Genomic DNA, 72,089 nt, shown 5'->3' with positions numbered 1-72,089 from the left:
TACGAACATAACACTCTAATATAACACTCTAATAACGTAATATTTGAATGTAATACATAAAAAAAAAAACTTATTAATATACTTTTCTCAAATGTAACAACGTAACGTTCTAAAAAAACTTTTTAGTATACTTTTTTCAAACGTAAACTCTAATGTAACACACTCCAATGTAATACATAAAAAAAATTTCTTAGTGTAATTTTTCCAAACGTAACATTCCAATCATTGTAATCCTAAACGTAACATTATGTGGCTTGACTTTTTCCCACCTCCCTTTCAGAAGTTGAAATAAGCCCTACAGTTCTGACTCCCGCGGTTCTGAATCTAATCCCACAAGTGCAATATGAAATTGATAAACACCAAAGAGTCTAAATCCAGTAATCTTTTGAAAAATCGATTTTGAATCAAATTGCCAAAAATTGACTGTTTTGCCAGATACAGAATCGCCACCTAAATACTTTTGAGAAATTTAAGAAACTCATGACTCGTGCCAAAGGCCACGTGTCCGTCATCACCAAGATTGTCTCAACTCAGGAACTTGGGTACGAGAGGGAAAGGTCATGAATTGAGCACCCCCGCTCGCCCGATCAAAGATCGGCCTTTTCTAATCATGATATGAATCTTATGTACATTATATGCTCTTGTTCCATTTTATTAGGCTAGCATTACTATGTGATGCACACACACACACGTATAAACTAACTTTGCAAGAATTGGAACGTTTGATTCATGTTCGTTTTGCAAAATTGTTTCGAATATGTACCACTTGAAAAAGTGATCACATATGAACATTACTCAAATTATTCCAATTCAAACAACAAGCCTTCATCCATAAGCATTCAAGCAGTTTATAGCACTTATGCATTCATCACACACATAAGATATGTTAAAGCGAGTAAAAGCTTACCTAGTATTCCAAGCCAAAAGAGAAATGAATTAGAAAAATGCATGATTCCTAACTATGCAATATGACTAATGCAACACATGTGATATGCAATTACTAGGCTCGGCTACTAATATGGCATATGAAACAATGAAATAGAATGCAGTCTAAGCACGTATTCAAATAAGTATAAGCAATAAAAACACAGTTAGAATGATAAACTGAGCTTTGGTGCATGCAATACAAATGGATGCAAACATGAAGTATGCTAAATGAAACATGATGCCCCTAAACTAACCATCATAAGCTAGTAAATAAAATGGAGAAAGACATGGGGTTGGAAGATATGCACATTATTACATTGCACTCTCACGAAGGAGAGTCCGAATAAACTAACTAACTAACTAACTAACTAACTAGCTAACTAATTAAAGCTAAACTAATTATTACAAAACAAATGAATAAACTAGCTAAGCTACTTAACTAATTTATTACAACACCATATGAATTAACTAACTATTCTAGTTAATTAATGATAACAACATAACTAGCTAACTACTTTAGCTAATTAAGTAATTACAACACAAGTGCAATTAAAAGAAGTAAGTAAGCTGAATAATTAGGTACTAGATTAGCTACTCCGCCTCAGGAAGCGAGAGACGTTCATGCGCATGCTCGATTTCCACCCGAAAAGCCACTGTTTTGCTTTCGGAGAGCCTCTATTACACAGAAAACACACACATTGTTTCCCACTTCCAGAATAACTCTGCTTTGCCTCCTAAACACACTTCTGAATTTTGCATTAGTGGCCGATCGGCCAGTGATGAGGTTTGTCGGCAACCTGCTGGCCATGGAAAGTGGCCTACCGGCCACTGCTGCCCAGTTCACCTTGCTGCAATAGAGGACAAACAGAGCATGCACAGGGTATTTTCAAGGGTTTGTTTGCACAACTCACTCCTCCTTTTCATAAGCAAATCAAAGGAGTAACGAACTTGGTTCACAAACCACCAACTCAAGTAATTTCATTGCATGATGGCTTATGAACCAGCAGAGTGTACAATTTCAATAAATGCAACAAAATAAGACTCTAACCTCCTCCATTTCATGAGTTGATCAAGGGAAGTGGTGACATTGGATACTTGAATCATTTCATCACTAATGAGTATAAAATGACTCAAGCTTCCATGTGTTTAATTAACGTCCGATTGAACACAACAAGTTATTATCTTGCACACTTTTAGTCCAAAGTTTTAATTACTCCATTTTAATTACCAACCATCCTTTAGTTCAATTGAGTCCAAATGGTGAATTTAAGTCCTCTAAATGGAAAGAGGGCTCAAACCATAAGTTATTTTAGGCATGAAAGAGACATCATACCGTTGGTAATGACCCCAAAGGGATTAAACCATTAAGAATGACATCTCAATCTCATGTTTTAAACAAACAAGTTGTTTGAACAACTTTCAAAGTAAAACAAAAGCCAAGAAAAGAGGGAGGTTGCAGAGGTGATTAATGGTGATTACAAGTATGGAAAACCATAAATAAATGCAATCAACTCAAACAAGAAGGTGTCTAAGGCCTAGAACACCAAACTTATAAGGACTATTACACTATAAGCATGTAAAACAAGGCTCAAATGCAACTATGAACTAAAAACAGTCCTAAAAAAGTGCTAAAACAGTCCTAAAACATGCTGAAATTAAGCTGAAAATAGCTAGATTAATTTTCTAAAACATGGCACGAACTAGGCTAGAAAGCAAGACACAAGGAGAGGAGGCTAACCCCTCCAAATTTGGACTTCAAAACATGATTTTGGCCACTGAAAAATTCGTAAAAATCAGTGTTTAAAAGCTCAAAAAAAGATAGCAAAAATGTGGAAAACACAAGGGTAAAGGCCTCTAAACAAGGTACAAAGAAGGGTGAACCACCCATCAACCTTTAATGGTCTTAGAAACCTAAGTTTCAGCCCAAAAATAGAAAAGTTTTACAGCCCAAAAACAGTTGGAAAATAGAAAGAATAATAGTAGAGAAAGAAAGCAAATAGGTAAAGCCTTATACCTTTGAAAAGGAAAACCAATTCCAAGCAACAAAAATAAGAAAATACACCCTCTAGAGCTCCAACAAGGCTCAAGAACACCTCATCTCAAAGATGAAGAGGTTTGGTTAAGAGTGTATAGGCAAAGGTTGAAGATTTGTAAGCAAAAGTATAGGAATTTGCTAGAGAGAGAGAGAGAGAGAGAGAGAGAGAGGAAAAATTTTGCTCTAAAATTTTTCTAACCTTAAAATATGAGAGGGAGGTCTATTATATATAGAGAACCAAGAAATTCCGTCAAAAACATCCAGCCTTACACGTGGGTGAAGATGCATCCATCTGTGCAAAATAACTGGCACAACTGTCACAAAATATCTGCAAAAGAAACTGGTGGCCGGTCGGCCATTAATGGTGGCCAGCAGACCATATCAGTGGCCGACAGCCAAAAAGTGATGGCCGGCAGCCCAAAAAGGTGGCCAATAGGCCACTAGAAACTGCAGGCTTGAAAGATCAAGGCTTGGTCCAAGAATGAAGCAACAAAGGTGTAGGGTTTGAAAGGCTCAAAGCTGTAGCATTCCGCTGAGGATTTCGAGCATTTGACGAGCAAATAAACTCATCATCGGGTGTTCATGCAATGACGTCCACGTCGTAAGGGCCGTCAAAAATGGGGTGTCTACACATTCCCATATAACACACAAAAATATTACAAAACTCCTGAATGTATTTTTTTTTCAAACGTAATACTCACAGTTTGAAATTATATATTTTTTCAAAACTTACTAAGGAATTTTTGTACTCCTTTTGGAATGATTTAAAGAATTTCACATCTTTTTTTTTTTTTTTTAATGCTACATTGGAGTATTATACTCAGGAGTTTTTTTGGAGTATTATATTGGAGTGTTATGTTTGAGAAAAGTTCATTAAGAAATTTTTTTGAATTGTTTCATTAAAGTGTTATGTTTGAGGGTTATGTTGGAGTGTTACATTTAGAAATTATGTATTTGCCCAAAACTTACTAAAAAGTTTTTGTATTGCTTTTGAAATATTTGAAGAATCTCATATGCTTTTGGAATGTTTGAAGAATCTCATATATCAAGTCATTTTTTTACTCCTTTTAGAATTTTTGAAGAATCGCATATTTCAAGTCGTTTTTGTACTCCTTTTGAAATATTTGAAGAATCTCACATTTCAAGTCATTCCAAATTAAAAAAAAAAAAATACACATGTAAAAATTCATCCCAAATTTATTTCACATCGGTTATTTATATTACATTTCTAGCACAAAAGAAGAAAAAAAAGTAGAAGAAAACAAAATAGAAATAAGAATATAACCGTAAATCTAATTTTTAAATAATATATTAAATTTACATTTTCAAAATAAGTGGGACTAATTAGTTTAAAGGAAAATCTTTGAAACTAAACAGATCACAATTCTTCAAGAAATGATTTATAGGTAAATTTTCCTTAAAAAATTTATTTAATTAAGTGTTCACATGTAAAATATAGAAATATATATATATTTATATTGCCAGGGAACAACACTATATTAAATTTAAATAATGAAAACTATTTAATTCTCTTTCAATTTTATGTCCTTTCTTTTTATAGTCAATCTTATATTTGCTTTGTGTATTTTTTTTTTTTTTTTTTTGAACGATATTTTCTTAGTTCGTAATTCTAAAAAAAAGCTATGTTCCATTTTACTATATTTAATTTCGGACAAATTACACAAGTAGTCCATATACATTTTGTTGTTTGTATTATTTTGGTCTTTACAGTTTGAATTAACTAAATTTTAACACTTAATTTTATATTTTGTCTCAATTTGATTTAATTGATAATGCCATTGGGATTTTTGACAAAAAATAATTACTGAGTTGATTAAAGTTAAGCCACTGAATTAATTTAATTTTACATTTAAAAGTATGACACATGCTTCTCATGTGCACATATTTCATAAAAAAATATTAACAATTGGAATCAATTGAATTAATTTCAGACTAGGTAAAAAATTTAAGGGTCAAAATTAAGTCAATTAAAATTACAAGAATTAAAATGACACAAAAGTCAAAGTATAAAGACCAGTAGTCTAATTTGGCCTTCAATTTATTTATTTATTTATTTTTCCCGAATCATATATTTAAATCTCATTGTTTAAAAGATATATTGACTTAATGGAGGAAACACTCGTTTATTTTCTTTCTCTATTATACTAAAGGCTATTTTGGAAAATAGGTTAAAAGTTAATTTTTTGATTTTTTAATTTTTTTTTAACTCTTTTAAAAAAACGTGTAGAAAAATAAAAAAGTGATATAACTAAAAAAAAGTCAAATGAAACAAATTTTTTGACTTTTAATTCAATTGCCAAAGTAGACCTATATGAATTGGGATTGGTTATACTAAAAATAAGATCCCGTTAGTGAGAATTGTCAAAGATTCAGTTCCAACAGTTGTGGGTTGAGTTAAAAGGATATGTATTAGTAGTTGAACTTCAACATGTTGATTCAGAGGGCACTTTATTTGATCAACCCCACACGTCCGACAAGAAATCTTACAGATTTATATCATACTTTATCTACAAACATCGCATAATGACCACACATTGATGCTGATCTCTTGGTGCACTTCCCTGTGACTTGTCTCCTTCCCAATCACAGCTTTGGACTCTCTCGGTTTTTTTATGAATGAAAATCAGTTATTAATTGTTAGAGTGTACGTAATAAATAATTATGAGAGTTAGTCTTCTTACTTTATAAAGTACCAAGTGCTTGTCCCTCTCTCTCTCTATATGACTGTGAGTGAGTGAGCGAGTGAGTGAGTGAGGAGAGCTTTGGAGGAAACCATGGCAGTGGGAATGGCAGTAGTGAGTGAAGGGGGGAGGGGTACAAAGGAAGGATGACGCCATTTGTAGTGTTGTGTTGCATGGTGGCTGCTACCGGAGGAATTATCTTCGGCTACGATGTTGAAATTTCAGGTCTTTCTCTCTTTATAGAATCCTTCATTTTGGTTTGCTACTTTTCTTTTTCATCTTTTTCAATATGGAAAAATTGTTGAGAGATTCATTTATAAAGATATATGAGGTCTAAGGATTGTTTTATTTTGGTTGTAAAGACCTAATTAATGAAATTGTTTAATAAGAAAAACAAATTATTATTTTCAAGAATTTTTTTTTTTATATTTTTATTCACTATTTCTTGATCACTGATAGTCAGAGGTGACCGATTACAGTGATTGTTGACAGTGGTAGTGATATAGAAAGAAACATAAAGTAAATAGATAGATATGTGACACGTGAATAAATAGATGAAATAGTAAGCAAGTAGATAGATAGACAGCGATAATATAATCTTTCAAATTATTAAAATTTGAAGATATTTTTCCAAAAAATTTTAAATTAAATTTATAAACTGAGTGTCCATTTTTTTTTGATCGGCAAAATAAAATCTTTATTGATGACAACATACAAAGTATGAAACAGTAAATCAATAAAGAGGAGCTTAGAGCTAAAACGAAGTTCCAAGCGCCAGCTGGTAAGGAACCAACCAACAGAGAACAAGAACAATAACAAGAGAAGAAACAAAGACGAAAGAAAACAGTGAGAACTACACAGCAAAACAGAACTACCCGTCTTCAAAAATACGCAGCATAACAGAGCTATCAGCATACACCTAAATACTCAATTAGAACTACAACTCCCGGCTGCCAACTGAAACAATTTACTCCACACAATCCAACCCAATTGAATGCAAATCAAGAACAACTGCTTCAAGCTCCATTGTCAGCAATCTGTACACCAAAGCATCATCCCATAAACAAATAGACTTCCACATCAGACCAAAGACCTCCCACACTACCCATACACACCAGTTCAGTATAACTTAACGGCACAAAATCTGAGTAATACACCGTACCAGCCCAACAAAACAACATGAATCAAGCAGCAACACAACAAAACAATATTACACCAGGCAGCAAAATAGCATACAATCTGGGTAATACACCAGTACATCATGCAAAACAGTAGTACCCCAGTACTTCATAGGTAATACACCAAACCAGCCCAGTGTATCTGTCAAGACCCACCAAAATAACATAGCAGTAGTACTACTTACACCCAGCAACAAAGCCTAACAGATCAGGACACCCTACCAACATAGATCAGTACACCATACCACAGATCAACACACCACAGCTCAGTACACCATACCACCACACCCACCCAAGCACTCCCTCACTTGCCTCAGATTAAACACAAAATCCTGGACTGAAAAATTAAACTCACTGAAGACATGCTTCAACCAAAATGCAACCCTATATTTAATTAAGTCACAAAGGTCCTCCAGATTTGGGATAGTTTTTCTGAATACACACTCATTCCTACACTTCCACACAGACCACATCATTGTCAATGGAATCACCCTCCAGATCTTCCTTTCCTTCATCTTTAACTTCTCCACTGCCCACCACAGCAATAAACACTCCACCGATCCTGGAATAGCAGCTTGGATACCCCACCAAACCAACATTTCAAACCAAACCCTCCACACAAAAGGACACCAGATTATGACATGAGTCACTGATTCAGTGTCACTGCCATAAAACACACAAGCAATAGAATCACTAGAGTTGATCACCCCTAGTTTTTGCAAAAATTCCTTAGACTTAAGTCTTTTCTTCCATGCAAACCAACCAAAAACCTGCACCTTAAGAGGGATATAATTAAGCCAAATCAATTTGGTAATGCTCATCCTGGCACCCATATTATCCACACCCCTCCTGTACAGATCTGCCACTGTGAATATCCCAACAGATGAAGCTAACCATGTAGGCCTATCAACACCCTCTGAGCACTGAACAGGAGCCCCCCTCAAATATTCAAAAAGCTTTGTCAACTCTTGCTCTTCCCACTCATATAGCCCCCTTCTAAACTCAAAGAACCAGCCACCCACTACACTTCTCTTATCAACCACACTTCTTAAGGATTCATTTTTATCCACAGCCAACCTAAACAAGATTGGAAATTCATCCTTCAAGCACACAGGCTGCCACCATATATCAGTCCAAAATCTGATTCTCCTCCCATCCCCACCTTCAACTTAAAATTATTCAAGTAAAATTCCTTGAGGCTACTACACTGCTCAGCCACTGCAATAATCCCTTTCCAAACTCCCGAGTGCCTGTTAGATGGGAAAAAAGTTGGGATACATCCATCAAGCTCTAACCTATACCTGCTACAAATTACTCTTTTCCACAAAGTGTCCTTTTCACAGCCAAACCTCCACCACCATTTAATTAATAAACAGTTATTCACATCCCTAACTTTCCTAATACCCAAACCACATTTCTTCACTGTTTTTGACAAGTCTTCCCACTTCACCATATGGATTTTTCTATCCGAGGCAGACCCACCCCATAAAAATATAGCTTGAATCTTCTCCAACTCTCTAACTACCCCTTCAGGCAACTTGAACAAAGATAAGTAGTACACTGACAATGCTGAAGTTACCGATTTGACAAGTGTTAACCGCCCTGCAAATGACAACATCTTTCTCTTCCAACCAGCCAGCTTGCTTTTGACTTTATCCACCATTGGTTTCCATGTAGCTTTCTTCCTTGGATTAGCACCTAATGGCATCCCAAGGTACTTTAGAGGTAATGCCTTAGTTTTACAGTTCAACACTGCAGCACAGCTATCTAACAGCTCCTTGGAAACACCCACACCGCATACTACGCTCTTGTGGAACTTTATTTTGAGTCCCGACATAATTTCAAAACACCTAAGCACCCTTTTCAACTTCCTCACTTCATCCACCTAGCTTCACAGAACAATAATGTATCATCTGCAAACTGGAGATGCGTTAACAGGACGCCGTCATGGCCTACCTTAACACCTTTAATTAAATCTAACTGGGACGCACGGCTTAACAACTTATGAAGACCTTCAGCCGCAAGATTAAACAAAAAAAGGGACAAAGGATCCCCTTGTCTCAAACCTCTTGGTGGGCTAAACTCCTCCGTAGGAGATCCATTAACAAGCACCGAGAGCCTTACAGTTGTTACATACTCCTTAATCCACTTAATCCACTTCTCTCCAAACCCAAAATTAGATAACATTGAGAATAGAAAACCCCAATTAATTGAATCATAAGCCTTCTCAAAGTCTAACTGAATAAGTAACCCCTTCTTTTTAGCTTTCTTCCATCCGTCTACAACTTCATTAGCTATTAACACCCCATCTAAAATATTCCTCCCACTCAGAAACGCAGACTGGGATTCACTAATGATATGAGACATTACAGATTTTAGTCTATTAACTAACAATTTTGCTAAGATCTTATAAATAGAACTCACCAAACTTATAGGTCTATAATCCGATAGCCCTATTAGATTCTCTTTCTTAGGTATAAGGGTTATGAATGAACTATTTATACCCTTTACCAACTTCCCATTGGTTTGAAATTCTTTCACAAACTGAACCACATCACCCTTCATGACTTTCCAGAACTTCTGATAACACGTCAAAGTAAACCCATCCGGTCCCGGAGCCTTATTCCCATCACAATCCATCACTGCTGATTTAATTTCTGCTACTGAAAAATCTGATTCTAACCATCCAGACCTCCCCCTGCCTATCACTGTTGAGAAGCAACCCCGCAACACAGGTCTTGATGACCAATGCTCTGTGTACTGATTTTTAAAATGATCAAACACCTTGCACTTCACTTGACCCGGATCTTCCACCACCACCTCCCCATCTAGTATAGAATTTATTTCATTTATAACAGTTCTGCCTTTTGCAACCACATGGAAGTATCTTGTATTCTTATCCCCTTTCATTGCCCAGGTAAGTCTTGACTTTTGTAACCATAACCATTCAACCATCCTGCTCAACCTCCACATCTCAGCTCTGACGTCACTTCTCCTAACTTTTTCAGCACCATCAAGTTCTCTATCTTCAGCCAAGATATAAAAATTATGGAGTTCACCCTTTGCTGCCTTCAGTTTATTTTGTGCATTGCCAAAGACCTCCACATTCCAACTTCTAAGGCTACTTTTCAATCTCTTCAATTTTTGAAACAGAATAAAACCAGCCCAGCCTATGACACTAGGCTCTTTCCAACTCAACTCCCAAAACTTTCGAAAATCTTTGTGTAAAAACCAAGCATTTAATACGCTAAAGGGTTTTGGACCCCAATCTCTCTCGTCCTCCATCAACAGAAGTGCACAGTGATCAGAGACCAGTCTAGGAAGACCCCACAGCTTAAAATTAAATACCTCAATCCACTTTGGGTCTACAAAAATTCTATCTATTTTGCTCCATTTCTCACCAAGACTAGAATTGCACCAAGTGAACCTCCTCCCAAGTAATGGTAATTCAGATACCTCACACTTGTCAATAAACTCATTAAAATCTTTTATTCCTCTATCTCTCCTCGAACACCCTTTTCTTTCCCCAATCTGCCTAATCTCATTAAAGTCCCCTCCTAAACACCATGGATTAAGAAATTCCTCCTTCAGCTTCAACAAACACTTCCACAGATTCCCTCTAGATCCCACATCATTAGGAGCATAGATGTTCAGAATAGCACAATGAAAATGGTTAAAGAAAGTACCTGATAATAATATAAACCTTCTGTTGCTGCAACAACCCTTAATTTGGAATATATCAGGATCCCAAATACACAACAAACCCCCTGCAGAGCCATCAGCATCCACCCCCATATACTCCATTTTTCCCCTTCCCCAAACTGATCTGACGTCTTCCTCAGTTAACTCTGATTTCTTTGTCTCTTGAAACAGGGCAATATCTACTTGTCTCTCTATCACAATCTTCTTAAAAAATTACAATAATTTGTGAAACTTACTTATGAGAGGAAAATGACCCTTTACAAGTTATCTGGTTATCTTGAAACATTATGGGATCATGCGACCATTTTCTGAAACAAAGTAAAAATAAAATGGACATTAAACAAATGTAATTAAGGGGATGTTTGGTATAACCTATAAAAGTCTATTTATTTGTGTCATTTATCTTTCTATTTTTTTACATATTTTTTCGTAAAAAATTAAAAAGCATACTTATTTAGATCATTCCAAATACGCCTAAATGGACATGAGGCTATAATGTTGATCTTGACTAACCTAGTAATTTTTTAGAAGACTTACATGTAGTAAGTGGACTTATTGTCCTATAGGTCTTATGGTAATTAATGACTTTAAAAAACGTCATTAATTGTTAATTTTCAGCGATAATTTAAAATTTTTGTCACAAAAAATGTTACTAATTATAAGTTTTAGTGACAGTTTAAAAAAATCGTTACAAAGAAAGTTACTAATTTCCAACTTTCAGAGACAGTTTGAAAATCTGTCACAAAAAAAGTTACTAATTGTAAGTTTTAGCGGTAAATTATAAAAACCGTGACAAAAAAAAATCATTAATTGTCAATTTTTAGCGACATGTGTAAAAAATCGTCACAAAAAATTATTTTTAGCGACGATTGTACTAAAGTTTATTTTCAATAGAATTTTATGAGAATTAAGTTCCATTATTAAGATCCATTGGTAGTTTATCTCAATTTTTTGCCTTACAATGTGGGAAGTCCCAACTTTTGAAGGTGCATATATATAAGTGACGAACTGACACAATTAAATTGGTTGTACAAGTAAAACTAGAGTTTGGACAAATTATACCGGTAGTCCTTACATTTTATTTCTTGTGTTATTTTAATCTTTACATCTTTAATTGGTATAATTTTGACTTTTAATTTTAAATTTTGTGCCAATTTGGTCAGATTGATAATGTCGTTAGTGCTTTTTATTGAAAATAATTACTGAATTGATTAAAGTTAACTCACTGCAGTTAGTAAATTTATAAGTTTACTTTAACAAATATGACATACACCACTTATATACATATTTTTCATTAAAAAATTTTTGTTAAGAATTGTAATCAATTGAATCAAATTGAAATAAAATTATAAATTCATGATCAAAATCGAGCAAGGACCGAAGTACATGGACTATTGTCGCAATTTGCTCCTAAAGTTTTGTTGCTAAAATTTGAGATAAAATTATAGGGAGAATTAAGCTAACAGTCCCTATAATTTGGGACCCGTGTCAATTTGATCCCTGACTTTTCAATTGTAATACATTTGACCATGAATTTTGAATCTTATTTCAAATAAGGATAATTGAAGATACCATTGCTCAATTTCAAGGGTAAAATCGTTAATTTGATTAAATATAAACTAATTTGACAAAAATAAATGTGAAAAAAACATTTTTAAATTTTTTAAATAATTTCTATCTACCAAAGATAAAATTATATAAAATTGATAAATCTTTTAGACATTTAATTTTTTTTTTTACCAAATTAATTTTTATTATGTGTTTAGATGATGACCATGTAATGGATGACTGTTAAGTTTTTAATGTGTAATCAATATATTTAATGTATGAAATGTTTTTAGTTTTGGATTTTTTTTGATTTAATGGATTGGTTTAATAATGATATCAAAGTTGTCATCATATTTAACTTTTGAAAAAGTAGAAACTAATTTAATGAAAATAAAAATAATTGCCCATTACATGATCATCATCCAAACACATAATAAAAATTAATTTGATAAAAATAAATAAATAAATATCTAGAAAATTTATCAATTTTACATAATTTTATTTTTAGTGGGTACAAATAATTTTTAAAAATTCAAAAATATTCGTTAACATTTATTTTTATCAGATTAGTTTATATTTTATCAAAATGATGATTTTGCTTTTGAAATTGAGTAATGATATATTCAATTGTCTTTATTTGAAACAAAATTCAAAATTTATGATAAAATGTGTCACAATTGAAAAGTTATGACTAAAGTGACACAAGGCTCAAACTATAGGAATCGTTAGTTTAATTCGTCCAAAATTATAAGATTTGTAAATCTAATTATATATATTTGAAAATGTAGTTTAAAGATTTTTAATTGATATAGAACAACATCAATGTATGACATTTTGTAAAAACTCAAGCTTATAATCTCATATATTGTTAGACATTTACTAGTTGAATTTTCATAATCTGTATTATACAAAAAAATAAAAAAATAAATTAAATAAATTAAAAAATAGTTTGGTGACAAAAATAAGAAAAATGAAAACGCTCATTATTTTCACATGATTTTCTCTATCTTGGGGTGGAAATAATTTATGAAAATTCAAAAATATTTTTTCAGTGTTTACTTGTTAAGTATTAAAATACTACTTAAATTGCTAATAAAGGTGATTTACAAACTTTGCTTGTATACATAAAGTACATCAAAAATTATATGGCCATGGTATGCTTGTAAACTATAAGCTACAATCACCATAAAAGATCATATCATTTTGTATGAAATTTTTGTACAAAGATTCTTTTTGAATGGCAGTCCTCAATTGAAAGGTACAACAAAAAAGAGGTCGTATTTATTGATTCTCAAAATTTAACATCATTTGTTTGTATTTATTTAGTGAGAGTTAGGGCACATACTTAGGGCTTAAGGCTTTTGACGTAGTAGTTGGATGGTGTCATGTTTCAATTGTCTTTTAACTTATTGGCAGATTTTAGTTGTAATAGTTGCTATTTTCCAAAGATAAACTAGACTATGTAATGAGAGGAAAATGATGAAATTCTTTTATTAAGTCATGGGAGTAAATTTTGAAGGTGGAGTGACCTCTATGGATCCATTTCTTAAGAAATTCTTCCCAGAGGTGTATACCAAAATGCAAGAAGACACCACGATTAGCAACTACTGCATATTTGATAGCCAATTGTTGACATCATTCACATCATCTCTCTATGTGGCTGGTCTCTTTGCTTCTTTCTTCGCCTCATCAATCACTAAAGCCTTTGCCATGAATACTTGTTGGAGGGGTTGCATTCCTTGCCGGTTCAGCTCTTGGTGGTGCAGCTTTCAATGTGTATATGCTAATACTTGGTCGCATCTTGCTTGGTGTTGGGGTTGGCTTTGCAAACCAGGTATTTAACTGTAAATGCTACTTGAAATGGAAATGAAATTGTCATAATAGTTTTTTCTTTCTTTCTATAGCATGTGATATTGCTATGCTTATTATGTAGTCAGTCCCACTATATCTCTCAGAAATGGCTCCACCTAAACATAGAGGTGCAATCAACAATGGATTCCAATTAAGCATTGGAGTCGGTGTTCTGTTAGCGAACCTTATTAATTATGGCACTCAAAAGATCAAAGGCGGATGGGGATGGAGAATCTCCCTAGCCATGGCAGCAATCCCTGCCTCATTTATAACTCTAGGAGCCCTTTTTCTTCCAGAGACACCTAACAGCCTAATTCAGCTGAGCAACGATCATCAGAAGGCAAAGTTGATGTTGCAAAAGGTCAGAGGCACTCAAGATGTCCAAGTAGAACTTGATGATCTCATAAAAGCAAATGAGGTATCAAAAACCATCAAACACCCATTCAAGAAAATCATGCAAAGAAAGTATAGGCCTCAATTTGTGATGGCAATAGCGATTCCATTCTTCCAACAAGTTACAGGAATCAATGTCATTGGCTTCTATGCCCCAGTGCTTTTTCGGACTATAGGTCTAGGTGAAAGTGCATCACTTATGTCAACAGTTGTGACAGGGGGCTCAACCTTCATGTCAATGTTGATAGTGGATAAACTTGGCCGAAGAGTTTTGCTTACAATTGGGGGAACACAAATGCTAGTTTCACAAATTGTCATTGGGAGTATAATGGCAACTCAACTAGGGGATCATGGAGAGTTGAGCAAAGGGTATGCTTTTGTGGTCCTAATTTTTATTTGCATCTATATTTCTGGATTTTGTTGGTCATGGGGTCCATTGGGATTTTTAATTCCAAGCGAGATTTTTCCATTAGAGATACGATCAATGGGGCAAGGTATTAATGTGGCAATAAATTTTCTCTTCATTTTCATTATTGCTCAAAGTTTTCTAGCAATGCTTTGCCACTTCAAGTTTGGGATTTTCTTCTTTTTCGGGGGATGGGTGGCGGTGATGACTGGATTTGCTTACTTATTTTTGCCCGAGACTAAGAATGTGCCAATTGAGCAGATAGTCAGAGGGTGGAGGGAACACTGGTTTTGGAAAAGAATTGTAGGGAAAGAGCATGAAGTATTGTTTTAGTTCAAAGACAATCCAAAACATAGCATACCTTATTCTAAGATCATATAATTGTTAAACTTGTGGATTAGTTTTTGTTTTTGTAATTTACTTAAACTTTTTCTTGATTTTAGGAGACATAATTGGTTCAACATGTGGCGAGTAAAATTCTTTTCTCCAGTATATCAGAAGTAAATATTAAAAAGGTTAAAGTGTCTTTAAAATACATTTTAAGAAATTTAAAAAACTTAGACACTTTAAAATGTGAAATTTACAAATCTACTACTATTTTGATGATAAGTGTTGTTATTATTATTATTATTATTATTGTTATTATTATTATTATTTTATTTCTTTCACCAAATAAATTTTTAAGACCCGTTCCCATACAAATGTTGTGCCAACTTGCTTTAACCAACTTAGAGTCACGACTTAATTTTATGGGAAATTAAGAAACATTTAACAATAAAAACTAAGTTAAGGACCGATCCGTCATAACCAGAGAATTCTAGATTTGGGAACTTAGGTACAAAAGAATAAGGTCACTGAATGATAGCACTCTTTTTTGCTCAATTTGAAGATTGGCCTTTACTAAGTTACTATTTTATAATTTTAGTGATTAATTATTTCAAACAATCCATTATTAGACCCTAAAACCTTTACTAATCCTAAAATTAGGTGATTTAAATAAAATAGATATCATTTATTTTAGATTTAAAGAATAAAGCCATGTTTTCCAAAACAAATAATAATTTTCCATTAAAATAGATTTTTAATAAATCATGGCCATAAACTTGAACTAAAATAAGCAATATTTGTAAAAACATAAAATAAAATAAAAAAATCCAATTTTGCACCCAAAAACACATAGACTTGCTTTATTAAAAACATAATGCAACAAACAAGCATATACTACCAAGATCCAGGAAACTTATCTGGATGTCCATTCAAGCGTCTTACATCCAAAGACATAAAATAAACATGATCCCAATATATGCACTTAGACATACAAAATGCAAACTTAAGCTCGATTTAATGGCTACTAACATGACTTCATGCATAAAAGAGCAACTAACACATAAATAATGCAAACTATGATACAATGATATTTTAAACCGGGTTACATGCGAGATGATTACATGATTAATCTAACCCTAAACATGCTATTTTATTAAACTAAACAAAACATGCAAAATAAAGTGAACTGAAAAAAATAGTAACCTATATAATGATTGTGCCATAATTGCACCCTAACTATAATTATATACTGAAAATATGAAATTAAAAGCTACTGAAATTAAAAGAAATAGCCAGTTTGCAACAAATCGAAGAACAAGCAAGAAAGAGGCGAGAAAAGAAAAGTTTTGCTTGGTTGAAAGCTTCTCTCAAGTTTTAGCCTCACTTTGATTCAAGCTCTTAAAACCTCAAATACACTTTGATGTGTTAAAACTACTGTAAGGTTTAGATCTGTTTGAATTAGGGTTGAAGGTGAGAGGCAAGCAATTGTTTTCACTCAAAAATTACCCAAACTTGCTTAAAAGTCTAATCCTTTGAAAAAGGAGGAGATGAGGTGTATTTATAGGCAAAGAGGAGCTTTGGTGGTCAAGAAAGATCCCCTTAGGGCTTCCCCATCACTAACTTGTGGCACCTCCTACATAATTCGTAATATAGTCCAAGAAAAATAAAAATTCGGGTCTGTTAAATGGAAGTGTAGTTGCACAAGGTGTGTGCAGTTGCACGTCCTTGACAGACTTTTGTATTTTGAGTATAACCTTATTATTCGACATCAGATTGTGGTGAATCAAGTGGCTTTGGAAAGCTAGCTCAAAGGGCTACAATTTCTTTGGTGGGGATCACAATGGGTTAAGCTGGCATCAGTGGATAGAGTTTTGCAGATATGGGCTGGGTTCACTGGTAATAGATTTGAAAGGAAAGTTTGGAATGTTTTACCTCTTGCTACTTTGTGGTCCATTTGGAAGCATAGGAACGAGATAAAGTTTTCTGATATGTAACTAGATCCATATGGTTTATGTGATCAAATTAAAAACCAGGGTTGCTTTGTGGGTTAGAGCCTCTGCTCTTGGTATGCCTTTCTCTATCAATGACTTCTTGTTTAACTTGCAACAAATCAAGTTTTGTAGCAAATGAATAGGTTGAATTTGGGGATTGGGTTTGCGTCTTTTGGTCTGCATTCTGGAATGCTGCTACTGTGATTTCTGTTCTTATAGGTTGGGATTGCCCCTGTGGGTTTAGGTTATGCCTGCAGCCCAAACCCTCCAGACTAAAGAACACCACAGCAGAACATGTTTAACCAACTCTGCTTCAGCTTTGCAGAACACACATTGGATGCTAGCAGTAGCAGGAATGACACCAATCCGATGTAAGAAAGAATAAGTTTTCAACCTTTGCCTCCAAGCTAGCCATACAAAAGATTTGACTCTAGGAGGGGATACATTCTACCAAATCATCTTGGAGATAACCTCATAATCATGAGGTTACGAAATTTTCTCACACCACCTATAAGCAGATAAGATGCTGTAACACCCAGAATTTCCAGCCCTCCAACAAAAACCATCAACCTTATCAACTCTCAGCTCATAAGTATTATTAACCAAGTTAACCAAGCGAGCAACCTCATCCTTTTCCCAAGCTCGAAGCCCTCTATTAAAGCAATCCTCCCACTCATGTAGGCTCCTCATTAGTTCAAGAACTTACTGAACTAATTTCAGTTTATCTGGGGAGATACAATAAAGTCTAGGAAAATCATCTTTTAGACAACTATTACCAACCCACTTATCCTCCCAGAAAAGGGTCCTAGCGCCATTACCAACCAATATGAAGTTATTGCTAATAAGGAAGCTATGTAGATCAGGATAGAATGTTGCCATAGAGATAATATCCTTCCACAACTGAGAATGCATCTGAGAGGCTACCGTATTTGGGTACCACTTGCTTCCTTGAATGTTATATTTCTCGCATAAAACTTTGTTCCACAACAAATTCTCATCCCCACTAAACCTCCATCACCACTTAAGTAACAGGCAAGCGTTAACATCTCTGAGATTCTTGATGCCTAACCCACCTTTAATGACACTCCTAGTGACTTCAAACCATTTAACCATGTGTAATTTGCTCCTGATCACAGACCCACCCCATAGAAAAGTACCTTGAATCTTGTCTAACTCTTTAGCAACTCCTTTAGGCATCTTAAACAGTGAGAGACAGCAAACTGGAAGGCTAGACAAAACTGCCTTGATAAGAGTGAGCCTCCCAGCCAGGGATAAGAACCTTCTCTTCCAGCTAGCCAACTTAACTTTAAATCTATCCACAATAGGTTTCCAAATCTTTAATCTTCCTGGATTAGCCCTAAGTGGCAACCCAAGGTACTTAAAAGGAAGCTTTTGGCACTTACAAGCCAACCTACCAGCAAATTCAGCCAGCAATTCATCATGTACCCTTATATCACTAATCACACTCTTGTGATAATTAATCCTAAGCCCAGATATCATTTCAAAGCATTGAAGAATCGTCTTGATATTCACCACTTCCCCTTATTCTGCCTCACAAAAATAATAGAGTTATCAGCAAACTGAAGATGGGACACAGAGATTTCATTAGACCCAAGAACAATCCCTTTGAATAAATTTAATTCCTTAGCCCTGGTCAACAAAATGTTAAGACCCTCAGCAACCATATTGAAAGGAAAATGGAGAGAGGGTCCCCTTGCCTAAGGCCTCGTGAAGGACTAAACTCAGATGAGGGGGAACCATTCACCAGAACTGAAACTCGTGGAGTTGAAATACAATCCTGCACCCAAGATAACCACTTTGCTCCAAAACCAAAACTCTTCACCATAGAAAACAAAAGGACCCATTAACAGAATCAATAGCCTTTTCGAAATCAAGTTTCAGAATAATACCTCACTTTTTGGTTCTCTTCCACCAGTCAACAATTTCATTTGCAATTAAAACTCCATCAAGAATACTTCTACCACCCACAAAACGATGATTGCTCCTCACTGATTATTCTAGGCATCACTATCTTTAATCATTTAACCAACACCTTAGAAAGAATCTTATACACTGACCCAATTAAACTTATAGGTCGGTAGTCCCCAAGACTAATTGGATTATCTTTCTTAAGCACCAAGGTAATAACAGAACTGTTTATACCACCTACCAGTTTACTATTTCAATGAAAATTCTGCATAAACTGGAAAACATCCTTCTTTACAACCTTCCAACATTTCTGAAAAAATAACATATTAAAACCATCTAGCCAGGAGCTTTATTCCCATCACACCCTCTCACTGTAGCCCAAATTTCATCCTTAGAAAATTCTGCCTCGAGGGAATCTACCACTACTGAGTTGCCAATTGATTTAAAACTACCCGCCAATTTTGGTCTAAAGCTCCATACTTTAGAAAAATGTGTCTTCAAAAAATTAAACACCTCATGTTTAATTCGGACTGGTTCATCATATACAATTCCACCAAAGTTCAAGGAACCAATGCCATTTCTATTCTGCCTATAACTAGCTATAACATGGAAAAACCTAGTGTTTTTATCCCCTTTTTGCGCCCAGTTTAACCTTGATTTCTAAAGCCAAATCCATTCTTGCATCTTACTCAATTTCCACACCTCATCTCTGGTTTCTCTTCTACTTAATTTCTCCACACTAGATAGTTCTCTGGTTTCAACCACCAGATCAAATTCATGTAATTTCTCCTTGGCGTGCTGCAGTTTCACTGGTATAACTCCAAACACATCACAGTTCCATCTCTTCAAAGCATACTTGACCTGTTGGAGTTTTTTAGGCATTATAAACCCTCCCCACCCAGTGATTTGCGACTCTTCCCACACCTTCCTTACCACTTTAGAAAAAGTAGGATTAACAGTCCAGGCATTCAAAAATCTGAAAGGTTTGGGGCCCCAATCCCTTTCATCTTCCATTAGCAAAATTGGGCAATGATCAGACACAATTTTTGGCAACCCCCACAATTTAACATGTAACTTCTCAATCCATTCAGGATCCAACAAAAACCTATCAGTTTTACTCCGTAATGCACCCTTCTGTGCATTGCACCATGTAAATTTTCTTCCAATCATTGGGATATCTGTGAGCTCACAAGACTCAATAAAAACATTAAAATCTCTCATTCCTCTATCCCTCCTAGACACACCTATACGCTCACTAATCAGTCTAATTTCATTGAAATCCCCCCTCCAGACGTCACGGGCTGGGGAAAATGTTTCTAAGCTATTTTATGGTGTCCCACAACCTTCCCCTTTTACTTGCATCAGTAGGAGCATAGATGTTCATCAAAACGCGGTTAAAAGAATGATAGAGAGTACCTGCTAGGAGTAGAAAATTCCTACTACCACAACACTCCTATAATTGAAAAAACTCGGGATCCCAAACACAAATAATACCACCCACACTGCCTTGCGAACCAGCCTCCATATATTCGAACTGAGCCCTTTCCCAAAACAATCTAATATCACATTCTGATAACGTTGATCTCTTCAATTCCTAAAGGAAAAGCATCCCAATGATTCTTTCATTTACTAATTTCTTGATTTTACCTCTCTTCTCTAACCAACCCAACCCTCTAATATTCCACAAGAGTATCTTCATTAAAACTACTAACCACACAAATAAACACTTACCTCCAAACTAGCTTACTCTGATGGACCAATTCTGGCCCCCACTTTTCCTTTGTCCTGCTGTTCGAGCACCACAATACGATCAACAATACTTGTTTCATCCTGCTCAAACTCTACCCCAAGTAATTTACCCATATGCAAAGTTGCCTGAGCTTCATTCAGAATCAAATCCTCACTTCTTGAACCACTATGTAGACCGCCCGAACTCCGCTCCGCGCGCGAGGGCGCAAATTGTTGTTCTAGCTACTACAGTTCGGACTCCTGTCACGGTTTTGAATCTAATCTCACAAAGTACAATGTAAGACTGATAAATCACCAAAGAGTCCAAATCCGACAAATCGTTTCGGAAAATCAATTTTAATAAAAAAGCGCCAAACATGGACTGCTTTGTCAGATTTCAGAGTTGCCACCTTAATGTTTTGTCTTTGGAAAATTTAGGAAACCCTGACTCGTGCCTAAGGCCACGTGCCCGTCATCACCAAAGTTGCCTCGGCTTGGGAACTTGGGTATGAGAGGGGAAGGTCCTGAAATGAGCACTCCCGCTCGCCCGATTTGATCGGCCTCTACTAATCATGATATGTTGTTTTTGAAAACATATGTGTTCTTATTCCGGTTTATTAGCTAGTTTACTATGTGATGCGCACAGCATACAAGTATAGACTAAATCACTTAATTTGGAACAAAACATCTCATGTTTGTTTTTCGAAAATGGTTTGAAAATGCTACTCGTAAGTAAGCTAAGACGCGGATTTGCCACCCTCAAGTGGGCTTAGAAAACATGATGATTTTGCCACCTCAAGTGGGCTTAAAGCTCGTATTTGATGAATTGTCCCAATTCAAGCAATCAAGCCTCCACCCACAGGCATTCATGCAGTTTATCAACTAAGCAAATAGCCTCATGGCAAGTATGCTGTCATGGCAGTCACTTACATACATGCAAGGATGCTAAAGCATAAACACTCACAGTGTATTCCGAGCCAAAACAGAAGCTAATTAGTAATCAATGCATGATCCAAGCTATGTTAAGATGCCTAATGCAACACATGCAAAAATGCAACTAAAATAGGCTCGGCTATCTAGAATGGCATATGAATGCAATTTGATAACATGTATTCAAATTGGTATTTGAAATACAATGCAGTTTGTATGATGCGCCGAGCCCGGTGCGTGCAAAACAGATGAATGATGCACGCATGCGAAGCATAAGAATGCTAATTGAAAATGACCCTAAACTAACCATCAAAAGCGGTTAAGTAAAAGGGAGAAAGAAATAGGGGTTGGAAGACATGCATCACACACACGCACACATATTACAAAATTCGCCCTTTCGACGGAGGGTCCGAATAATAAGTAAACTAGCTAATCTAAGCTAATTAAACTAATTATTACAAAACGAAACTAATTAATTAACAAGTTAACTAATTAGTTATTACAACACCAATTGATTAGTTAAGCGCATTAACTAATTAAGTACAAAACCAAAGCATTCGCTAGCTAAGCAAAGCAGCTAAGTAAAGCAATAAAAAAAAGTCCTCGGGACGAGAAATGCATGCATGCTCGGTCTCCTCGTTCGGAAATCCATCACTATGCCCCAACTTGCCTCTGTTTCTATTTGATTTCAGAACACTGCACAAACTTCCAAATAGCTTCTACTCCAACATGGAGACCTCCAGGAAGGCTGCCAACCACTTAATGGTGTTGTAGACCACCTAAGTATGCTGCAGACCAGAAAAAGTGGTCGGCCAGCTACTTTTTCTGGTCTGCCGACCAGAAAATCCTACCAAGCTCTAATTTGCTGCAACAGAGAACAAGAAGGGGCACAACAGTGTATTTCCAAGGTATGTGTGCACAACCACTCTCCCTATCATTTCTTAAGCTCAAGGGAGTGCGGTTCTCGACTCTCGGGCCACCAACCGAGCATCGCAATGCACGATGGCCGAGGAGCCAAGTTTGCACAATTCAATGTCAATGAATGCACAAATAACACATAAAAGCCTCCACATCTATCAAGCTTGATCAAGAGGGTCGGCGACTGAGAAATTAGGCTCGTTTCATCACTTCAAGTATGAAATGCTCCTCGTTTCTCGTGTTTAGATCAACATCCGATCCAAACACAATGCAATGCAACACACATGCAAACAATCATGCTATCTTACTAATGCGAGAATGGCATACACAATATTCTACCATGCAAACAATGCATGCATGGCAAGTTTAGAAGCTTAAGGCATCAAAGCTAGGAAAGAGCATCTCACAAGAGGCATGCAAAACAATGCTCATTGGACTTAAACCGAATATGGACATACCTAAATCATGCCAAAACAATGGCCAGAATGCTATGAAATGATGGCATGAAAGGCAAGATGGTGATGCTCATGCAATGGCCTATCAACTAGGCAATAAGAGCACAACTCTCAAACATGATTAAGAAGTGACAAACATAAAAGTGTGACAACACTATATGCACTGAAACCATGTATGAAATGATGCCAAATCACTCAAACAACACAAGTAGAGCATGCAAGAGGCATGAAAGCTTGAAGCTAGCATAGGCACTTGCACTATAGCTATGCAATAGATGAACCATATGGCCGAGACAACCCAAAACAGTCTTAGAGCATGTCAAATCAAGGCTAAAACATGTATGGAGTAGAGCTAACACATGCTAGCATGAAGGGCATGAACCATGGAGTATGCAAGGCCAATAAGGAGGATTACGCTACACCTACCAAAACCAAGCATGAGATGACTTCACCAACAAAAATCAGAGTTGTATCATGGCAAAACAACACCAAAAACACACTGATATGGCAGCCCAAAAGCTTAGGCAAGATGGCATACATATTGGCTCATATTGAAGGCATAAAGACACAACTCTCAAATACATTGAAGGAGTGGAAAATGTGAGAGTGTGGCAATGAAATATGCTCTGAAATCACATGCAAAGTGAAGCCATGTCATGCAAATAGCTCAAATAAAGCATGCCAAGAGACTTGAAATACAAAGCTAGTCAAGGGCTTTACACTACAACCATACCAAGCAATGCTCAAATGACCTAAAGCACTAAAAATAGACCTAAGGCAGGTCAAAGTGGTAGCAAAAACATGCTAGACTCGTAACAAAGATGGCAAGAAAGATAGGCTCCCGAATTAGCCCACAAACAAGGCATAAGGGCATAACTCTTAAACACAATGAAAGAGTGATAAACATGAGAACATGGAAGAAGTTTATGGTCTGAAATTACCTACCAAATGATGTCATGCCATGCAAAAGGCTCAAATATGACATGCTAGGGGTCCCAAAGTGCAAGGCTAGCAAAGCCAAATGCACTATAGCTATGCAAAACCAAACATGCATGACCAAAACCACTTAAATCAGACCTCAAGCATGTTAAATCAAAGCCAAAAATGTGCTGGAGTAGAGCATACACATGCTAGATCAATAGGCTAAAACAATAGATATGCTAGGCTAGTGAACCAAAATTGCACTACAAGTGCAAGGAGCATGCAAGAGGTGACCAAACCAACCCAAATAAGAGTTATGAGATGTCAAATAATGGCCAAAAACCTGCTGAAATGGAGCCAATACATGCTAGAAAGACATGCTGCTTTGCAAGGCTACAAGTAGATTTACACTACAAGTGTATAAAGCATGCAAGAGGCGACCAAACCAGCCATGGACAGAGTTATAACAGGCCCAAAAACTCACAAAAACATGCTCAAACTAAGCCTCAAGAAGATAGAAATACATGCTCTTTTGATGGGCCATCGACACAAGCACACAAGACACAAGAAGAGGGGATGACCCTCTCCTATTTGGAGCATCAAAACACACTTTCCACCACTAAAAATCCACTGGATTTCAGTGGCTAAAAGGCCAAACAAAGGCTAAAACAAAAGCCTCAAAGGATGGCTCAAAAGCCTAGCAAATAAGGCATGCAAGGGAGTAGACCACCCCCAACACCAAAGAAGCCTCAAACAAACATCTTAAGCACTTAAAATCAGAACTTTTTTCAATTGAAAGTTAGCCCTAAAACAATATGCAAATAGGGCCAAAGACTTAATCAAAAGCAAAACTTTAAGGGGGCTAGAAACTCACCCTTGAAGAACAACTTCAAAGCAGCAACTCCAACAACTTTTTTTGGACCAAAAACAATTCAAAAACACAAAAAATAGCTTCAAGGTGCCTTAGCTCCAAAGCAAAGGTGTCTTACTAGGTATTTGTGTGCAAAATTTTGAAGAAATGGCACTTTTAAGAACAAATATTGAGAGAAAGGAAGAACTATAGAGATAGATGATATGTATAGCCCTCAGCCAATTTTCTCAACCTAAAGCAAGAGGGAGGAGGCTTCCTTTTATAGAAAACCAAGCATCAAGCTTGTTGAACAAGTTTTAGGCTCCAAGCAATCCCTCTATACATATGTATGGAGGATGCTTTCTGTGCCCAACAGCTGGCATAGAAAATATCTGCAGAAAGTGTAGGAAAGCTGCCGACTAGTTGAAGTGGTCGGCCAGCTACTTGCACTGGTCGGCCAGCTACTTGTTCTGGTCTATAGGAAGAGAAAGTGGTCAGCAAGGGACTGACAAGGCCAAAAAGCGGCTGGCAAGTGTCCAAATTGAATCCCTAGAAGTAAGCTTTCCAATGGTGGCAGCCTTGCATCAAAATTCCAACTGCACAAAAAGTTATGCCTGTTTTGGTGAAGACTGCTCGGTTTCGGTCCAACCGGCTTGATGCTTAATTTCAACCAGCTATATCTCTCTTATCCGGACACGGCTTTAGGAGATTCTTAAGTGAAAAATGAAGCCCCAGAAGTATGATTTCCAACGGTGGTGGCCTCATAGTTGAAATCCAAGTATTCAAAAGGATAGGCCTGATTTAGCGAGGGATGCTCGACTCTCTCTTAACAGTTCATGCCCATATTCTTCCCCAACTTGGTTTCTTCCCTCTTCTTCTCTTTTCTTCAACTCCAAACCCTTAAACAAGGTGTTTTGAAAGATTTTTCAAAGATTTCATCTCTCTTTCATTCATTTCCACTTTGTCCTTGTTCGGTTTATCGAAAAGCGCAACATTTAACAAAATGCGAGCGTCGGAACATCGTAAGAACTTTGTTTCAAAAATATTTTGAAAGAGAGGGTTTTGAGGTCTAAAATGTTTGGTCAGAATAGTTTTGGTCCAAAAATGGGGTATAAGGTTTGGATTTGACTCTCTCCTTGCCAAAGAAACCGAACCTTTGCACTGCACAACTTTTAACACCAGGTAAACCATCAGTAACGCCCAAGCCTTAAGGGCGGTCAAAAATGGGGTGTCTACACACTACTGCTTCAGTTAGCTAACGATCTGGACAAAACAACTGAGGCTGATTTGAACAAAGCTTCTCTTTGGGAATTTCTTTTTGCTAAGGACTCATTATGCCCTCTTCTCCTTGAACATATTGGGACCTTCAAGTTTCTATGATTTTTCCAAACCATCCTACGAGTTGTAGAAACAAATTTCAGAATTTTTTGTGTAGATCCCCCTTCTAATGCTTTACCACTACCATCTTGGGCCAAGTCCTTGTTATGGCTAAAATTTTGGCCCACCAGTCCAAAATCATGTCCTTGATGGAACATGGCCCTGCCGGCCTACCCAGCATAAACTCTTCTAATTGGGCTTGAGAAAAACGCACCTTTAAATGGACTTCTGATCTGCTTCACTACGGCTTTTCATGAAACCAGATGTGATCACATGCCCATCAAGCTGCCCATCAAGCCGCACACCTATATCATCATTACTCCTTTTGGAAGATGTTGTTTCTGATACAACCATCTTATCAGAGCCTTCTTTTGAATTACCAAAGCTGTCAACAGTTTCAGCCACCACCGATGCATTCATCCAGCTATCACCACCACCACTTCCCACGTCACTTAGAACAGTCCTTAGAGCGTTTTCCACATCATCTTGCTTGACCACTCCACATTCCAGGTGTGATGCCACATCAGCTTCTCCTTCATCCTTGCTATGGCCGAAGACTGAGACCCTATCACTATTCCTACCGAAGCCATGTAACCCATCAGAACTTTGGCTGTCCAGATTCAGGCATTTGGAAAATACCATTTGCTTTTCACAAATTCTAACTGGGTACATACCACTACTGGACTCTAGATTGATTACTACATTTACAGCCTCCATGCATTTCATAACTATCTTAACCTTGCTGCATACGAACGACAACGGGTCACCAATATCTTCATCCAACCCAACCACTTCCCCCCATAATCTTCCAATAGAAGTAAATGTTTCTGCACTCCACAGATTCAATGGAACTCCATAGCATGAGATCCAAGTACATCTCTCTTGTTTAATATGCATACCAGTTTTCCAATCCAACACAAATTCACCCCACTTGTTTAGCCATCCTTGCATTATTCTCACTCCCTCAGCTTTCTCCTCGGTTGAGCCGAAAGTGATAACAATATCCCTACCTCTACCATCTCTGATTCTACCTTTCCTCAATCCCCTACGATGAGCTTTATGTTTGAAATCGGCCTTCGTGACATGATGATGTAATCTAATTATCACACTCTCATACAGCCATCCGTTTCCCACCTCCTGTGCTTTCACCCATAGCCTTGATTGGCCTTTCTCCCTTTTTCCAATAAGAGCTTTTGCAAACGTTTTCGTAGCTCCTCTGTTATTTTGTACATCCCGACCCTCAAAAGTAACCTTCTGTTTGGGCGTATTCGTAGCTCCAAGAGTGCTCTGTTTCACTAGTCTGCGTTGATCACTATTGAAATCAACTTCCTTAACCTTTAGCGCTCTATCATCCACCCACAACCCATTTGCTTTTTGAATTGTCATAGTAGCAACCACTGTGCAGTCATACCTCACGAAGCCAAACCTTGTATTGGATGACCGTCTCCTTTTGTTTGGAATAAAGACATCCTTTACAACTCCAAACTTATTGAACAAAGTAAATAGGCCTTTTGGATCAATGGATTCTGGTAAGTTATCCACAAAGATAGTGATCATCTCCATACAACATTCCAATCACTCTGTTCCTTTGTTTCACCACCGACTTCCACCCTCTACCATGGGTTTTCATCCTCTTTATATTCTCTCTAAGGTTGAAATTATGATACCTTTCATCATTGGAAAGCATTTCAAGCACCAAAATCTTAATGGTCAGCCAAAATAGAGTGTTTACACATGGCTATCTATAAAAATAAAAATAAAAATAAATAGGTTTTTAATATTTGGTTGTACTAATTTGATTTTTTAATCCGTTAATAACCTATCAAGTTCTAAATAAAATTTGAAATAAAATTAATAAAGCATAAGAGTATACGGAATGATAAGTGCTTTTTTTATTTTATATCTTTCACTAAATAATTTTTTAATTTTTACAAAATATTTTCGAAATAAGTTTCTGAAAGGCAAACAAAACATGGCCATCTACACACACACACACACACACACACACACACAAAAGTGTCCAAACATATAGATCAAGAGTTTAATTATATTATGATGTTATCTAGTATTTCATTGAGCCCACACTTCCAATTTATCTCACTTATATCGTCAAACACCTTATAACTATTCTTATAAATACCCACATTTCACATTAAAACATATCAAATTAGTCCAAATCAAACCATAATATATAGCGGTCAGGGTTTATACCTGACCTTTTTATACTCTTTGGTTGTAAGTTTTGTACATATTGGTGTTATTGATATCGATTCTAGTCCTATGTTATCATTTGGGAGTTGAGAATTTGTTTGTTGGTAAAGTTTGAAATAGGTTGAGACTTAGTATTTCTACAGACTTTAGTTGTCTGGGCTTGAGCGGTGTTTCGGTCGCTTGAGCAGTTTTTTATTTCTCCTAGTTTCTAAGTTTACAGTCTAAACTTTTGGGAATTTGGTCTCTTCGCTTGAGCCTAGTTTTGGTCGCTCGATTGATGTTCTTTGTTTGACGCTCGAGCAGTGTTTCGTTCGCTAAAGCGGTTTGTTTGTATCAAGCTGCGGGGAAATATCTTTTTCTTACTTTTCTAATTTCCTCTCTCTCTCTACACTTTTTTTGAACCATTTTCTCTCAACTCTCTCTAATTTCTTGCCTAAAACTTTCAATCTACTTCAATCCTTGAATCTTGCCACCGTGGTGCTTTGGAATAAAAGGTAGAGCTCGAGGAGGGAGTTGTTTGATCTGAAAAGTTTGAGTTTTCGTCTCCGTTAGTTTGAGTGTTGTTTTTCTCTTATTCTTCTTTCTTTTGAGGTAGGGACTTTCTTAATGATCTGCATGTTGTCTAGCTTTGTTATATGCTAATTTTGGTTGTTTAGAGTTTTTGAAAAGTTAGGTTTTTTATTATATTCGTATTTTTTAATGCATTAATTAGGAGAAAACTCTTGTTTTTTTGTTGTGATTTGAAATTAGATATCGTATGGCTATTGTATAATGAGATTTTGAGAAAAATTGTATTTTATCAAAAACCTGGATCAGGGGTCACTGCGGTAGTCCCTCACTGCGATGCTTGCCGTACATGTAAAACGACACCGTTTTACATTTTTTTCAAAAGTGAGGGTGAAGGCAATACCAACCATCACACTAGTATTAGGTGGCATACTGAAGACACAAGGGGTGATATAAAGTTGTAACTTATTTTACCTTTTGCTTCATATTAAAGAAAGAATGAACAGATAAATTATGTCATTTTGATTATTTTTTAAGCAAACAATTCAAATAATTTTTAAATAAAAAATTATAATAAAGTAAAAAAATACTCATTCTTTTTAGATTGCATCCCCCCCCCCTCCCTTCCAATTGCACTTTTGATGCATTTAAGCGAGTTTTGAAGTAGTCAAAACATGTATAGTTTGTTTGATTTTAATTTCAAAATTAATCTTTCAAAAAAAATACAATTTAATTTGACAAAAATAAACATTAAAGAAGATATTTTTAAAATTTTAAAAGTTATTCAACTTCAAAAAATATAAAATTCTATAAAAAAATAATGAGTGTTTTTTACTTTATTATAATTTTTTTTACTAATTGAGAGAGTTTTTGTGTGAATTAGGGCCGAGCTAAAACATAGTGCAGTAAGGGACCGAGCTATGGGCCGAGCTAGGTCCAGGGATAATGAGGGACTGATTTATGGGCCGAGGTGAATGGGCTTCGCAGCTTGGAGCCTATTCTTCTTAGCTCGGTCAGAGATAGCTGCAAGTAGCTCGGTCTGGGTATTCCAAACCGAGTTAAATGGGCGATGACCGAGCTAGGCACTGCTTGTGGAAGCACCGAGCTGAGCGTGTCAGAGGTGTTAGCTCGGTTGTGCTGTCATTTTGCCCTGGTAAAACGATCTCACTTGGCTTGCAGTGATGAGAATGATTTAAGAATAAGGATTATCCTTGGGCATGAGACTCCTAGGAGGACTTTGCTAAGGAGAGTTAGAGTCCTACTAGGATTGTGCGAACCATCTCACTTGGTTGGTAGTGAGTAGGGTATGCGATTCCTAGAAGGATTTTTATAAGGAGAGTTGGAATCCTACTAGGATAGGGCTAAACAGAATCTATAAAAACTCATGACAAGACCTATGTACAGGTATCATAAATTTGACTCTAAAATACACAGAGCTTTTGTCTATTGTCTGTTTGTTGACTTAGGCATCGGAGAGGTATCCGGCACACACCTGCCGGCTAGCTCACGTTTGTGTTTTCAGGGAGTAAAGTGACGATGTTTGGAGGAGTATAAACTTGATCAATAGGATTATACGAGAAAATTATTTCGTGTTCGTACACTAATTAAGTCTATTTAAAATTTATTTGAATTGTTTGCTTCAAAAATAATCAAAATGATATAGTTTAACTGTTCATTCTTCCTTTAATATGAACCATACAGTAAAATGCAAAATGAGTTATAAACTCTACATCACCCCTTGTGTTTTTAGGATACCATCTAATATTAGTGGGATAGTTGGTACTGCCTTCATCCCACAGTAATTAATAACCCTTGAAAAAAAAATACAAAACGTAAAACGGTATTGTTTTACATGCACGGTAGGCTAGTGAGGGACTAAAACCTAGGATGTTTGGTATTTTGGAAATGATATGGAAATTGTTAATGCTGTGGGATTTTTCCTTGAGGAATGAGGATTAGTTGGAAACATTTATGAATCATTGGAAAAAACGAGTATTAATTATTTTTGTTTGAAATATTGAGTTTTGTTATGAAATCTATATCATTTAGTTGAAATTGAATATTAAATGTTGGGGGTCGCAAGACTCGTACAGACTATGAATGTTATTTATTGAGAATTGTTGATATTTTGAAAAAATTATGGAGATTCCGAATTTGATGGGTAATGTTAAAGATATAAAATTTTATACCAAATGAATGACCAAATGTCTCACATATCGAGTTTACAAACATTCATTTGATAAAAAATTTAAGACCTATAACATTTTTTTTTGTTGTTGTTGTTATCCTTTAATAGTTATATTCGGCAATTTAACTATTTACAAGTCATACATCGTGCTGTGTGCATCATGGATTATGAGCTGGGGGTTTTATATTTTGAAAATATCATGTTAGAAAACTTGTATAATTTTGGGAAAAAGAGTAAACACCGCATAGAATTTGATTAAGGGATGTGATTGTAATTAATTAAGTTGGTATGTGTGTCGTTAATGGGGAGATACAAGCCAACTTAATTATAAATATAACCCAATTATCCATCCAAGGGTTTTAACCATTTAATTGAAAACACCAACCAAGCCTGACAAAATTGATAAAAGTGAAACACTATTGAAGAAACATGTTGGAAAGGAAAAACAAAATTATCTGAATGAAGGAGGCCAACAAACATATTTATATAAGAGTAATGGTGGAGATATTAAGGGTGTGTTTGGTAAAGTTTACGTTTTCAGTTTATATTTATTAAAATTTTATAAATTGGTTTTTGTTTATTTTTTGTTTATTTTTAGAAAAACATAAACTACAAACGCGTTTGGTAATTAACAAAATGTTTAAAAAAAATTTAAAATATAAAAAGAGTGAGAAATGGCGAGTGGTGGCAAGTGGTGACAGTGGGTGGTGGGTTGCTGGTGGTGGTTGGTGGTGGCGGGTGGTGATGGTGGGTGGGTGGGTGGGTGACAGCAACGGGTGGTGGGTGTTAACCAGTGGGTGGTGGTGGTGATGGTGGCGGGTGGTGGATGGTGGTGGCAGGTGGGTGGCGGATGGCGGGTGGTGATGGTGGGTGGGTGGGTGATGGTGGCGGGTGGTGGTAGTGGTGGTGGCGGCGGGTGGTGGGTGGTGGTGGCAGGTGGGTGGCGGATGGTGGGTGGTGGCGGATGGTGGTGGTGGTGGTGGTAGTGGGTGGGTAGGTGGGTGACAGTGGCGGGTGATAGGTTGTAACGAGTGGGTGGTGGTGGCGGGTAGCGGGTGGTGGTGGCAGGTGGGTGGCAGGTGATGGTGATGGTGGTGGGTGGTGGGTGGTGGTGGCGGGTGAGTGGCTGGTGGCTGGTGGTGGCAGGTGGCTGGTGAGTGGTGGTGGCAAGTAGGTGGTGGTGGCGGGCGGTAGATGGTAGTGGCGAGTGGTCGGTAGTGGCGGTTGGATGGCAGATGGGTGGTGGGTGGTGGGTGGTGGGTGGTGGGTAGTGGTGGTGGTGGTGGTGGTGGTGGTGGTGGTGGTGGTGGTGGGGGTGGGTGGGGGTGGCGGAGGCGGAAGACGATGGTGGAAAATGGTGGCGGGTGGTGGCTAGTGTTGGGTGGTAAAAAAAAAAAAACTGAAAACTCAAAATGGAAACACATTTTTTGTGTTTTCATTTTTTGGCCAAATTTATAAACTGAGACCACTGATTTATAAATCAAAAATTTTACCAAACAAGTTTTTATTTGAGTTTTTAAAATTTTTGTAAATATAAACAGAAAACTGAAAACGTAAGTGTTACCAAACGGCACCTAAGGGTTTGTTTGGTTTGATTTTGGGAGATGAGTTTGGGAGATAAAAAGTACGAAAAGTTGTTTGGTTTGGTTTTTTTGGAAAGATGTTTTGGAAAATTATTTTGAGAGAGAGTTTTGGAAAAAGTAATTGATTTGATGTGTATGAGAGAGAGATTTGTTTGGAAAACTTGTTTGGTTTACAAATTTTGGGAAATTTTTTTGGGAAAATTTGTTTGGTTTGAGTTTTTCTGAAAACTCATTTGTAGAGAAATTTTCCCAAAAATTTTTGGGAAATTCAAACCAAATGAACCCTAAATTTTTTATCAAATAAATGATTAAAGGTCTCACTGTGGATCCACTTTCCACACCCATGTAAGACATTTGATTATTTATTTAATAAAAAATTTAAGACTTATAACATTTTCTTTTATATAAAATTATTTATTTAATAAAAAAAATTAAAATCTATAACATTTTCCTTATATAATATATAAAACTACGATATGCTCTTAGAAAGTGCATACTGCGTTAACAACATTACAAAATTTGTAACATAAATCTTGGAAAAGTATATAATTTTCTCATCACGAAAAGTATTTTTTTTTTTCTCACCCCCAAGAACTATAATTTTCATTTCAATTCTTCATTCATAAATTTTTATCACAAATTAGCATATAACACATTACAAAAATTTATAAAAAAAAATCTCAACTTTTTTACAATATGCTTTTTTTGAGTGCACGTTATAGATTTCTCTATACAGACTAATCAATTAATAGATGAAAATTATCAATCAATCCTTATCCACACAAATATATACATATATTTGACATCTAAAACAAAATTACGAAGAAAATAATTCAATACATTATCTTTTCTGAAACCCAAATCTATTTTAGTCACAAATTATGCACTTCTCATAGCATGATTCTCACATAAATGTAAAATCACCCCCAAGAATTAGTTTGAGTTTTTTGAATTAAATTTTTTGAAAATTGAGTTTTTTTGTTTTCGCATTTTTTTATTTTTAGTGAATATTTTTAAAATTTTAAATATTTTTTTTTTTACTTTTTTAGATGTACTTTACTTAGATGTATCTAAAAAGTAAAAAATTTATGAAAATTAATAAATACATAAAAATGTAAAAAATATACTGAATTCTCATATTTTTTTTTTGTATTTTTGGTATTTAGTGAATTTTTAAAAGATTTTTTTCAATTTTTTTTTTTTTTTTTACTTTTTAGGTATATGTATGTTAGGTATGTTTAAAAATTTTAAAAATTGCTCAAAATATTTAAAAAATTTAGTAAAAACAAAAAAACACGAAAAATAAAATATTAAAATTTTCTGAAAAGTGTTTTTAAAAAATGATAACCAAGCATAGTAAACAAACACACATCACTATAAAAAATTAAGATTTTAGAGATCAAAATTTAGAGACAAAATTATTTATTAGGGATCAAATATTTTTGTTGCGAAAGTGTCGTTATTATATTTTTAGCAACGAAAATTAGACATTAGTGATGAATTATTATCTTTTTGGGATCAAATTTTTTATCTCCAAAAATAAATTATTTTGAGACCAAATTATTTTGTCCAAAAAAGTGTATTTATTAGTGACATTTTCAAAATTTTATCGTTAAAAGTCTTATTTTTGACTTTTTAAATGATCTTTTAGCGACTATCCTCACAATAATAGAAATCGGTTCTTAAATGCCATTTGCATCAAAATTTTTATATTTAAAGACCAAAAAATTTAACCTCTAAAACTCATTTATGGTGTAGTACATCCAGCAAAATCATCTAAGAAAAAACAAAGAGAAAATCCATGTTCTTCTATTTATTGTTCATATGAATCCAAGTAAAATTTATTATTATTATTATTATTATTATTATTGTTACAGAAATAAAACTTAAATCATCTTAATTTATCAAACCTTTTTATATATATTTTTTGACCAGTCGTAATCTTCAACACACACATATATTGCAGTGTATAGAAAATAACTCACAGAAGGGGAAAAAAAGAAAAAAGGAAAAAACAATGAAGTGTGTAGAGAAAAATAATTACCTTTGCGATTGATTCCACAATACTAGTAGAACAAAAGAGAAATTTGAGGAGGGTTTCTTGTAAGAGTGGAAACTGCCTCAAAAAGTGAGTGTCGACAAGGTAGGAAACAAGAAATATTAGGGATTTTCGTTTAATGTTTTTCATAACACTTACAAAATATCATTGAAGTTTTAAATTTACTTAATTTTACAAAACTTTTGTGAAAAGCTATTATAATTAAAATAAATGTTATTAAAAAAGTAATATTATCCACCTAATAGTTTTTACAACATTTTTACAAAATAATATTAACCCGCAATATTTTATAACATTTTTAAAAATATATTATATTATCAAAAATAATATTTGTTGTAGTATGTACAGCTTTCATTGTAATATATGTGATGCGTAGCATGTGGGTTTGACAATGAAGCATAAGAGCATCCGCATCTACCTCTGCAAATTTTGAGTCAAATCATAATCTAAAATTTACTTCTGTATTTTACTTAGTCTTTTTTTTATATACACATTCCATTAAACTCTCTATTTTAAAATTCTATTTCATTAAAATATTATTTTTTATTGTGTCGTGTTTTAATTATTTTGTGGCAAATAAATTTATTATGTTTTTAATTATTTGTTTTAGTAATGAAAAATGGATTATAATTGAATTGGAAAAGTTTAATTAAATCATTATAATCCTTAAATGCTTCTTGTGTTTAATCATATTTTTGGAGTGCAAAATGATGTTAAAACAAGTATAAAATAAGACACAAGATAGCACCAGAGTAATAACAGAACAACAGCAACACAGGAGCCACGGTGGCTGACCGGCTGGTCGACCGGCCGGACGACCGGTTAAGCAAAATTTTAGTATTTTTCTTCTTCTCATGGGACATCCGGAGGGACATCCTGGGGGACGACCCCAGCTTTGCTCCAGTTCAGTTTTGCTCCAGTTCGAAGATGGTGAGAATGAAATTTGTGTGATAGCTCTGGTAAGTGTTGACAGTAATGGTGGTATGAGAGATTGTGTTCTTGTTGGCGGGAGAAAGAAGCGCAAGAAAGAAAATATAATAAAAAATTGATTACTCTATGAACAGTTCCTCGTTTCATCAGAGGAAAAACTGTAGATTTTTCAAAATGAATGAAGCCCATAGCGAGTCTAATGCATCAACATATTTACAGTTTGACTCTCTACAATAGCGTCAAAGTCGTTGTAGCGACTCTGATGCTGATGCTCTAAGACTATAAATTTTTCAACTCGCGAGAATTTTTTATTAAGGCCAAGTTTGGGAAGACTAAAAAAGTGCACTTTTTGTCTTTTTGGACTAAAAAATTGAGGTTGAAAATATGGATGTTTGGGTTAACTTTTTGACTTTTTATTGAAAAATGTGTAATAAAAAATTGTAAAAATTGATTTGTAGAGAAAAATTTGAATTGGGAGTTGTGCAGCCGTAATTGTTGACTTTTGGTGAATAGTGTTAACTTTTTAGCTTTTTGAGTAACTTTTTGACTTTTTGACTTATTTGGGACTTCCCAAACTTAGCCTAAATATATGATCAAATATTTCACATGATTATATTCGTATGAGATATTTAATAATTTATTTAATAAAAAATTTAGAATTTATAACGGTTTCGTTTGGTGGAGTTTTCAAAATATAGTTTCACACTCACTTTTGAGTGTGGTGTTTGTTTAACGTTTTCAAAAATTAATTCCACATTCACTTTTGAAAACTCTTTTCAAGGCGGGAAAATTTAGACTAACCGGTTGTCCAATCTTTTGACCGGAATAGTGTTCGGTTTTTTATTTTTTTATTTTATTTTTTTTCTCCTGTTATTTTTATATTACAAAAAAATAATATTTGTGAATTTTTTTTTTTAAATTTTTATATGAGTTTTGAATAGAATTTTGAATTGTGTGTTTAGTTATGAGTTGTAAATTTTTGTATCAAATATCATATGTCACATCACTCAATTTAAACTCAATTTAAAACTTTTTTCAAAACTCATAATCAAACAAATTTTTCACACTCAAATCATAATTTTAAAACTTACAAACTCAAAATACAACTCTATTATCACATTATAATTCTAAAATTTTACCAAACACTACCAACATTTTTCATTAAATAATGTGTGGTTGTTGAGAATTGTTAGGGATTGGTTGTTGTCAGTAGCAGTGAGCAATGGTTATTTTTCAATACTTTATTCATCATGAATATCTCAGGGTGGGCTTCTCTTCAATTTTTAATTGAAGAGGTGTTATTAAATCTATTGGGTTAACTTTTAGATCCTGTTTCCATAATTGAAAATATTTATATTTAAAGATTTATCAAATATATTATTTTTATAAAAATTTAAGTCGATTTAATAACTATAATTATGTGTTTTTATCAGTTTTGGCATGAATCGTTTATTTTATAACTGTTTATTTTTTTATACAAAACGAATCCAAATATGTAGATGTCATTATCCGATACTTAATTTTTTACAAACATAATATACTAGACAAATTCTAAAATATAAACTATTTAAATTGTCGGAACCAAATCCGAAAATAGGCCGAATAAATCTAACAATACTTTTTTTTTCAGGTCGATTAAAGACGGAAGAAAAGTCAAGTTCTTCTATTTTTTATATTTCCTCAGTCTCAAAATATTAGTCCTTATTTCATTTTTCATTGTCTCAAAATATTATTCCCTCTTTATAAATCAAGTACAAAAATAATATAAATTTCTTATTTTACCCTTCTTTTAAATTAATAAATAATTTAAAAAGTATAATTATGACATTGATATTCTTAAAAAATATACTATCAAAAGGATAATTTTGAAAAATTAACTTTTTTTCAAATACAATAAGTGTACTACCAAAAAAAAGTTAGATTCCTCAAAAGGGACCAATATTTTGCGACGGAGGGAGTAGGTGAGTGACAATGATATTGATCTCTCGCGTTGGACTTCTCTGTGACTTGCGATCTCTCTTTTTAGGCATCTGCTGGGGATGCTCTGAGTGAGTGAGTGAGAGAGGGAGAGAAAAGACAGCTTTGGAGGAAGCCATGGCAGTGGGAATGGAAGTAGTTAGTGAAGGTGGAGAGGGGTACAAAGGAAGGATGACATCATTTGTTCTGTTGTCTTGCATCGTGGCTGCCACCGGTGGAATCATCTTCGGCTACGATATTGGAATTTCAGGTTTTCCTCTCTCTCTCTACAATCTTTCATTTTTTTTTTTTTTAATCCAATAATCAGTGTATAGTAAGGGTGATCCCAAAACAACAAGGGGATAAATCGAGGAATTGTAACTTTTGTGACTAACCGGTTAGTCACCAAGTCTCTTTGTGGAGAAGATTAGGCACAGCAGTTATTACTCTACCTTTTGGGAGGTTGTTCAGAGTTTTTTTTTTTTTTTTTTTTGATAATTTGAACAATTCATCTTGCAGGGTTCGTTAATAATATTATTTATGTAAAAAATAGAATTAATCAGATATTTATAATCTCATGATTTAGTCGTAATTGTTTTTAGAAGTTTATGAAAGTTATGTTAACCTTAAATTTTTATAAAAATAAATGTGCTTTGGTTATAGAGTATATTCAATCAACTTGATTTTTTATATGGATGGTCTAATTGACAAACTCTATAATATGAACGATTTAGATTATCGAAAACACTCAGAACAATCTCCTACAAAAGACGTAGTAATAATTGCTATGCCTAAGGCGGAATGATCTGAACTGTTTATATTGTGGGGTTCGTTAAGAAAATTATTTATGTAAAAAATCAAGTTAATCGGATATTCATAACCCCATGATCAAGTCTTAATTGTTTTAAAAAATTTATAAAGGTTATGTTAACCGTTAATTTTTAAAAAACAAATGTACTTTAGTTATAGGACTACAGATATCCAATCAAATTAATTTTTTACATGAATGATTTACTTAACGAACTCTATAATATGAACAATTCAGATTATCAAAAAACACTCGGGACAATCTCCCACAAGAGGTGCCTTGAGGCATAGCATATCCCCCATTCCGCCTAAGGCACAACAGTACCCTTCTCTATGACTTATTCACCAAAAAAAAAAAAAAAAAAAAAAATATCCCATCTCCATTTAACTCTTACCAGAGTGGTAGTGGAATAGAAAAGGATCCTTTAACAGAAGAGGTTCTTACGTGTTAATTTAACAATTAATTATTAATTTTTGTTCATCAAAAAATGAAAAAATAAATGTATAATTATTTTTTTTTTAATTTAGTCAATTTTATTTTATTTATTTATTTTTTATTCATCTAGTATATGATGACCTAAAAAAAATAAAAAAATAAAAATTGTTAAAGACTGAAAAAAAAAAACCCTGATTATGTTTGCTTTGTTTTTTGTTTTATGTTTTAATGAATTTTTTTTTTCTCCATATATTTGAATTTTCTGTTCTATTACTCTTGTAGTTAGTCTAGTTGAGTACAACTTATATAAAAGTGTCCGACTTTGGAAATTTTTAAAATTAAAATTAATAGAAAAATTACTAAAAGGGTCAATCTCAAACCACGCATTAATGGAGGGCATGCCGAAATAAAAGACGAAATTACTCTTCGCGCCATTTATATTTGGCCGTTTTCTCATTTTGTCTCATAAGTAGTTTTTATTTTATTTTATTTATTTATTTATTTATTTATTTATTACTTTTGACCCTTTATATTTCAAATTTTCCATTACACCAAAAGCTAATTTATGTCTACAATGAGAAAAAAAAAAAAAAACAAACAAAACAAAAAAATAACATAAAGATAGCCAGGTGACATCAAAATATTTTATTGTAGAAAACACTGATGTAGACCCTTTTGTGTAACCATATGCACCATTTCAAAAGGTGTGTACCATATGGATGTTATGCATTTTTATAGTAAATATTACAAATACATTTTTATGGTAATGTTATACATTTTTTTATCCAAACATTTTCTAATAACAAAATGTGTAAAAATACCTCAAAAATGTGTAACTTCATTTTTCAACCACAAATTGTCATAACTTCTAACAAAAAATTATATAACATTACCACAAAAATATGTAATACATCATAAAAACACATAGCAATGTGCATATGGTACACACCCTATAAAATTTTCCTTATACATGACTCACATCTCTTACACAAATCCAAATCCCACTATAATATTATATTTTTTATGTTATGTGGCAGTTAACGTGATTCTTTTTTATCTATTTTTGCAAAAAATTTAGTTTTAGGAGTAAATTGAAAAAAAAATAAAAAATCTGACTGTCAACCGATTATTTTGAGGTCAAGGCCCGCAAATGCTGTGATATCCTCATCTAATATCTGCTTTTTTTATTCGATAAAAAAAATTTCAGAATCCGTGCATTGGGAGACAAAATTATAACATTTGTAAATCTTTTTATTTACTTTTGTATAGTTTTTGAAAAAGAAGTAAAGCTTTTTAATTGATATATAACGACAACAATGTATGACTTTTAATTGTAAATATCTACTAATTAAGTTCATGATAAATAATATATTATATCAAATAGTCATATCGAATAAAAATTCAAAATTTTAATCTCGTGTATTGTAATACACTTTGATTTCACTTTTTATTTTAAAAATTCTCACTAGCCTCTTAACTTCATTTAATCAGCTTTATTGGTAATTTTGTCACCCAAAAAAAAAAAAATTTGTAACTTGTACAGTTCATACTCTTTGACTCTAACCATGGGTTATCCAGACAAGAGATCTACCTAGTTATGTGTTATTAATCATTTTGTCATTCAGTGAAAAAAATTATAAATATAAAAAGAATTACATCAAAATTGATAATTATAATCTGACAATACAGAATTAGAAACCCAATAACCATCATAAGAAATAGCCTATAATTGAAGAAAATAAATAATTCTTGAAATAATAATTGGAGAAAGTGAGAGAAGATAGAGATGAGCGAATAGAGAGAGAGAGAGAGAGAGGCACAATTGTTTCTATGAATTGTACATGTTTATTACACAAAGAAGGCACTCTATTTATAGAGGATGCCTTGGATGTTTGAACAATTAAATAACATAATGCTACACTAACATAATGCTACACTACACTAACATAATGCTACACTACACTAACAAACACAATGATGATACACTAATATACACTAACATAATGCTACACTACACTAACAAACACAATGATGATACACTAATATACACTAACATCCCCCCGCAAACTCAAGGAGGGAAAGCATCAACCAAGTTGAGTTTGGAAACAAGATCATTGAAGCGGCCAGGAGGATGAGCCTTAGTGAAGATATCAGCGGGTTGATCGACGGAAGCGATAGGGAGAAGACGAACAGTACCATAGGTAACATGCTGGCGAATGAAATGACAATCAATCTCAATATGTTTGGTGCGATCATGAAAAACATCATTGTGAGCAATCTGAATGGCACTCTGATTGTCACAATAGAGAGGGGTAGGATCAGAAGAAGAAACACCCATATCAGCAAGGAGCCAGCGAAGCCAGAGAAGTTCCTGAGTAGTATCAGCAAGAGCTCGGTATTCAGCTTCGGTGCTAGAGCGGGCAGTGAGGGATTGTTTTTTGCTACGCCAAGCAAGAAGAGAGTCCCCTAAGAAGAAGCAGAATCCCGTGGTGGAGCGTCGATCCGTAGGATCCCCAGCCCAATCAGCATCGGAAAAGGCACGCAGTTCAAGAGAGGAGGAAGCAGAGAAGTGAAGACCATGGAACAGAGTGCCTTTGAGGTATCGAAGGATGCGGAGTAGAGCAGTATAGTGGGGAGTGCGAGGAGCCGACATGTACTGACTGACAATGTGAACAGCATAGGCAATGTCAGGACGAGTTACTGTGAGATAGACAAGGCTGCCGACGAGTTGGCGATAAAGAGTAGCATCAGAGAGAAGAGTCCCATCGAGAGGAGTGAGACGAATCTGAGGATCAACTGGAGTAGAGGTAGTTTTGCAATCAGTCAGACCAGCACGAGCCAGAAGATCGGATGCATATTTGGCCTGGGACAAATATGAACCAGTAGAATCATGAGAGACTTCAAGGCCTAAGAAGTAGTTAAGAGTACCAAGGTCCTTCATCTCAAACTGGCGGTGGAGAAACTGTTTGAGGTGGAGAATACCAGCTTCATCATTACCAGTGATAATCATATCATCCACATACAAAAGAAGAAGAGTGGTACCATGAGAAGTAGTCCGGATAAAAAGAGCAGAGTCATAGGAGCTAGAGGTGAACCCAAAATCATGAATGGTAGAACTGAACGTAGCAAACCAAGCACGAGGTGCTTGCTTGAGGCCATAGAGAGCACGTTGTAGTTTTGCAAACCTGATGAGGGGGAAAAGTGGACCCAGGTGGAGGTTGCATGTAGACCTCCTCAATAAGATGACCATTGAGGAAAGCATTTTTGACATCCATCTGAAAGAGCCCCCAGTGGCAAGCAGCAGCAACAGCAAGTAAACTGCGAACAGAGGTTAGCCGAGCAACAGGAGAGAATGTCTCCTCATAATCAATACCATATTCCTTGTTGAAACCCTTAGCAACAAGACGAGCTTTGTAGCGTTCAATAGAGCCATCAGAATGTGTTTTGATTTTGTAAACCCATTTGCAGCCAATGGCAGTCTTGCCAGGAGGAAGATCAACAAGATCCCAAATATGAGCTTTGTCCAAGGCCTGTAGTTCATCGGTCATAGCTTGCTGCCAAAGAGGATTAGTACAAGCCTCACGATAGGAGGTAGGTTCATAAGTAGAGAAGGCAGCAGACCCAACAATATAATCACGAAGATGGATAGGAGGTTGAGTTACCCGGCGTGGTCGACCCGTAGGAGGATCGGTGGGAGGAAGAACCGGTGGAGAAGGAGGTGTGGCAATAAGAGGTAGACCTTCAGGGAGAGCAGGCTGGACAGGATTAGGAGTGAGCAAGGGCGTCTCGATGGAGGAGGAACCTGTATCAAAATCAGCAGAGAAAAGATCTACAGAAGGATTAGTAAACAGTACAGTAGTGGAGAGTGCGGGCAAGTGAAAAGAGGATAGCGAGGAAAACATTTGGTGCTCCCAGAAAACGACATGGCGGGAGATACGAAGACGTTTAGAGAGAGGATCCCAACAGCGAAAGCCTTTATGTTCAATTCCATACCCAAGAAAGCAACAAAGACGAGAACGAGGTTCAAGCTTGGTGTGTTCATGGGATTGAAGTAGAACAAAGCAGGCAGAGCCAAAAACCCGGAGATTGGCGTAAGGAGGGGGAGTGCCATGCAGACGTTCAAAGGGAGTTTGATTATGGATGACAGGAGAAGGAGCACAGTTGATAGTGTAAACAGCAGTGAGGGCAGCTTCCCCCCAAAAGTTTTCAGGGCAGGAAGAAGAGAGAAGAAGGGCGCGAGTAGTGTCAAGAATATGCCTATGTTTCCGTTCAGCACGGCCATTTTGCTGGGACGTGCCAGCACAAGAACGATGAGGCAGTGTACCATGATGCTGAAGAAAGGAAAGGAAATCAGAATCCCGATATTCCATAGCATTGTCAGAGCGAAAAATTTTGATGGTTTTGGAGAATTGGGTGTGGACCATTTGGGCAAATCTATAATAAATGTGTTTAAGTTCAGACCTAGTTTTCATGAGAAAAAGCCAAGTAAACCGGGAAAAATCATCAATAAAGACAACAAAATAGCGGGATCCCCCCATAGTAGTAGTAGGGGAGGGCCTCCAAATATCGGAATGGATAAGATCAAAAGGTGCAAGGGAAACTGAAGTACTTTTATTAAATGATAAAGCAGGTTGTTTGGCAAGTTGACAGGGGATACAATCGAAATTATCGGGAATTACATGACCCAACTGTCCACTAGAAACCAAAGACCGTAAGCGATTAACAGAAATATGCCCTAAACGACAATGCCAAAGATGAAAGGGAGATAATGAGGAAGTAGATGTAGGAGCAGCAATCGGAGGAGAGGCAGGAACATGAAGGTGAATGAGTTCATAGAGACGTCCATGCTTACGGCCGATCCCAATAGTCTGCCCCGTCTGAGGGTCCTGTACCAAACAATCAGTAGCAGAAAATGTGACAGTTAGACCAAGTTCACATAATTGACCAATGGAAATAAGGTTTAAGGTAAGAGCAGGGATATGATAAACTTGAGGGATAGATAAAGAAGAGGTGGAAACAGTACCAACATGACGGACAGACATGAGGGAACCATCAGCAGTATGTATTGAGGGAATATGAGGAGATGAAGAGAAGGAAGAAAAGATAGTAGAACTGGAGGTCATATGATTACAACAGGCAGAGTCAAAATACCAAGAAGAGTTACCTGGGATTACAGACAAAGCAGTAGGAGGAGGTGTACCAGATGGGGAGAGAAGTTGTTTGAGCATGGCCTCTACATCCGTTGGAGAAAAGCGAGGGGTAGACGGAGCAGACGACTCAGAGAACCCCGCAGAGGTGACAGCATCAGTGTGGGGAGACTGATTCCCGGAAGCAACAGCAGCAGTGGGATGAGGCTGATTCCTAGAAGCAGTAGTAGCAGTGTGATGAGACTGATTCCCGGAACGATGAAAGCTTCCCCGGGCAGAGCCACCGCGAGAGGAGTGGCTATTGGACGATGATCGGGATGGATTGCAAAAACAATCCTGTTGCAGATGACCAGGACCAAGTTTGTTGCAGTAGCGGCAGGATCTGACGGGGCAATTGACCAGGAGATGGGTTGAAGGAAGACCCCGATTCTGACAATAGAGGCAAGTAGTGGTCCGTGGGGTAAATGATGGCCGGTACGGAGGAGTGGCCAGAACAGAGTCCACATGATGAGTTTGAAGAGTACCGAGACGCGTCTCCTCTGATAGCAACTCAGAAATTGCTTGTTCAAGAGTGGGCAATGGATGGCGATGAAGCAGAGAGGCACGTACGGGCTCAAAGGAGGAAGTAAGAGCCATAAGAAAATGCACCAACCTTTGCTGGTTGCGATAGATAGTAAATAAAACAGCATCTTCAGGGGTATGCCAAGTTGGTTCTGAAAGAGCAAGCTGATCCCAAACATAGTACATTTGAGAAAGGAAGTCATTAATGGACTGAGTGAATTCTTGGCGCATGCGATGAAGTTGGTTCTGAAGTTGGTTCTGAAGTCTGGTATCGTTCTTTCAAGAAATCCCAGATGTCTTTTGCAGGAGTAGTTACAGAGTCAAGCTGAAAGCGACCAAACTGAAGACTGATAGATGTAACAGAGGTATTACGAAACCAGGTAATGATTTGGTAATTCTTACTGTCCCATTCCTCAAGTCGGTCTTCAAATGTAGCAGTAGGAACAGTAGTTTCATTAGTGTCACTGTCTTTCACCGGTTTAGTCACATCCCCGGTAACAATTCGCCAGAGCTTCTTCCCTTTTAGGAAGGAGGACATGGCTTGGGCCCACAGAACATAGTTTGAACCATTCAAAATAACGGAAATAGGATGGGAGGCATCATGACGATCCATAATACTAGTTGAATAGGGTTTAAAGTAATATGATAGACCTGTAGGAGCAAAATTAGGTAAAACAGAGTGTACCAGTGAGTCCGGAAGGTCGAAAATAGCCAGGAAAGGTATGCTGGACAGAGATGATGTCAGCAAATATGTCAGCGGCGCACGTTAGCAGAGTGCAGGAAGGAACACGTTAGCAGGAAGCGGCGGTGCACGGTAGCGGCAGGCGCAGACGCGGTGCACGGTAGCGGATTCGGCGCACGCGGGTGCACAGTAGTGAAATGGCGCACGAGAGACGCACAGTAGCAGGCGCGGCGTGCGGGAGAGGCAAGGCTGACGTCAGCCGCGGGTCGTGTGGGCGCGTGTAGGCGCGTGTCAGAAGGGAGAAACAACGGATGGCGCATGCGGGCGCGTGTGAGAGTGGTGGCGGAAATGATGACGCGCAGTGGACACTGGCGGCGCGTGTGGGCGCGTGAAAGGTTTTCTGAGGCCGGGCTTGGTGCCGTTGGAATCATGAGGAAATTCCGAGTGGTTTGATGTAGTGCCGCTGTGGATGAGACTAAACACCAAAATCGCAAATTGCCAGAAATGTAACACTGTGCTCTGATACCATGAAATAATAATTGGAGAAAGTGAGAGAAGATAGAGATGAGCGAATAGAGAGAGAGAGAGAGAGGCACAATTGTTTCTATGAATTGTACATGTTTATTACACAAAGAAGGCACTCTATTTATAGAGGATGCCTTGGATGTTTGAACAATTAAATAACTAACATAATGCTACACTAACATAATGCTACACTACACTAACAAACACAATGATGATACACTAATATACACTAACATAATGCTACACTAACATAATGCTACACTACACTAACAAACACAATGATGATACACTAATATACACTAACAATTCTACACAACAAAGAATCCTCATAGTAAGAGAGAAATAATAAATTATTGCTTTCGACAAAGAATGATTTCTTAACATCCTAAATAGGAGCATACAGAAGTGGTCGACTAAACTAACTCGGTTACTTCATTAGTTATGTATTAAAGGATTACTTAATTGATTGAGATGCTTATGGTGGTACAAGTTCAATGGATAATATAAGTGAAATTAAGGGCAGAAACGGAGGAAAATGAACTGAAAGTGATTTGTAGAATTTAAAGTCGTTTTGGATGAAAGAATCTACACGAGTTTTAGTTGTAAGAGTTTAGTCTTCATTAGGAGTTTTGTTATTGTTGGTTTCTTGCTAACTAAATGTACATGTTTGTTGCATCGAATTAGATTTAAGCTATTTAGCTTCCCTAAATTGATGCCTAATCACACTTTCCTTTCCTTCTTGTAATGTTTTATTTATTTAATAAAATATTAATTCTTTTGCCGATAAAAATAAAAAAAATAAAAAAATTTACTAACTGGTTGAATATTTCAAAGGTACAAAATAAAAATAGTTGTGTTTCTTCCTTTTCAAAATTTCACATGATTTCTCTGTAGTGAGAATTAATGCACATAATTTGGGGCTCAAAGCTTTCGACATAGTTGTTGGATTTCTCATGTTTTAGTTGCCTTAACTTTTTGGCAGATCTTGCCTGTAGTAGTTGGTATTTTCAAAAGTGGATTAAATCATGTAATGGTTAAGAGGAAAGTGATGAAACAATTTTATTAAGTCATGGGAGTAAATTGTGAAGGTGGAGTGAGCTCCATGGATCCATTTCTGAGGAAATTCTTCCCAGAGGTGTATGCCAAGATGCAAAAAGACACCAAGACCAGCAACTACTGCATGTTTGATAGCCAATTGTTGACATCATTCACATCATCCCTGTATGTGGCTGGCCTTTTTGCTTCCTTCTTAGCCTCATCGGTCACTAAAGCCTTTGGGCGCAAGCCATCAATACTTGCTGGGGGGGTTGCATTCCTAGCTGGTGCAGCCCTTGGTGGTGCAGCTTTCAATGTGTATATGCTAATATTTGGCCGCATCTTGCTTGGTGTTGGGGTTGGCTTTGCAAATCAGGTATTTAACTCTAAATGCTATTTGAAAAGGATGTGGAATTTTCATATAGTTTTAATTTTAATTTTTTTTTCTATATTTGATTAGCATGCGATATTACTTTGATTGTTATACAGTCAGTCCCACTATATCTCTCAGAAATGGCTCCACCTAGACACAGAGGTGCAATCAACACTGGATTCCATTTGAGCATTGGAATGGGTGTTTTGTCAGCGAACCTTATCAATTATGGTACTGAAAAGATCAAAGGCGGATGGGGATGGAGAGTCTCCCTAGCCGTGGCAGCAGTACCAGCTTCAATTATAACTATAGGAGCACTTGTCCTTCCAGAAACACCGAACAGCCTAATTCATCTAAGCAACGGTCTTCATAAGGCAAAATTGATGTTGCAAAAAATCAGAGGCACCCAAGATGTCCAATCAGAACTTGATGACCTCATAAAAGCAAATGAGGTCTCGAAAACCATCAAACACCCATTCAAGAAAATCATACAAAGAAAGTATAGGCCTCAATTTGTCATGGCAATAGCTATACCATTCTTCCAACAAATAACTGGGATCAATATCATTGGTGTCTTTGCCCCGGTTCTTTTTCGAACTATAGGCCTAGGTGAAAGTGCATCACTCATGTCAACAATTGTGACAGGGGTTGTGGCTACAAGCTCAAACTTCGTATCAATTTTGTTGGTGGATAAACTTGGTCGAAGAGTTCTTCTTACAGTAGGTGGAGCACAAATGCTAGTTTCACTAATTATCATTGGAAGTGTAATGGCAGCTCACCTACGGGACAATGGACAGTTGAGCAAAGGGTATGCTTTAGTGGTCTTGATTTCTATCTGCACTTACGTTTCTGCATTCTGTTGGTCATGGGGTCCATTGGGATGGTTAATTCCAAGCGAAATTTTTCCTTTGGAGATACGATCAGCGGGGCAAAGTATTAATGTTGCAGTGAATTTTCTCTTCATTTTCGTTATTGCTCAAAGTTTTCTACCAATGCTTTGCCACTTCAAGTTTGGGATTTTCTTCTTTTTCGGGGGATGGGTTGCGGTGATGACCGCATTTACTTACTTGTTTTTGCCTGAGACTAAGAATGTGCCAATTGAGCAGATGGACAGAGTGTGGAGGGAACATTGGTTTTGGAAAAGAATTGTAGGAGAAGAGCATGAAGTGAGCAAAATGGAGGAAGAATGAGATGGGGATAAAGTGAACTCATCACTTCCCTTGTTTTCTTATTTGGTTGCTGGTTTAGTAATATAATCCTATTGTAAGATAAAAAACTTGCTAAAAACCTGTGTTTAGCTTTGTGCTTAACCGGTGAGGCCACACATGAATGGATGAAACAGGGGATTGGTCTTTGTTTTTGTAATTAACTTAAACTGTTGCTTGATTTATAAAACAAAATTGAACCAACAATTGATGGCAGTGCATACAGAGAACACATTTTTTTGGGTACATGAAGAGTAAGGCAAAGTTTGGCATAATTGAAAAAAGACAAAAAGTCAAAAAGTCACTATCCTATTTAAATCACATCATCTTATTTAAGTCACATCACCTCTCTAACACATCACTTCAAACCCAACCCAAACCCAACCAATATTTTATAAAAAGTCAAAAAGTGCACTTATTTAGTCTTTCCAAAAATTTTACATTGCAGCTTTTAGAGGGAAATGCTTTACAAACGTTTTTTGTTTTTTTTTTTTTTTGTTAATTTTTTTTTTAAATTTTTTTTATACAAAAAACTCAGACAAAATGATCTGACAGTGACATTGTTGAAATTAAGAGTGTTTTAGTTGAAAATGAAAAGAGGATAAAATGTCACGTATTTCTGTATAAAAATTATATTTGTATATCAAACATTTTATAGAACTTCGCTAAAGCCTTGATTGTTTGCCATAATTGGGCTACTAATCAACCATTTTGGCATCCGAAGCATCCAATTGCTTAAATTACTTTGAAGCCTCTAGGTTTACATTAATAATTCATTTAGAAGTACTTAGTCAATAATGTCATTTGGGTCCATATTTCATACTTGGAAGTCGGTTTTTGTTCACACGTGAGGTGTGTAAATGAATAAAACGATTCCTTTATTAGTTAAGTAGTAAGGTCCTCAATTTTAAATGAGATTCATTATAATATTTTAAATAGTGAGAAAGTGTTTTGCTCATGGAATTTGTCTAGTCAATGATCAAAATGATTTTGTTTTGTTTTTTTTTTCTTTTAAGTTTCCAAACTTGCAATTTGGATTCAGCGCATACTCGTGCTAGGTGGGTCACTACAGAAAGCTTAAAGGAGGGTTTGGTAGAGTTTTCTAAATATGATTTGAGAATAGAGTTGTATTTTGCATTTGTGAGATTTAAAATTATGATTTGAGTGTAAAAAATTCGTTTGGTAGATGAGTTTTGAAAAAAGTTTTGAATTGAGTAAGAAATTTTTGATGTGAGATATGATATCTGATACAAAAACTTACAACTCATAACCAGACACACAACTCAAAAATCTATTAAAAGCTCATGAATTTTTTTTTTTTAAATTTTGAAAATATTGTTTTATTAAAAATAAATAAATAAAAAGTGCCAATTGCAAAAAAAATAAAAATAAAATAAAATAAAATCTTGCCTAACACGGAGTTTTCTTTTTTTGGTAGAAATATAATGTAAAAGATGTATCCAAACATGATATTAGAATGTGAGGATAGAATTATAGTTTGAAAATCTATCCAAACATATTAAAGTTCTCCTTTTTTGTATTCCATTATCTCTTAGTTTTACCTCATTAACAAGTTCAAGTTTTGTCACATGGAAGACTTCTCTTCTTCAAAACCGGGACCTCCGCCATACCAAAAAATAAAAAATAAATAAATCTTCCTCGAAATTGTTAGAGAGTCTTTCCCAACGATGTGATGTGATTTAACTTCCCTATTATTGGTTAGTTGATCAAGTTTGATCCTGTGAAGTGCGTAGTATGTGGGTTTGACCATGAGGCCCATAAGAGTACAAATCTTCCCAACTCAATAATTCAATCCCACACGTTCCTTAAAAGTCAAAGAAATGTATAGCTATGCTGATATCTTGCAGTCAAGTTCGACTGCTTTGTCTCTCCCTCTCATTTTACAGCTTTCAAAAGTACTTTTCTCTCTTCTCTCTTCTCTTTCTGTGTAACTGTCAGTGAGAGAGAGAGAGAGAGAGAGCTTTGGTGGAAGCCATGGCAGTGGGAATGGGAGTGAGGAGTGAAGGTGGAGAGGGGTACAATGGAAGGATGACATCCTTTGTAGTGTTATGTTGCATGATAGCAGCCACTGGAGGTGTCATCTTCGGCTACGATATTGGAATTTCAGGTCTCTCTCTCTTTAATTTCTTCATTCCTCTTCTTTTTGGCTTCTCTTCTCTTCTTGAAATGAAAAATCAAGATTTCAAGGTTTCAAGATGTAAAATAACAGCTCTATTTATGGCTTTTCAGATTTTGATATGATTTCTTTTTCATTAACTATTCAAAAAAAAAAAAAAAATGTTATATATTAACCAATTGTTTAACAGATATCCTTATCATTAAAAGTAAAAGTAATAAGTCACATGTGTATTTATTTATTAGAGTTCCACTATGTTTATATTCAGTAATAAAAAAATTTAATGAAAAATTTATTTATCTGTAGCATTGCTTACCTATTACAAATTGGACTGAGAAGCATGTACTTGGACATGCAGCTTTTGACAAAGTATTTGGCTGGTGGGGTCATGTTTCAGTTACCTTACACAATCTCTAATAAAAATGTTAGAAGTGTAGTTTAAAGTGTACATGTAAAATAAAGCGAGCTCTAATTTTGTGTGTTAAAAGTTTATTAATTGAGTGAGAGCTAATTTTGTATGATAAGATTTGTTAATTTAGTTCCAATAGAAATGTTAAAATATATGTCGGTTTTAAAGTTTGTGTGAGAAAAGAGTAAGTATGCTTCAATATATATATGAGATAAAGTGGGGTCTAACTTTAGCTTTGCTTAATATTAATTAGCAATGATGAAAATCAAATGGTATATTCAAGTAGATTAATTCTCTCTGAAAAGGCAAATTTTGTGATCATACTGCAGTTTACCCCTAAATAATCTGAATAAAATAATCATAGCATGCTTTTGGCCAGGGTGGACCAGCTTATATTTGTGTTCTAGCAAGAAACTTCTCTTAGTTTTTTTGTCAATTTTGTTGTAGTTTTTCTTTTTGTTTTCCAATCAAAATTTGGTCGTATATCGAGTATTGTTCTTATAATTGTTGTTATGGATGTAACTACCAAAGAAATGGTTAGAGCAAAACTTCGAAACAATTTTATTAACAAATGGGATGAAATGCGAAGGTGGAGTGACCTCAATGGAGCCATTTCTGAAGAAATTTTTCCCAGAGGTGAATACTAAGATGAAAGAGGACACTGAGATTAGCAACTACTGCAAATTTGACAGCCAATTGTTGACCTCATTCACATCCTCCCTATATTTGGCTGGCCTCATCGCTTCCTTTTTTGCCTCACCAATCACTAAAGCTTTCGGACGCAAGCCATCAATCCTTGCAGGAGGGGCTGCATTCCTCACAGGTGCAGCTCTCGGTGGTGCTGCTTTTAATGTGTACATGCTAATAATTGGCCGCGTCTTGCTTGGCGTTGGGGTTGGCTTTGCAAACCAGGTATTTAGCTATTCTTTCCATTTTTTAGGATTAATTTTACTTTCTTTGTTCTTAGTTCGTCAAGTTAGCATCAACCCTACTAATAGTTTTTTAAAATGTTTACTAGCTACTAAGAAAAAGAAAAAATGTTAATGTCAATTTCATTTGTTTTCTCACATTTTTTAGTTCATTTTGTTTATATGAGCACTTTTTTCCTTTTTTCCCCCAAATTTGGTTAACATGTCAATTGTGATATGCTTATTGTGCAGTCAGTCCCACTATATCTCTCAGAAATGGCTCCACCCAAATATAGAGGTGGAATCAGCAATGGCTTCCAATTGTGCGTTGGCATCGGTGTTCTATCAGCAAACCTTATCAACTATGGCACCGAAAAGATCAAAGGCGGATGGGGTTGGAGAATCTCCCTGGCTATGGCTGCAGTCCCTGCTTCAATTCTAACTCTAGGGGCCCTTTTCCTCCCAGAAACACCCAACAGCCTTATTCAGCAGAACAGTGATCATCAAAAGGCAAAGTTGATGTTGCAACGACTCAGAGGCACAGAGGATGTCCAAGCTGAACTTGATGATCTCATCAAAGCAAGTGAGATATCGAAAACCATCAAACACCCATTCAAGAAAATCATACAAAGAAAATATAGGCCTCATCTTGTCATGGCAATAGCTATACCATTTTTTCAACAAGTAACAGGAATCAATGTCATCTCCTTCTACGCTCCAGTGCTTTTTCAAACCATAGGTCTAGGCGAAAGTGCGTCACTCTTGTCCTCGGCAGTTGTGGCTGGAGTTGTGGGTATCATCTCAACTTCCATATCAATGATGATAGTTGATAAACTTGGCCGGAGAGTTCTACTTATAGTTGGGGGAATACAAATGCTAGTTTCGCAGATAGTTGTAGGAAGTATAATGGCAGCTCAACTAGGAGACCATGGAGGGGTGGGAAAAGGGTACGCAATTGTGGTTATAATCTTTATCTGCATCTATGTTGCTGGATTTGGTTGGTCATGGGGTCCTTTGGGATGGTTAATTCCAAGCGAAATTTTCCCATTAGAGATACGATCAGCTGGGCAAAGTATTAACGTGGCAGTGAACTTTCTCTTCACTTTCGTTGTTGCTCAAAGTTTTCTTGCAATGCTTTGCCACTTCAAATCTGGGATTTTCTTCTTTTTTGGGGGTTGGGCTGTAGTGATGACCGGATTTGTTTACTTGTTCCTACCGGAGACTAAGAATATGCCAATTGAACAAATGGATAGATTGTGGAGGGAACACTGGTTTTGGAAGAGAATTGTGGGAGATGAGTATGAGGTGAGTAAGTTGGAGGGAGTATAAAAAGTGGACTATCACTCCATTAATGTTCTAATTTTGTTGCTACTTTAATTTCACTACTTGCACAGTTCAAAAAATAATATATGTGGCAAAAGTAATGCCATGATATCAAATTCTTATGTGTCATCCTTGCATTGTTGTTATGAGTCCCGCATTTGTCATGGCAATAACTGTAGCATTCTTCCAACAAATTACTGGGATATCCAACAGTGAGCAAAATGGAGAAAGAATGAGATGAGGATAAAATGAACTCATCACTTCCATTGTTTTCTTATTTAGTTGCTAGTTTAGTGACATAATCTTATTGTAAGATCAAAAACTTGCTAAATTTGTGTTTAGCTTTATGCTAAACAAATGTGGCCGCATATGAATGGATGAAACAGGGGATTAGCATTTGTTTTTGTTATAACTTAAAACTCTTACTTGATTTTGGAAGACAAAATAGTTATTTATTTATTTTTTATTTTTAAAGTTTCCAAACTTGCCATTTGAATTCAACATATACTTGTATTAGATGGGTCATTACAGAAAACCTAATGTTCTTTTCTACCTTCCATTACTTCTTAATCATTTGAAACTAGTTCAATTGTTTAAAATTTCGATACCTCAATAACAAATTAAAAAAGTTGAAGTTTTTTCACATGTAAGACTCCTCCCCTCTGAAACTTGGACCTCCCTCCATACAAAAAAAAAAAAAAAAAAAATCGTACTCAAAATTGTTAGAGATTCTTTCCCAACAATTGTGGGATGTGTTCATTTAACTTCCCTATTATTGGTTAGCTGATCAAGTTTGATTATGTGAAGTGGATAGTATGTTGGTTTGACAGTGAAGCCCATAAGACTACATATCTTCCCAACTCAATAATTCAATCCCACATGTTCCTTCAAAGTCAAATGAATGTATAGCTATCTATCTTGATGCTGATATCTTGCAGTCAAGTTGGCTGCTTTGTCTCTCCCCCTCATTTTACAGTTTTGAAAAGTACTTTTATATCATCTCTCTCTGTGTAACTGTGAGAGAGAGAGAGAGAGCTTTGGTGGAAGCCATGGCAGTGGGAATGGGAGTGAAGAGTGAAGGTGGAGAGGGGTACAATGGAAGGATGACATTCTTTGTAGTTTTATGTTGCATGATAGCAGCCACCAGAGGAGTCATCTTTGGCTACGATATTGGAATTTCAGGTCTCTCTCTTTAATTTCTACACATTTCTCTTTTTTTTGGCTTTTTTTCCCTACTTGAAATGAAAAATCAAGATTTAATGATTTAAGATGTGAACTAACAGCTGTATTTATTTCATTTCATGTTTTTACATGATTTTTTTTATTAACTATTGAAATATGTAATATATAAACCAATTATTTAACAGATTTATCATGAAAAATAAAAGTAATATGTCATAAAAAATAAAAGTAATAAATTACAGGTGTATTTATTTATTTGTGAGAGCTCTACTACCTTTAGTAATAAAAAAAACACTAAAGTTTACGAGGAAATTGGCCAAGAATTGCAAAGTTGAGATTAATGAGTGTTTTGTGGAGTCCATGCCAAAATGAATCTAAACCCCATATTAATGTTTCTGGATAAAAATTCTGGTTATATAGCATTGATGTGAAAAAAAAAAAAAAGATATTACGTATAGGTCTTAATAAGTGGACGCGTTATCTAATCAGTCCTATGAAAAAAATTTGTTATAAAAAACGTCACTAATTGTAAGTTTTAGTAACAATTTATAAAAATCATGATAAAAAAAAGTCACTAATTGTAAATTTTTAACGACGTATGTAAAAAATTGTCACAAAAAATTATTTTTAGCGACAATTTTACCAAGACTTATTTTCAATAGGACTTGATGGGAATTAAGTCCAACTATTAGGACCCATTGCTTACGTGTAGGTCCTAATAAGTGGATTTACTGTCTAATAGATCTTATGAAAAAAATTTATCATAAAAAAAGTCACTAATTGTAAGTTTTTGTGACAATTTATAAAAATCATGACAAAAAAAAAAAGTCACTAATTGTCAATTTTTAGCGACATATATAAAAAATTATCAAAAAAAAATTATTTTTAGCGACAATTTTACCAAGACTTATTTTCAATAGGCGTTAATGGGAATTAAGTCCAACTATTAAGATCTATTAATAGTTTACCCTTAATTTAATGAGTGAACGAGTATTCTAATGAAGACGTTAAAAAATAGGAGAATTTGATCAACTCCCTTTATAATAAAATTTTATTAAAGATAACTATAAAAAGTTTTTCTTCAAAAGTTTAGCACATATTACTATTATCAAAATATCTTTAGTGAGTAATTTAATATTTTAAACTTTAAAATGATATAACTTTTGATTTAGATGTCATTTTTTAATGCAACTAGTATTTTTAAAAGGGATTTTTGGTGAAAGCCCCTCCCATTGGGCCTATTTTGTGTGAAGCCCACGGAATTAAACAATGACTCCAAAAGCCCCTCAATTAAAAAAATGTCATGAATTGACTGAAATGTCCTTCCATATAAGTGGGGAAATATGAAACAATTAACAGTAAAAATTTATTATCAATCTAAGTAAAATTTTGCTATAACTATCAAAGTAAAATTTTACTGTCACCACAAGTCCAAAAGTCAATTTGTGTTGATAAAATTTTACTGTAGTTTAGTGTAACATTGTACTATATTTTAGAGTTAATTTTTACTATTACGTTTGCCAAAGATTGACAACTCATATAGTGTGTCACTAACACAACTTGAGACATGAATGTAAAAGTAAAATTTTACTCTGCATAAAAGTAAAATTTTACTCTGAAATAAAAACAAAATGTTACACTCTGAATCTAAGAGTAGAATGTTACACCCTGAATTTAAAAGTAAAATTTTACTCTGAATAAGAGTAAAATGCTACACCCTGAAACTAAAAGTAAAATTTTACTCTGTATAAAAGTAAAATTTTACTCTGAAAAACGAGTAAAATGTTAGACTCTGAATCTAAAAGTAAAATGTTACTCTGCACAAAAGTAAAAAGGCGGAGGTTGTGTTTGTGGCGGCTGAAGTGTTTGGCAATGATCACCTCTTGACAGTAAAATTTTACTGTCATTCTAACACCAGAGTAAAATTTTACTCTAATTCTCTCAAACAAAAAACAAAGCAATATAACCAAAGTAAAATTTTACTCTCATTATCTGAAACAAAAAACAGAGCAATAGAACCAGAGTAAAATTTTACTCTCATTATTTGAAACAAAAAACAAAGCAATAGAACCAAAGTAAAATTTTACTCTGGTTCTATCAAATGAAATCAGATCAAAAACAACAAAAAAAAATTCAAAAAAAAAAAAAACAAGCCAAAAAAAAAAAAATTAATCAACAAATTAACATATCTAATTGAGAAGAAAAACTTCTAAAACTCGATCAACAATCAAAAATCTCAATGAAACTCTCGTTTAATTGAGAGTGTTGATCGTCGACGACGAGATCGTCGACGACGAGATCGTCTATTGTTGACCAAGTGAGAGATCTTTGGCTACGAGATCTGTAGATTTGGAGATCGTCTTCATCGATTTCGTTCCTAATTTTGTTCATGCGAGATCTTTAGCTCAGATTTCAAATATTTCAAATGTATGATACATATATATAGAAGGGCAATATTGTGATAAAAAAAATAGAAATTATAAAATATCCTTATTAAGGTAGGCATTTCCTACTCAGGGGCTTTTTGAAAGAAAATTGATTGGGTTATCCTTTACCCTAATAAAAAGGCCCAAAATGGGGGTTTCACCAAAAATCCCATTTTAAAATCCTCTCATCAATATCTATCAAACACCTGTGTGGGCCATGAAATTCTTTAAAGTAAATAAATAAAATTACCGTCAAAATTAACATCAACAATAAAATTTTATTTTATCTCATAGTAAAGTTTTACTTTATTCACAGTAAATTTTATTATAAAATTTTAATTTTTAAATAGTAAAATACCATCATCATCACTAAACACCATTGTCATTATAATTATTAATAAACAAGGGAGTTTTCTTCAAAGTAAACTTCTATCGTCATTTATAAATAGATTCTCACCAAACAAAACTCAAATTGGAACAAAATTTTTACTGCGAATCAAACTAAATTTTTACTGTTGACGTTAGTTTCAATAAAAAAAAGTTTACAACTTCTTTTATAAAGAATTTCTTAGCCAATAGGGATCTTATTTAATAGATCTTGACGAGAGAATTTTAAAAATACTAATTTTATTAAAAACTAATAAATAGATTAAAAGTTATATCACTTTAAATTTTAAAATATAAAATTAATTACTAATGACAAGATTGTCCAAAAAAATAGAAAAAAAATTGTGTATGGGTGGCACTAAATGCACCCCCCAAAATAGATTGGACACGGTGTCTAGGACACCACATTTCTTTGTACATCCCAGTCTTAAATTTGAATTCTTGTATTTTAGGTTCAATTATAACCCTTAATTTTAAATTTTGTATCAATTTAATCTAATTGATGATGTCATTAGTTTTTTGATAAAAAAATAATCTCTAAATTGAGTAGGTTTATAATTTTACTCTTAAAAATATGACACATGACATTTATATATGTATTTTATTTAAAAAAATGTTAAAATTGTAATCAGTTGGACCAAATTGAAATAGTCAGAAATTCATAATCAAAATCAAGCCAATTAAAATTATAGAGACTAAAATAACAAAATACAGGGAATATTTTTTGTAATTTTCCCTTAATATTAAGAAATGCTAAAAGTAAACCGCATTTTAATATATATATATATATATATAATAATAAAGCAGAATAGTTTTTGAAAATGTCTAAAATATATCAGAGATACATTTGATTTTAATGGTCTAGATGAATCCTAAGTACATATACATTTAGATCAATGGTCTATACACATTTAGTTCCCGCCCGTTGGAGCTCATCTCTCCCTCTCTCCCACGTCTCCAAACACGTTTTCTTCAACTCTCTCTCTCTCCTATGTTCTCTGTCACATTCTCTCTCACATTCTCACAAAATAGCCCATTGCTGCTCATCACCACAACCATTGAAGAGGGAGACCGAATTCAGCAAAAACCCAACCTTCGATACCCACCATCCCTCTTGGCTATACTGCTCCACCTTCCCTTACAACGCTTCGAACTCGGCTCCCTTCACTATCGACGCTACCAACGCTGCTCTCACAAGGTAAGATTGAGCCTTTTCACTCTATGTTTTTATTTTTGACTAATTTCCTTGCTGCAATTTGGTTTGCTGCAATTCAAACCCCGCTGTCGTTATCGACACGCTACCAACGTTGCTCTCGCAAGGTCAGATTGAGTATTTTCACTTGATTTCTGCCTCTTTCCATCTCTCTCTGTTTTTGTTTTTGACTAATTTCCCTTGCTGCAATTTGGCTTGCTACAGTTCCAACCCCACTGTCGTCTTCAAGAACAGAGGTATTTTACCCCAATTTCGGGCTTGTTGCAATTCTTTATTTTACATTGGCTTTAAGTTATATACATTGGGTTTGATGGGTGTGATTTGGGTTTGATATTTTTTACCCTTCTCTCTCTGTTCTTCTCTTTCATTTCATGAAAGATCGTAATTACAGACTTCACAATTGTATATTAAAGTTTTGTTTATTAATTGTTTGAATTTTGAAGTTTGTTTTTAGAATTTACATGTTTTGTATTGAATTTTAAGTATGTGATTGATTTTTATAATGGGCTATTCAATGAATTTGGTTTGGTTTGGTTGTCTGGATTTCGCACATCAGTTTGGTTTGGTTATTGCATAAGTAATTTGGCCATGTTTGGGAAAATTCTCTTTTTTTTTTTGTTTTTTGGCTAATTTACCTTGCTGCAGTTCAAACCCTACTGTCGTCTTCAACAACGGAGGTATTGTACATTTTCTTGATTGGTGTGATTTGGGTTTGATATTTTTTTTTTCCTTCTCTCTCTATTCTTCTCCTTCATTAAATGCATACATTTTTAGGGTTGTTTATTTGATATTTTTCCCCCTTCTCTCTCTGTTCTTCTTCTTCATTTCATTAATACATACATTCATGAATACATCGACATATTTTTAGTTTCATCATTTGGGTTTAAAATTGGGTTTCTTGGGCCTTCCAATCTGTGTGATTTGGGGTTTAATTTCCTGTTTTTATTAGAATTTGGTGGCCAATACGGTTTTTATTAGAATTTGGTTAAATCTAACTTCACAATTGTATATTAAAGTTCTATTTATTAATTACAGACTTACAGGTTAAATCTAACTTCACAATTAATTATTTGAATGATTGTTTATCGATTTGATTTTTCAAAAAGTAAAGCACAAAAATAGTTATGTGAATGTTTTGATATTGAATTTTGAAGTTTTCTTTTAGAATTTACATGTTTTGTATTGAATTTTGGATAGTTCATGATTTTTTGCAATGGGTTATTCAATGAATTTGGTTTGGTTTGGTTTGGCACATCAGTTTTATAATGGGTTACATTTTGATCCTAACAATTATAATTACATTTTGGATAATTCATGGAAAATTTTAGGACCATAATCCATGTTTGTTCCATAATGCAAAATTGAGGGTTTGTTCCATGTCTAAAGCATTCTGTTATCCATGTAGAACTAACTACTCATTTCACTGCCAATGCACTACTACAACTTTGTCCACTAACCTCCATTGATCGAGTTTGGTATCAAGTTTTCTTTGTTCAATTTCATGATTTTGCTGTGAAATTTGTCTCTTCTTTCCCAGATTTCTTTGTTCCAGCCACAACCACATCATTGATGTACCACTATTCAAAGGTAATTTGATTTCTCTTTCTCTCCCTTTCTCCCTTTGAGTAATTGAGTAATTTAGTTTGCATGTTCAAGTTTGGTATCAAGTTCGCTGATTTTCTTTGTTCAATTTCATGATTTTCCAATCTGTGTAATTTGGAGTTTAATTTCCTGTTTTTATTAGAATTTGGTGGCCAATATTGTTTTTATTAGAATTTGGTGGCTCTACTAATTACAGACTTACCGGTTAAATCTAACTTCACAATTGTATATTAAAGTTCTATTTATTAAATTTACAATTCCAATTCTAAGCAAACGAGCCATCAATACTATAGATTTACAATTCTACCATGAACACCATTAAGACATATGATTTTCACAGAATGTCTCAAAATGGGACAGAGACCCACCTTTTGTCTCACATTTGTGTCCACTTTTGTGAATTTTTTCTATGCACTTGGATTTATATGTGAGTGTTTGGTAAAAAAATTTCTGAGGCATGGTCTTTGGGTGTGTATTACCATATGCTACATTGTTCCTCAGTAGAAGAGGTCAGGGTTAGACTCCTCTTCCACATTGGGAGATGTTCATACATGTAATTTCCTTCTGATTTATCGAAAAAATATCATTTTATGGACATAGTTTTAAATTGTTGTCGAAGTGGATGCCTATTTAGAGCAATAGCTCATGTGGCTTACTTGAGAAACAGAGAAGCTGCTACTAATGAGAATTGTCAGAGAGAACTAGCCGATGTTCTAAGAGCTCAGGTAGGTTTTAAATACCATTACCAGCAAAATTTCTCATTTGCTTAGTGTCTTCTTTCAATAGATTGTGATTTGTAGGTTATGGATGAACTCTTAACGAGGCGGAAAAAGACCGAATGGTGAGCTTTCTGATAAGTGTATAGGTAGTGTTATTGCACATGATTAAATTGGAATGGAAGTGTTTATTCATTCTCTTCATGGGTTTTAGGTTCATTGAAGGAGATTTTGATGCGTATGTGGAAAGAATTCGACAACCTTATCTATGGGGTGGAGAGCTTGAGTTGCTGATGACAACTTTAGATATATATATATATATATATATTCCTGATTAGTTTTTAAGAACAATTAAATTTTTTTTTAATGATATGTATTTATTAATTTTAAAATTTCATGACATATAATAAAGAAATTTAATTATGTATATTAAACGTCCCCAGAGTGCCGTGTCCTCTATTTTTTGAAAATTTGCCTGTCCGCGTATCCGTGTCATGTATCGTGTTTGTGTCTGTGCTTCATAGGATATAGCACTACCTGGTGTGCATTTTAATTTTAATTTTTTTTTTAAATTGTAGAGCACTGGCTGGTGTGCATTATTTGATATTTAATTTTTTTATATTTGATTTGTTTGCAATTGTAGAGTACAGTCTGTTAAATATATTTTTATAACTGCATTTTAATCTTAATATTATTTACACTGTACCTTTAGGTACGGGCATACGCTAGTATATATATATATTGAAGTGGACCATTATTTTCTTACGCATACTTTAAAACGGACATATTTTAGGGGTTTTTTTTTGGACAAAACACTTTTATTGGGTCTTTTTTTAGTAAAAATGATCGTCTAAATTTTTTTAATTTGTAAACCTTCAAAAGAATAAGCGCATCTTTCATGAAGGATAAACAAAAGGAGGCTCTAAATGCACCCCAAAACCTAGGTTGGACACTCTAATTTTCAATTTTCTTTTAATACTATTCTGCCCATTAATCAAATTACCAAAATAACCAAATTCTAACCCTATCTCCCTTCGATCACCCCTTCCAACTCCAATTGCCCTCAAGTCAACAACTGGTTCGCATACCCCTTTCCTTGTTGCTATCATGTTACCTATTCTCCATTGTCGTCACATTTCCTCCACTCCACAGTGTTTTCACTCCTCCACCTCTTCTCATTTTTCCCGTCACACCTAGCATGCACTTCATCCGCTTCCCATCGTCATTACACTTTATTCTTTTCTCGTTCTTCCTATCACCACTCATTGCTGCCACTCATCACTGCCACTCATTTCTTCTTTGTCTTATCGTTATCCTCTTCATTTCTTCTTCTGTAAACCTTAGGAAGTCAAGGTGAGGGCGAAGGTCTAGGTTACAGTTAGGGTTTGCGCTGGGAGGGAGACAGGAACAACGGGAGAGTCCAGCTCGAAGAAGAACAAAAAAGTAGTGGGGGCAATGATTTGTAGAGGGTGGCAGAGGAGGATTTCGATGTGATGATGAAGAAGAAGAAAAAGATGATGAAGAAAGAGGTGGGGCGATAAATGGTCGTAGAGGGTGGCAGGGAAAGAAGCGATGAGAAGGGAATGGTGAGCAAAAAGGAGACAACGAAAAGGGAAATGGATTCTAGGTAGTAGAGAAGGATGCTGAAGATAGCTCTAGTGGTGAAGGCGAGCCTGATGCGGATGGATAAGTAGGGGTAAAATTGCGATTAAGTGGGGTGCATATTGAGAATTGTGGAAAATTGTATAATGAAAACAATATAATTGCATCTCACTTCATTCATTTGCATAGTTTTGAAATTTGTTTATTATGGCCATGTTTTGGAAAGTGATATATTATTTCGAGAAAACAATTGTTGACCTCGAAATTTTTTGGGGTAAATACATTTGGTAAGTCTGGATATGGAGTGTAGTTGGTATTGCTTAAATTGGCCTGAGTGTCTAGGGTAAAAGACCGAAAACATGAGCAGAGCAGGTACCACGTGCCTTCCAGTTAGGAGCCGGTAAAATGGAGGATTGGCAGTGCTTGTTATGCATAGTTGCAGACACCAGCTAAGGAATTACCTGAGTTGTATTTACCACCCCGTGTTATTATTTGAACTTCATTGAGATAATGAATTTTTCGAAAGGAACATTGCATGTGTTTTCAAAAGAATGGAAAACTTGTGGCTTTAAAGCACAACTAGGCTTTGCATTCATATATGTAAGATTACTTAAAACACATATACTTTATTAAGATCTCTCTACTAGGCTTTGTGCAGACCCCTAGTGGATCTGTGCAGAAAATGATGTGGTAATCTTGCCTAAGTAAAGGCATGAAAAGTATTTTTGAGAACACGAGGCTCTTTTTCTTTTGTTGATTATTTTTGACACACCAAGGGCTTTATTTGTAAGCCTTTTATAATCATCTTTTGTGTAACCAGGCTTAAGCCTTGGAAGTTGTAGCCCGTGGGGCATTCTTTTGTGTTATTTCTTTGTGTAAATAAAAGTATAAACGCAACGGATGAAAAATTATGGTCATACCTTTTTCTGCAGAGTCTGAATTGAAGGATCTCGTGGGTAAATCACGTGCTTCCTGAATCTGATCAATCAACCCAGTAATGGAGTGATATTACAGAATGAATATCACCCACACAAGTCACAGTGCAAAATGGTTCTTGATCGTTGGTTTTTGAGAGAGAGTCAGTATGTGGGAAAAAAACTCAAACATACATTGTTTTTCTCTTTAATCACCCATATCCCATATTATATTAGATATGTAATATGTTTATCTCATTTATCCATATCAGTTATATGAGATAATATAAGATATATCATCTATCCATATCAATTATATGATAGATATATATATATATATATATCCTGAGTGGTTATCCAAATTGGTTTGAATTTGAATTCAAAACCCATTTGGATAAGGTTCAAAAGATTCAAAGGGTCATGTCACATGGGCTCCCATTTCTAACATCTCCTACTCGCACATGAGTTGGCATGATAATGCCACATCTCTATCTCAATCTCCCCAAAAATGAACAATCTCATACTAGCCACTGCACCGTGCGACTGCTGAGAACACCTGTATGTGGGAGCTCTATACTAGAAACTAAAAATGAGCCAGCATAAAGACATCAACCCAAAAAGAACAGAAATAGTGTCTCATATACCCCAGACCCATCTAATTACACCGGTCCAAAAAACATCTCTAATCCCTCAAAAAGAGCATGTTTGACCCTCTCAATTCTTGCAATATATTCACACTCAATCCGCTTCTCATACAGAGCGATGTGAGTTGCCGGCAGTGAATATACAACAGTGGTGTAATACTAGATGATCTTCCCTTTGCCCTCATGCCATTTAGTTTAGGATTGACCGCTTTCCCAGTGATGTCCCTTAAGGCCAAATCATACATGACCACAGGCAACATACCAAAGTAGCAGAACATCAACCCCTTACCTTATGACATAGTCAAAAGTCACAAAAGGGTACATAAATGAAAGTCATATCAATAATGACACGTAAGACTCACACGGTGAGGAAACAGGGATCCATTCTCTCACCTTATTACTCAGTCGCCAAGCACATATAGTATGAATACATGTTATGGTGGAGTAACTCTTCCAAAAGAGTGACGTCACCCTCGATACACCGTACAAATATTAGTCTAGTCGCTTTCTAGTGCCTAACCCGAATTCTCTATTTGTTCGCCTTCTAGGCGCCAAATGAGATCTCGCATCTGGCTAATCATAATAGGCACAACATGAAAAGTGGGTACTAACATTCATGTTTGGTCCTTAACACGACCTCATCTTGGTTGTAACCAAGGCGACATACATAGTGGATTATTTAAGCCTCTCTTGGCTCCAAATAAAAATAAACCACCAGTCTCATCCTTACTCGCTCCCAAGTGCCAAGGGCGATTGCTCGTGTGAGTGAGCCAATCTTGCTTGCTGACATCATCATCTGCTAATCATTATGACACAAACCATAACAGTGTCAACATCCCATCATCTCAAAATAAGTGATCGATTTTTAAAAAAAATTGACCACAACTTGCGTAATTCTAGATTCCAAACATAAGCCTTATCAGCACCTCTTGCGATAAGTATATACAATGGAATCTACCATGTGCGCCTCACATGAAGTGATTCAAGATCACTACCTCTTGCACAATAACCTCTCTAAAGATATTTTGGTGACCAATTTGCGTTCATTCTTGATGCGCCCAACTAGCGCATATACGCCCAACTAGCGCATTGAATCTTACAGGGAGCAAATTAATATACTACTAGTAAAGCATTCTATCCACAGTCTAATGAGCAAGGTCAATGTCTAAACAACTCAGTTGACCATTTACCAAAGATAACACTTATCATGCCGAATACGCCCACAAAGCGTACTTTAGGTCCCACAACAAAGAAAAGATCAAGGAATATAGGTCATCTGTTTCTCCCAAAGACAACATGAGGATACACTCAATAGCTAAGGCTTTGTCTTTTACCGATAGGTAAGTCAATGGATTTGCAATTTTGCCTCTAGAATCATTCTAGGATATTCCTTATGTAAGTCATCGAAGACAAACAGAGAATTTTCCCAAAACAATCCCTAAGGATTGTACATCCGAGCATATAAATTACATCACCCATGTCCATCATATCTAAAATAGAGGACTGCCCACCCTAGGTGGCGACAACCTTATAAATTCCTGGCTCATAATGACTAAGTAAGGAAAAACTTCTTTTGGACCATTGATCATGCCTCAGTGGTCTTCATGGATCATCATTGGCCTATCATGGCTTGACGAAATCTAAGAACCACTATTTGGATAACTGTTTTAGGCTGTAAAAAGATTTATTGGAACTAGCAACCTTTTTGCGCTCCTAACTTTTCACTATAAAAGCAGAAGGTAAATCCCTATGGATCTACTTATGCAATTCTCTAACGAGAAAGTTGGGTCACAATGTCCACAAATCAATGTTTCGAACTTATGTCAATCATAGCCTAAGTGAAAATAACCTCACTCCCCAGGAGGAAGTCTTCTCATGGTCTACACTTTTCTCAATGGTGCGACTTTTCGGTATCTAGCGAGCCTTATGCCTCAACAATAACTATCCAAATTACGCATAACTTTAGAACAGTTCCGCGTCATAATGGAAAGTCAACCAAATTATAGAAATGGTTAATCCTCAAAGACTTTTGTCTTAAACTGCGCAACATTAATCCACTTTCTAAAAACAGGGGACTAGAGCCTTTGGCATTATCCTAGGCTCTTTATCATCTTGCGGAGCAATCATGAATGTTTCCCTCTCAATCACCCAATGATGACATGGAAAATTTTCACATTCGCTACCACGCAACTAAGAATGTAGAGTATTCTTCTCTAATAGAGTAATCCATTAGTAGGCACATCGCTCCCATTGTCCCTAGGTTATTGGAAATTTCTTTCCATTCTCAACTAGGCTACATAGAGCGCTATGCTTAAAATTCTCTATCTTATAGAGTTCCAAAAACTCTATTCACGTCACATTTACTAATAAAACTTTATATGACTTAGTTACACTACCACAAAGCTGCTTACCTATATGTACATGACCTGGAGGGTTTACATGACCGCATACAATAATGCGCCACACGACCCTTTGTGTTTACAAGACAACATACAATAATGAGCTATAGAACCCTAGGTCTTAACTTTGCAACCTTATGAGAAGTAAAAATAAAGATAAGATGCTTAATGGTTACAGATCGCCTATAGATGGCTCTCCACTAACCCATTACTCCAATGGAGTGTAAAATCTGATATGGAGGGCACTTAGTTAGGGATATAGGCAACAAACTAGTGCAATTACCAATTGGGAAACATTTTGCGCCATTATCCACCTAACATTAACAATACTTAATTCCTTATCTCTACTACACCATTGTGTTGTTGAGTATTAGGAATAATCAATTTTCTAAGCATCCATTTCTCTTCACAGAGTTTTCTAAAATAACTCAAATAGATACTCGCCACCTTGGTCAAAACTAAAAACACGAAAGCTGTTATCTAATTGATTTCAACGTCATATGTGCAATGTCAAAATCATCTCAAAACTTTTGACTTATGGGAGATCAAATAGTCTTGACTCAGATGCGTATCGTAATCTATAAATATGTCGAGATTGGGGCTTAGCTATCATACCCTTACACATATCTAATCACAAATATCATAGTGGACTAAATGCGCCAAAACAAATGACCTTGTACGGCTTTCCTACTTACTTGTGCGCACCCATTGCGAACAAAGTTACACATTCACATGAGAACGGGATGTCATAAGCGAGTGGGCTCGAGAAGGCCTACTCAAACCATCGTGTCATCATCTCATTAATGTGATTAAGTATAATAAGCCACTGGTTCATGACCAATGTCATAAACTAATTCCAATCATCTTAATGTGTGAGTTCTCAAAGACAAGTTTTAAAGGTTTAGGCCCAACTAGGTAATGACTCATGACTAATTCATATTCACTAGATCATAAAAGAATGTCATGGAGATATCAAGTCGCAAATTTAACTAGTAAGTGCTAATCCCCTGCACCTTCAAGTCAATTTTATTCTCCATACACTTTACTGCATCTAGTTGAAAGATGATGATACTCCTCTTGCCATATCTATTTCTCGCTTCATAGTTACTTGCAATTAATTCTACTATCCACAAGAAGGAGAGAATAAGCTATCAACTATGACAGCTCCTGAAGTAACTTAAGCGCGAATTAGGCTAAAGATTCTAATTCAACACAATGCTCTCACGAGCCATGCATCAAATTCTTAGAGTCATAACAACCTTGTTGGCCTTGACCTTTTCATTATTATGCTGCAACGTTTGCGCTTAGTGGTAAACGTTATTAAAAAACGTTAGCCTAGCTAAGGAATCATACAAAGAAGCCCCTCCTCATGTCTCACACTCAAGTGTGGAAACAGTAAGTGTCCAGACTTAGACAAGTTGACAATGCTAATAGATTTTGCAGCCACTAAGCGCTAATCTTTTCACTTAGTGTTAATAGATTTTGCAGCTTCTAAGCGCTAATCTTTTCACATAGTGTTAATAGATTTTGCAGCTTCTAAGCGCTAATCTTTTCACTTACTGTTAATAGATTTTGCAGCTTCTAAGCACTAATCTTTTAACTTCACGTGATATTTCAACGCACACTATTATAGTGCATGAAATTTTGCTCCATCCACTCCCAATAATTGGGTAGAGAGCAAAACACTGCTCATACTGGCTACTCGTCTTATACTTAATGACTAATTTATTTAAGCTCGCATTTCTTGGATGACGTGACTCTTGAATGTTATTTCATCCAATGATGTAACATTATTTACAAGTCAAATTACAAAGTCAATCCGCACAGCTCAACAGTCAAGATCATATACAGATCTATTGAGGGCTTACTAATTTCATAACTCCAAAACTCGCCAACCAAAACTACGTAGCGTGCCGCTAACATAGCGCATACATTAGTTTTTATTATGCCAAACAAGGCAACGAAACCACAGCGACTTTGAGTCATGTTTCCTTACTTTGGCTCAAATAAGGCTTGACCTAAAGTCTCCAAGACTTTTGCTCATCTAAAGAATGGGATTACATTGTTCACATTTGAACATCTTTACTAAGTCTAGGTTAACCAATTAACTTCCATAAGCTAAGTCAATTTAGAGAGAAATTCGCATTGGGATTAATTTGATTAGCATAATATAATTTTCCCACAAAAATCTAAATTAAACAGTGACAATATTACACAAGTCGCAAGATCGAAAATCCGCCATGCTCGTAATCATCTCTTGCGCCACAGGTGACAATTATCCAAAATTTAATTTAATTCATGCGCAAAATATTAGTTTTCAAGAGTAAATCTACAAAGATTTCTCTCAACCGAACAACCTCCCATTGATTATGGCATGTCTAAAAAACATGATAAAATATTCTAATTCCATACAATAGCATCATAATGTAGATTCACAATCAATACATGCTATGTTACATTTAATAACGGAATTAAAATAAAAAAAAATTAATCATGCTATTCTAATCACAACATATTACAAACCCAAAAAAAATAATATGTTGTTTTTAATATTCAGATTATGTCATAATAAAATGTAATCATTCTGAAATTTTTCTGGAATTTTTCTAAAATTTTCTGGAATTTTAAATAACTAATAAACACACATTAAAATTAGAAATAAAAAATCCAGAAATTGATAAACTGAAACAATATTACCAGTAAATAGTAAAACTTTTCAGAAGTCTATAATAAAAATTTCAACCCCAGAAAATTATTTATGCAATACCAGAAGCATTTTAAAGCATAAAACATGAATTATTAACACAAAAAAAATATTTTTTATTTTCGTAAAATTTTCAAAATTTTATAGAATATAGAAAAATTAATTCTGAGTCTAACAGTACTAACCACGCATAAAACAAATCTATAATGAATTAATTATGACCATTTAACGCGATTCAGAATTAAAAACAAAACAAACAGTGCCTAATGCATCAGCAGCCAAGCCAGCCAAGCCGGCGGAGGAAAAAACGGCGCAGCTCGGCGCGCGGCTCAGCACGGGGCGCGCGTGTGTGGCGCGGAGGGCGTACGCGTGGACAGTGCGGCTGACGTGCGCGTGACGACACGTGGAAGCGCGTCTGAATCGCGTCTGGCGCGTGGAGACACGTGCAAGGGCGTGGTAGCGCGTGGAGGCGCGTGGAAGCCACCCACGGCGTCAGGTGGCGCGTGAGGCCCACGCTCCGCCTTCCAGGGTGTTTTGTGGTTCGATTTTTGTACTGTCGGACTCCATTTTTCACAATAAAAAATTTATGGCATTAAAAATAACATTTAATGAACATAAAAATGAAGACATCTTCCTCCTTTATTAATATTCATGCATATATCATGTATATATATTTATATAAAAATATAAACATATTTTAATGCATAAAAATAAGCATGAAAATACCCATATTTGCTCTGATACCAATGTAAATAAAAGTATAAACGCAGCGGATGAAAAATTATGGTCATACCTTTTTCTGCAGAGTCTGAATTGAAGGATCTTGTGGGTAAATCACGTGCTTCCTGAATCTGATCAATCAACCCAACAATGTAGTGATATTACAGAATGAATATCACCTACACAAGTCACAGTGCAAAATGGCTCTTGATCGTTGGTTTTTGAAAGAGAGTCAGTATGTGGGAAAAAAACTCAAACATACGTTGTTTTTCTCTTTAATCACCCATATCCCATATTATATCAGATATATAATATGTTTATTTCATTTATCCATATCAGTTATATGGGATAATATAAGATATATCATCTATCCATATCAATTATATGATAGATATATATATATATCCTGAGTGGTTATCCAAATAGGTTTGAATTTGAATTCAAAACCCATTTGGATAAGGTTCAAAAGATTCAAAGGGTCATGCCACATGCTCGCCCATTTCTAACACTTTGTACTTATTGTATCGCATATTATAAATTCAACTTTATGAAGATTGAATATGTATTGCATGTAGACTCCTTTTGTAAATCTCTTACATGAATGAAATATCAGTATAGAGATTTGACCGCTTGAGTTGAGATTATTATGTTTGAATGGATTAATTGGACTTATTATTATGCCATTTTTTTTGGTGGCCTTATATAACTTATCTATGGATTAATTAATGAAAACAAAAGTAAAGACAATAAAATCTTTAGAATTTTAGTGACATACTATGTCTCTATAAGTAAATTATAGATGGATTGGTTTTGAGCTTGGGTTTGTTTAGAAAGACATAGAGAAGTATAGTAGTTTTTAAAAAGGCAAGCATATAATAATAATAAGAGAATAGATACATAATGTACTTATTTACAAAAATTAGTTCGATCAATATTACATCCCAAAATAAAATTCCAGGTGGACTATACAAAACACAAAAGAAAATTTCTAACTTCTCTAGGACAGCCAAAAATCTTTGAAGGTTTCCAACTCGTCATCTTCTGCCGCGAGATCTTCTTCGGCACCTAGCATGATACGCCATGAGCTTTGAATGCTTAGTAAATGCACACATACCTCATCCTTTTTTTTCCAATCTAATATACAATAGCAATTACAACAATAGGGGAAAAGAACATGGCATTCAAGTAAATAACAAGGTCACAATGTTAGTTGTTAGTAGTTTAGAAATCACTCCAAAGAGATTTCATCCTCCCAACCCCAAGAATCGGACGCGGATTATTCTGTATGCCCCCTCTTTTGCTACTTTGCAAACCTTACCCCGGATGCCTACCAATGGTTACATACTACATAGTGCTAACCGAGGACCTCAAAAAAGACAGTAAAATAGGGCCTTTCCCATTCCCTCCTCACACCAAACCACCTAGGGTCCGAATACAATCGCTCTGCTCAAGAGTTCCGAACAACCACTTGCGCAAGACTTTAAATTCCAAAAGGGAACACGTCTTGTTAACCAATTCAATTTGAACATAACTATATCTTATAACAATACTCATGTGATCAAAACCTGATTACCCGTCCCATTAAGTTTTCCGTTTGGATTAATGTTTTAAGTTAGTTAGTACAAACAAGTAACAAAAGAATAAATTTGCATAAATGTGATCATCCTCGAAGGACTAAAGTAAAAGGTATATAACCATGACATATGTAATATCATACCAAGACATGATCATATATTAATAAGCATATTCACGAACACTAGAGCATAAAACACCAATGCAAAACAAAATTTCCAGATTTAGTACCACTTAAAGATTAAAATCAAAAGGGCTATTTTAGAGATGTTCCGAACCTACCCTTGCTACGGTTAGTAGAGAATTTTATCTAGTTTTTAGAACATTTTTCAGAAATGGAATAGCTTTTCTAGATTTTTATTTATTTAAGAAACACTTTAGCGCTGTCCAGATTCGTCGACCGTTACGAAAATCGAATTTTCTTACAAATCGCTCACTCTTTTTCAATGAAACCAATTTTCATTGAAAGCTAACTCTTTAAGAAAGTTTTTGTCATAAAACCAAGGTCCAGATGATTTGTTTATATTTTTCTAGGTTTTTCAAAAGTTGGCTGTAAAATAGATTTTTCATGCACAATACTCAAAATAAGAAGATTGGTGAGAAAAAAGGCCAGCTAAGGGAAAATTTTCACCTCTTTTGTGATGAAAACATACTAAATAATATATCAATAATTCAGATTTTTAGAGTGATGGTATGCCTTTGGAAAAAATGTGAGATGTGGGAAGAAAAAAGGTAGTTTGCATTTATCAAGAGAAAATATGAATAGAAGAAGGATTAAAGCCTAATTCATCCACCTTGAACACATGAATGCCATTACAACACATCTGAAAATGTGGTTTTAAATCTTTAATAACATGT

At 35.3% G+C, this 72,089-nt stretch overlaps 2 protein-coding genes and 1 pseudogene across 4 annotated transcripts; all 3 read left to right on the top strand.

Annotated features, from left to right (window-relative positions):
- Positions 1–13,793: 13,793 nt before the first annotated feature.
- On the top strand, positions 13,794–48,580 carry LOC114290954 (hexose carrier protein HEX6). 2 transcript variants are annotated; one of them, XM_028234965.2, is made up of 4 exons: positions 13,794–13,926; positions 37,277–37,873; positions 46,849–47,171; positions 47,285–48,580. In XM_028234965.2, exons 2-4 carry the CDS (start codon positions 37,741–37,743, stop codon positions 48,356–48,358), a joined length of 1,530 nt encoding a protein of 509 aa, XP_028090766.2. In that variant the 5' UTR covers positions 13,794–13,926; positions 37,277–37,740; the 3' UTR covers positions 48,359–48,580. The 2 variants fall into 2 exon arrangements, with proteins under 2 accessions (XP_028090766.2, XP_028090767.2); XM_028234966.2 differs by having other exon boundaries at positions 46,743–47,171.
- On the top strand, positions 13,924–15,147 carry LOC114290955 (hexose carrier protein HEX6 pseudogene; annotated as a pseudogene).
- Positions 48,581–50,122: 1,542 nt separating the features above from the next.
- On the top strand, positions 50,123–53,266 carry LOC114290953 (hexose carrier protein HEX6). Of its 2 annotated transcripts, none has more exons than XM_028234964.2 (3): positions 50,123–50,501; positions 51,509–51,831; positions 52,080–53,266. In XM_028234964.2, the coding sequence occupies exons 1-3, from the start codon at positions 50,369–50,371 to the stop codon at positions 53,154–53,156; spliced, it is 1,533 nt and encodes a 510-aa protein (XP_028090765.2). In that variant the 5' UTR covers positions 50,123–50,368; the 3' UTR covers positions 53,157–53,266. The 2 variants fall into 2 exon arrangements, with proteins under 2 accessions (XP_028090765.2, XP_082735499.1); XM_082879373.1 differs by having other exon boundaries at positions 50,226–50,501; positions 51,451–51,831.
- The last annotated feature ends 18,823 nt before the right edge of the window (positions 53,267–72,089 follow it).

This window comes from Camellia sinensis, chromosome 1, assembly GCF_055761805.1.
Source record: "Camellia sinensis isolate YWXY chromosome 1, ASM5576180v1, whole genome shotgun sequence".
NCBI classification, from domain to species: Eukaryota; Viridiplantae; Streptophyta; class Magnoliopsida; order Ericales; family Theaceae; genus Camellia; species Camellia sinensis.
This window is presented reverse-complemented; position numbering and strand designations above follow the sequence as displayed.

Bases quoted from the DNA above. Each gene is read 5' to 3' on its own strand.
- LOC114290954 (XM_028234965.2), top strand. From the start codon at position 37,741: ATGGCAGTGGGAATGGAAGTAGTTAGTGAAGGTGGAGAGGGGTACAAA. The intron at 37,874-46,848 runs GTTTTCCTCTCT...TAAATTGTGAAG, and splicing joins CTACGATATTGGAATTTCAG to GTGGAGTGAGCTCCATGGAT. The intron at 47,172-47,284 runs GTATTTAACTCT...ATTGTTATACAG, and splicing joins GGGTTGGCTTTGCAAATCAG to TCAGTCCCACTATATCTCTC.
- LOC114290953 (XM_028234964.2), top strand. From the start codon at position 50,369: ATGGCAGTGGGAATGGGAGTGAGGAGTGAAGGTGGAGAGGGGTACAAT. The intron at 50,502-51,508 runs GTCTCTCTCTCT...TGAAATGCGAAG, and splicing joins CTACGATATTGGAATTTCAG to GTGGAGTGACCTCAATGGAG. The intron at 51,832-52,079 runs GTATTTAGCTAT...CTTATTGTGCAG, and splicing joins GGGTTGGCTTTGCAAACCAG to TCAGTCCCACTATATCTCTC.